Raw genomic sequence first — 60,948 nt, forward strand, 5'->3', positions numbered from 1 at the left:
AACAACAAAGAATCTATTAACGTCACTGATCATCACCCTTTTCTGACCATCCAGCTTGCTTTTAGGTAGCAGTTTGAGGAGTGGAAAGTGCTTTATTTATTAAATTCAGCACTAAAAGCATCAAGAACGTAAAAGATAATTGTTTCTAAAACAATGAAAATGGAAACAAGTAGGACCACACCTAAAGTACTGTGTCCAATTTCGGTCACCACACTATAAAAAAAGATGTTGAGACTCTAGAAAGGGTACAGAGAAGGGCAACCAGGATGATTAGGGGACTGGAGACCAAAACATATGAACGGTTGCAGGAACTGGGCATGGCTAGTCTAGTGAAAAGAAGAACCAGGGGAGACATGATAACTGTGTTCCAATATTTGAGAGGCCACCACAGAGAGGAAAGGGTCAAACTATTTTCCAAGGCACCTGAAGGAAATTGATCAAGGAAATGTTCAACCTAGAAATATGGTGAATTTTTCTGACAGTGAGAGCAATCAACCAATGGAACAGAAGTTGCCTTCAGAAGTTGTAGGAGCTTCATCACTGGAGGCTTTCAAGAAGAGACTGGGCTGCCATCTGTCAAAAATGGTTTAGGGTCTGCTTGGGGTGTGGTGTGTGTGTGTGTGTGTGTGTGTGTGTGTGTACTAGATGACCTACAAAGTCCCTTCCAACTCTGTTAATTTGTAAAAATGAAATGGAAATGGAAATTACAAGCAGAATTGTAAGTTAAAAGGGAAGGTTAGAGGGAGTTTTGTAACTGTTTACAACTGTTAGGTTCAATTACCTGAACCAATTACTTGTAGCTGAAGCTGGAATTAATATTACACTTACTAATAAAGCTCCTTGTGGAATTTACCAGCGGTCTCCGAGTTCAAGTGATGAGAGGCATGAGCAGATGAAGCCTATCCCAAAACTTCTTGGAACTCCAGAGTAACAAATCACAAATCCACTAGAAGGTATTGTAATTGGCTTAGCGACGCTGTGGAAAGCCAGTGGGCCGTGCCCTATCAGCACATTTGCTGCCTGGGAATGGGCTCTTGAGGAACATCTTGAAGGACCTGCTAGTTTAGCATTGCTGGAAGATGACCTGACTCCCGCACAAAATTGCTACTATGGGAACACCACCTCTTTGCAAAGCACCAATTTGCTGGAATGTCACTTACTCACTGTCAAGTTAGGCAATAAATTATAGCTTTCCAGGTGCTTAGCATCTTAATCAGCACTTGGCCTTCTCCTGGGGTGGCAGAAAACTCGCACACAATTCAGATGGGTTAGAATCTTTATTGCAAACAAGAATGAGGTTTTCAAGGTAACGGCTAACTACTCGCAGCAGCATACCTAAGCCATAAGGTTAATACATTTATTTCAATGCTCCAGAGTTCAGATTTCCCCCCCCACTTGCTTTCCTCGGTTAACCAATACTTGATGACTTCAAGAGGCTGCGGAGGTACATTTCTATAACAATTCCCTCTAGTCTGAAAACTGCTGGTTCCTTCTCCAGTAATCTCGACTTTAAAATTATTATGTGTGTTAGAAGAAAGATTCAACTGGTTCAGTTCCAAGCTGGGAGAAAGGCCCTGGAGGCAAAATGGAGGCTGGAGGCTGATTGGAAAGAGATTCCATTTGTTGATGAAGCAGAACCATCAAGCACGTGTGATTCTGGACAGCTGACCACATGGAGTTGAGGGGGGAGGGGTTATACCTTCTCTTGGGCTTTGCTCTTGAGCTTCCTGTTCCTGTGCAAGAACATGTATCCTATTGGCTGTTGTCAGAGTCCCATGGTGCCATGTAGGGGTCATGTAGGGGTCATAGCTGGCTCTATAGGCAAAGTACAAATCCTAGGTGTTTGTCTGAGTACGTTTGGTTGAAGATTCTGAGGATGATGCAATAATTCCTATTATGGCTTTTGGCTCTTGGGTGAGGGCTAAACTGACTTTGTTGAATCCATTACTTGGGAGTAATGGATTACCAACTCTGCATTACTAAATCCACCCCAGGTCATTATCTGCTTGGGGGCAGGGAGCTGGGACTCTAAGTATCTGTCTCCCTTAAGATTTTTTATTTCTCTTTTAAGGGAAATATTTTATCCTACCTCTCCCAAGGATGGTCCTGATATTCCACCTCTTAGCCTGGGGGGTGAAATTATCCACCCCTCGGAGAGGGCTCGCAATCTGGGTGTCCTCCTGGACCCACAGCTGACGTTAGAACACCATTTGTCGGCTGTGACCAGGGGGGCCTTTGCCCAGGTTCACCTGGTGCACCAGTTGCGGCCCTATCTGGACCGGGAGGCACTTCGAATGGTCACTCATGCCCTCATCACCTCAAGACTGGATTACTGTAACACGCTCTACATGGGACTGCCCCTGAAGAGTGTCCGAAGACTACAGTTGGTCCAGAATGCAGCCGCGCGAGCAATAATGGGTGTACCGAGGTACACCCATGTTACACCTATCCTCCGCGAGCTGCACTGGCTTCCTATTGGTCTCCGGACCCGCTTCAAGGTGCTAGTCGTTACTTTTAAAGCCCTACATGGTATTGGACCTGGCTACCTGAGAGACCACCTCCTGCCATTTACCTCCCAACGACCAATGAGATCACACAGGTTGGACCTCCTCCGGGTGCCGTCGACTGGACAATGCCGGTTGGCGGCTCCCTGAGGCCTTCTCTGTAGCTGCACCAGCCTTGTGGAACAAGCTACCTGCAGAGATCCGGACCCTCACCACTCTCCCGGCCTTCCGTAAAGCGACCAAGATCTGGCTGTTCTGGCAGGCCTGGGGCTGTTGATTATTCCAGCCCCATTTGATGAAATGGATATTGCGTTGATTTTAATTCTGTAATTTTAAATGTTTTAAATGTTTTTATCTGTTTTGAGCCGCCCAGAGTCCCTAGGGAGTGGGCGGCATACAAATATCATTAAAGTTTAAAAGTTGAAAGTTTTCAATATATTCCTTAAAATATTTCATTCTTCTAGGAGAAGGGTGGGTGCTAACTTTCTACATGTCTTTTAACCACTCTTCCACAGGACCTTCCCTATTATTCTTAATTAGATTTATCCTTAGATTACAAAAGCATTTCCTTCTTTCCATAGTCTACCTTTCTAATCACCAAACCCACAAATCCCAATTTCATTGTTTTCTTTTTTTCAGCAAAAAAACCCATCAGCGGTTTCCAATCACTAATAATACAATTATTGTTCTTTCTGTAATCCAACAAATCAATTTTGGCATCGCTGCCAATTCTGTCCTTTTCACCAGCCATCCCTCCATTGTGGGTATTTCTGTTGTCTTTCCATTTTTGTATTACAGGAAGTTAGCACCCACCCCTCTCCTAGAAGAATGAAATATCCTGGGAAATATTGAAAAGGCAGAATATTATATTTCCCTGGATCAGAAATGGAGAAACATGTTTTTAGGCAGGAAACAGACTCACTCTTAATATCCCCCAACTTTGTCAATGGGCCATTAAAAGGCCTGAGCCAGTCTATTCTATATAACAAAGATCTCCCCCTTCAGGGTGATGGGATTAAGGCACAATAGTATTAGCCCTTTACCCATCTCACCACAGGGCACCTGGGAAAAAGCAACGCTCAGCCAAACTTGGACTCAAAGGACAATCTAAAGAGTTGCCCCTGGCCTGCATGGCCCCATGGGAGTTGGACAACCAATCAGAATACATTTCTTACACAGGAACAGGAAACAGAGAGGTGGGGCCGAACAGAGAGTATGGAGCTCAAACCATGTTATCCTGTCCACCATTAAACCAACTTTCAAAGCAGCCTCTATGTTTCCAGTGTCTTTTTCCCCACTTGGAGCTGAACCCAGAAGGACATTTCCCCCAACAGTGTATATAATAATCTTATAGCAATTGTATAAATAAAAGCAATCTTCCATAACTTTTTAAAATTGTCGATCCATTCGTCCCGAGAAAAGCGCCATTTCAACTGAATATTATCTTTAAAATTCCTGTATATCACTATGTGTATTTTCTGCTGTTTTGCAAGTACATCAAACATGATAAAATGACCTCTTCTTTTTCCCCACCAATTTTCTAAAAAAATCTCATGGGGCCCATCTGGGGCTGGCAGATATTCTCTTTAGTTAAAAATAATGCTGCAGGCTGGCCATTTGCTTTGAAACATGGCAGCTTCATGTGTTGTAAATTAACTTTAAGGCAAAGGTAAAAAAATGAGATGGAAAAAGGTGAGGAAACAAGAGCCCACTTGGGTATTGTGTTGGCATTTGTATTTCTTTTACTTATTAATGCAGGCATGTTGATATTTGTGATATATTATTACAGATCTTTTATTCTAGTGCAGTGTTGCTCAACTTTAGCCAGTTTAAAATATGTGGACTTCAACTCCCAGAATTCCCCAGCTAGGTCTGGGAGTTGGTCCATATATCTTAAAATGGCTAAGGTTGAGAAACACTGCTCTAGAGGCTTCTTTCTTTATATTTTACAATATATTTCTTTATATTTTATAATATATTTTATATTGTATTGCAAGTCTGCTTCAATATTATTTTTATCCGATACTTATGCTGTACTTAATTACAAGCACATGATCTGTGATGAAACGAGACCAGAATAGTATATTTGGCAACTATTTAAATTCAGAGTCACATTCTAGTTATATTACAGCCTTCTATCCCTTTCCTGGATTTCAGGTTTTATTAACTGTAAGCAGTGGTGGGATTCAAATAATTTAACAACCGGTTGTCTGCCCTAATGCCTGGCTGGGTAGGCGTGTCTGGGTGATCATGTGACTGGGTGGGTGTGGCCAACTCAACATCACTCATCAACTCCCGGCCACTCCCCACAAGTGCCACAACAAAGTACAATTTCCCTCTCTGTTTATTTACTACTACTGAACTTCAAAATGCCCCCAAATGACTGAAAATGGCCCCCAAAATGGATGGGGGCGGGGCCAGCCAGTGGTGGGATTAGCCAGTTCGCCGAACTGGGCAGAATTTTAACAACTGGTTTGCACAAACCAGTCCGAACCAGCTGAATCCCACGTCTGACTGTAAGCAAATTGGAGTTGTCACTTTATGAACTAGTTTTCAAAGTGGATGCTACAAACTTCAACTTCCATAATTCTCAGCAATGACCATGCTGGCTGGGGAATTCTGAGAACTGAAGTCTAGACATCTGGAGGACTCTCAGGTGTGTAAAAATGGCTGTAAAGTATATGGCATATGAGGATGTTGACATAGATAATAGATAAGAAAAGCTTATTTTATATGGAAAGAAGGAGAAGTGGAAAAAAAACACATCCACTTTGGAATAACAACGTACCAGCAGTCTGATGCAATTAATTGAATTGCTAATTAGGGGCTTTCAAAAGAGGGAGAGAAATATTAAGAACTGCCAAAAATATTTATGGATTCAATTGTTCAGTTTACTCTCTAGGTCTAGGATAAAAGCGGTAAATTATATATATTTATGCAGACATACAGACTTATAATGTAGAAATGTTTAAGGATTTAAAGTCAGTCATGACCAATTCATCCTAGCCACTTCCATTTAGACCACTCTTGCTAATGGAATGGGATGATGTGCCACAGCCAACGTGTGGCCAACACAACTCGCCATGGCCAACTCGCCACGGCCAACGTGCCGCAAAACAACTCGCCACAGGACGATTTAACAATTCATTTTAATGATGGGAAAGAAATTAAAAAACTGTTCTGTTCTGTCCTTCCTTTTGCATCCTTCCTTTAATGGTTCTATTCTCCCATTTCTTTGATATTAGTGTAATTCTTGTCCCACAGCGAATTGTCCCGTGGCAAGTTGCCTGCAGCAAGTTGGCTGTGGCGAGTTGGCTGTGGTGAATTGTCATAGACCCCTTGCTAATGTGTTGATTTGTATTTCAGCATGACTGAGGGCTGGAAGTTGAAGGGACTCAGGGAGACTAGGACAGTGGTGGTTTGCTAACTGGTTTACTACCGGTTTGCTCGTGCACGCCAGAGGTGGGTTCCTACCAGTTCGCACCAGTTCGGTAGAACCAGTTCGTCAAATCTACCTAACCGGTTAGAAGAGGTTCCACCAGTGGACCCGGAAAGCAGGCCACACCTACAGAAGAGGTTCCAAATTTTTTTGAAACCCACCACTGGTCCTTGGATATGATTATTCTACACTATCATGCTCATATTTATAAAACTCAGTGCCTCTGTGAAAGGTAAAGATGACTACTGCGTTTGTGGTGCAATCAGAACATTGCGTGTGTTAAAGTTGTTTCAATGCAAACCAAAGATGCCTTTTAAAAAACAAGTTTACATCATATTCTTATGCATGCCAGTGCTGTGTGTGAGGTAATTTAAGGTGGTTCTGACAAGTGTCATCAGCATCTTCATATCTGGTCACATGGGCGGCAAGCCACTCCCATCCAGTCACATGGGCGGGGCAAGCCACTCCCACAAAGGAGGCCACACCCACAGAGTAGGTTCGAACAATTTTTGAAACCCACCACTGGTGCACGCATGCATGCATGCATACAACACTTCTGCGCATGGGCAGAAGCTTCTGCGCATGCACAGAAGTGTCAGGGTGGGTGGGCGGAGCCTCCTGCCACCGGCACTACCAGTTTGGCCAAACCTGGCCAAACCAGCAGCAACCCACCTCTGGACTAGAACTAAAATATCTTATTGAGAGAGGGTACAGCAACAGAAACTGGCAAGTCTGATTATGCCCTCCCCCCCCCCACCAATCTTATAGTCCAGGAAGTCAGGGAAGAGCCAGTCTGAATCCCTTCCTAATATTTTTCCCTTCTCCCTCATCTAAAAGCGTATTTCTGCACATTTTATTTTTGTAATGGTTTCTAAAAAGCTAATCCTAATTCATTTCCACGGTTCTCTGCCTTGCTCCTGGGCACTCTATAGATAGTCCTTTTGTAGTCCTTTAAAAGACCATTTGTTTAGTGACCATTTGAAGTTACAATGGCACTGAAAAAAAATCTTATCACTGTTTTTCACGCTTACCGCCGCTGAAGCATCCCCATGGTCATGTGATCAAAATTCAGACGCTTGGCAATTAGCATGTATTTATGACGGTCACAGTGTTCTGGGATCACGGGATCACCTTTTGCGACCTTCTGACAATGGGGGAGCCAGGTTCACTTAAACAACCAGAGGTGGGTTGCTCCCGGTTCGGGAAAATTGGTAGTGGTAATTGGGGGTGAGTCACTGAACCGGTAGTGATAGCTGGCTGGCCATGCCCCCTAATCAGTACGCTCAGATGCTCGCCCTGCCTTGTCTTTGCCACGTGCATCCACACAACTGCCTCCTAGTGCCTGCACACAGGTAAGCAGCATGGGCTGCTCAGGAAGCCCCGAGGCTTCACAACCACCGCCTCCTAAGTGGGATCAAGCCTCCCTGCCTCTTTGATGCACGGAGGAAGGAGGCGGCAGTTTCATTTGCTGACTGTGAGCTGGGGGGGGGGGGCAAGCGAGCATGCCAGGATCTGCCGGCTGCCTCTAATCTGCAGTTTACTCATGAGCCAGTTTACTCATGAGCGTGGTGGTCGACAGACTGCAGATTGCTGGATTGCTCGCTGGGCTGCTACTCACCGGCAGCAAACAAAACGGACCCTCCAACTCTCCTGTGTTCAGCTCGGGGCGGCTCAGGTTGTTCCTTTCTTTGGCCTTTTTTTATTTATAAAGTTTTACAGCATATTTTATTTCCCATCTCCAATCTGAAACATAAATTTTCCAAGCCACGTCCCCAAAATTAGCCACACCCACAGAATCGGTAGCAAAACAATTTGAAACCCACGCCTGTTAAGAACTTAGTGTTACCCTGTGCTAAATTTTATGAATAAATAAATTTAGTGTCACTTAATAACTGCCATGATTCACATAACAACCGTAACAAGAAAGGTTTAAAATGGGGCAAAACTCAATAACTGTCTTGCTTAGCCACAAAAATGTTGGTCATAAATTAAGGACAATTGTGCTCAATTGTGGTCATAAGTCAAGGACTGTCTATGTTGTGGAGCTCCTGAATAGATTCTAAAATATAAGTAGCCCTCAAGCTATGAATGGTGGCTTAGCAAGCATTCAGAGTTATGACAGACCTTGATAAAGGGTGTTACAACCCAGATACAAAGTTCTGACAACTGTTCCTGTGGCTGCAGTCCAGTGGTGGATTCCCAACTGGTTTATTACCGGTTTGCTGAGAGGGTGTTTAGCGCGCTACCTTCTACATGCGCAGAAGTGTCTGGGTGGGTGGGCGGAGCCTTCCGCCGCTGCTGCTACTGGTTCGCCCGATCTGGGCCAAACTGGGAGCAACCCACCTCTGATTTAGGGGCTAATTACCAGGCAGAGGTATTGGACCTGGGTACTTGAGAGACCGCCTGCTGCCAATTACCTCCAACAGACCTATTAGATCCCACAGATTAGGCCTCCTCCGAATTCCATCTACTGGCCAATGCCGGTTGGCTACCACCTGGAGGAGGGCCTTCTCTGTGGCTGCTCCGGCCCTCTGGAACGAGCTCCCTGTGGAGATTCAGACCCTCACCACCCTTCAGGCTTTCCGCAAAGCCCTTAAAACCTGGCTGTTCCGACAGGCCTGGGGCTGACGAGTTCCCTGCCCCCGCTCGAATTGTATGGTCGTTGAGTGTTTTTTAAATTGTTGTAGTTGTTTGTCCGTTGTTCTTCCTCCTGTTTGTATCCCCTCCCATTACTTTGGTTTGTGAGCCGCCCTGAGTCCCTCTGGGAATAGGGCGGCATAGAAATGCAATAAATCAAATCAAATAAAATCACCTCAAACTGCAATTTTGTGGCTCACTGGCTCATGATGTGTAGCAACTTTGAAGAAAATTGAGGGACTCATTGTTTGAACCCCAACAGCTTTTTTACTGTCAAAATGTGTGCCACATTTCTTTATTGCAGATCAACAACTTCTGTCCCATAGAGGTGGTATTCAGCAGGTTCAGACCAGTTCTGGAGAACCCGTAGCAGAAATTTTGAGTAGTTCAGAGAATAGCTAAATACCACCTCTGACTGGCCCTGCCCCCATCTATTCTCTGCCTCCCGAGTCCCAACTGACTGGGAGGAAATGGGCATTTTGCAGTATCCTTCCCCTGGTGTGGGAGGGAATGGAGATTTTACAGCATCCTTCCCCTGCCATGCCCACCAAGCCATGCCCACCAAGCCACACCCACCAAGCCCTGCCATGCCCATCAAGCTACGCCCACAGAACCGGTAGTAAAAAAAATTGAATGCCACCACTGCCATAGACCTAACCTGGCCTGCAGAGCTTCAATGGAGACCTGTTAGATAACCAGTCAGTTCAAGACATTGAGTTCAAGAGCTTCCATTTATTTCACTGAAAGCCGCCACCACCACAACATTCTAGTTAAAAGACAGGAAACACATCTAGATGAGCTACATCCATTTTATTATACAGTTACATTAACAGAACATTATAAAGTCTGAGAGTAAAAAACCTCTAACTACCACTTTGCTTGGTCCATTAGTGTGAGTCTTTTCTAGGTTTCTTTCTCTGACCATTAAGCCAGTGGGGGCTCCTACCCCTCTTACAATAACAACTCCATACAATACAATAGCAGAGTTGGAAGGGACCTTGGAGGTCTTCTAGTCCAACCCCCTGCCTAGGCAGGAAACCCTATACCGTTTCAGACAAATGGCTATCCAACATCTTCTTAAAGACTTCCAGTGTTGGGACATTCACAACTTCTGGAGGCAAGTTGTTCCACTGATTAATTGTTCTAACTGTCAGGAAATTTCTCCTCAGTTCTAAGTTGCTTCCTCCTTGATTAGTTTCCATCCATGCTTCTCGTTCTACCCTCAGGTGCCTTGGAAAATCTTATCGGATTGTTTCCTAGGAGAAACCTTTCCCCCCATTCCCCAAGGTCAGTCAGGTGTTTCATTACAGGTATGTATTAAGGGGAAGGGATTCAGAAGAGGCTTCCTTCTCTGGAAAAAAAACCCTGCTGTTCCCTCCCTTTATCTCTGGCATCACCTGGTTTACCAAGGGCTTGGATAAATTACGTTTTTTTCAATGGATTAGTTCCCAGGCTGTTTTAGTCTATATGAGTTTAAGATGCTGCACAGTAGATTCTGTGGCCCTGTTAATTATACAACATAACAAGAAGAAAAGAAGAGAAGAAGATGTAGGTCACAATAATAGAGAAGTCGCTTTTTAAACCAAGAACCTGAGGCACGTCAGGAATTAATTAAGTGCCAGAGGCACTGGGCTATATTGTTATGGGTAGCCTCCACAAGGAGAGACCAAAATGATATGTATCAGAGGACTTACTCATCCTCTTTGATAGATGCATTCAGCCACGCTCACATATTGCTTACTGGGAGAATATAGCTGTGCTTTTTGATGAATGGGGAATGGAATCATGATTGTTACCTTGAGACCAATTCATCAACATGTACTCATTATAGGTCAGCCTACAAAATGACCTGTACTGTCCTTGATTTATGACCACAATTGCAGCTGGAAATTCCATTGCTAAGCAAGACAGTGGTTAAATGAGTTGCGCCTGGTTTTGCATGTTTTGACATGGCTGTTAAGTAAATCTCTGTAGTTGTTAAGTGAATTGCATGGTTGTTAAGTGAATCAGGCTTCCCACATTGACCTTGTGTGCGGGAAGGTCGCAAGTCGTGATCACATGATCTCGGGACACTGCAACCATCCTAAAAAATGTCTGTTGCCCAGCTCCAGGATTTTGATCATGTGACCATGGGGATGCTGCAAAGCTTGTAAGTGTAAACATCAGTTGTAAATCACTTTTGTCAACTTGTCAAAGTTTAGGATTGCATCCAACAACTTTGAAGAATTGGTGAGCTGTTGTAGATGGAAGAAGAAAGCAGTGCTGAAGTGGTAGTGAAAAGAAAAGAAATATTTTCAGAATACACTACGGTAATCAAGGAGAGAAGCAACCTAGAACGAAGGAGGAATTTCCTGACAGTTAGAACAATTTATCAGTGGAACAACTTGCCTCCAGAAATTGTAAATGCTCCAACACCGGACGTTTTTAAGAAGAGATTGGACAACCATTTGTCTGAAGCTGTGTAGGGTTTCCTGCTTGAGCAGAGGGTTGGACCAGAATATCTCCAAGGTCCTTTCCAACTCTGTTATTCTGTTACTTAACAAAATCAGTTCTAAACTTAGTGGATGTATTCACATGTAACATGCTAAACTTTTAACTTTGTTAGTTTTAAAGAGACTTACAAGCTGTGTAAACCTATGTGGTTTAAATATATTCATTAGCCCAAATCATGGCTTGTTTAATCATATAGAAAAAGATACTATTTAAGTTCATCCATGCTGTTCAAAAGTATGACTTTCAAACTGCAATAACGGAGTTTACAAAATAAACCAGATAGGAATGTGTGATGCTGGATTCCTATTACCCTTAGCCATGTTTGTTTTAACCATGGTTTGATGAAAAAAGACACATTGGTTGAGTTGACGCATACCACAAATCATGGTTTTTAGATTCACAAGACACATGAAGCTGCAAAACAACCTTAGTTATTAGATACCATGATTCAACACCGCTTATAAACTCTGCCATTGCAATCCTACTGAAAATTGGAGCATGGCTTTCCTTAGGATAGGCCTTGTTGTCTAAGGGCTGTGCATGAATACCATCCAGTTTATCATTTGTAGAAAGCACCCACCCCTCTCCTGGAACAATGAAATATTCTAGGAAATATTAAAAAGGCAGAATATTATGTTTCCCTGCAGGAAAAAAGGAGAAACATGTCTTAAAGACAAAGCAGCTTCCTGCAGATCCCCCACACACAAACACTTCACCTCCAGGGTGATGGGATTAAGGCATGGCCCTCAGGACATGATAGGATTAGCCCTCTACCCATCTCACCACATGGCACCTGGGAAGATTACATCATCCAGCAAACCTACAAAGTTACCCCTGCATGGTCCCATGGGAGTCTGACAACCAATCAGAATACATTTCTTACACAGGAACAGGAAGCTCTAAGACGAGGCCCAAGAGAGGGTATAAATCTATCTCCTTCTCTCACCCATGTGCATTTTCTTTGCCCAGGACCCAAAAACCCATGAGGTCCTGTCCACCATTAAACCATCTTTCCAAGCAGTCTCCATGTTTCCAGTGTCTTTCTCCCCACTTGGAACTGAACCCAGAAGGACGTTTCTCCCAACACATTTTTCTTCATTTTTCTTTTTCATATCATTTCTCATTATATATTTTTCTCCCCCCCCCAGCCCCTCCCCTACAGCCTTTTGAATGAGCCAAGGCTCTCTGATTTCACTGAAGTGACCCGTTTGGGTTATTTGGGGAAAAGGAACACTTGTGTAATTGAAATCTTCACTGTTCCGGCACAACTATTAACCAATTCCGCAGGGAGCTCCCTTAATTAACCCTTCTGCAGTATTTAATTCATTGGAGACTTCTCAAAGGCTTCTTAATTAGGTCTTTAAAAATAAGGCAGGGATGTGCAGAGTGTTCTTGGAGAGTAAGTGCCAGGCTTGTTCTGCAGAAGAGGGTGGGCCTTCTTCCCCCATCACCCCCAGATTCTTTGTGGCCTATTGCCCCTGTGGTCCTTTCCTATTTCACTTTGCAAAAGAACATTTCATAAAAACAACAACGCTGGGGAATTTTACAATGCAGAGCAGTTTGACTAGGAAAGGGCAGCTGGATGGAGCAGGATTTTAATAAAACTAGCAACAACAAAGTAGAGGCTGGCATATCCAAATTGCCGGATGCACCCATGGGTAGTAATAGAAAGGTTAATTTAATGCAATGGATCTGAAATTAAAATCTGAATGGAAAAGATATCAGAATTTATGAAAGAGTCATGCACAGTTATGGAGGTGCTGCAGCCTTCAGCTGCTTGTCTCCTCTACCCAAAATGACCAGAAATGAAACTGGCTTAAGAAATGTTTTTCCAGCTTTTTTTTTTTTAACCTTTCCTATGTTTTGGTCGTGGTGATGGCAATGTGGCTCTGCCTATATTGCACTTAATGCAGCTCCCAATTGGTGGGTTCCCCTGATTACTGGAAGTTCTCAAGCTTCAAGGCAACTCAGTGCCCGTTCGAAGTTACAATGGTATTGGGAAAAGTGGTTCACCGACAAAAGAGCAAACGACAAAAGCGCGCCCGACTAAAACGGCCGACGCCGTGGGCCGAAAGGTTAGGCTCGTTGCTGTTACTGCTGCCGACCAAACGCACCCCCTCTTCCATCTCACCCTTTGAACTTTTGACTATCATGGCCTGTTTTTCGGCTCATGTTGCTGTTGCCGCTGCTATCCGTGGCTGCTTTAGGAGCCCCCATTTTAGACGCTTGACTGTCCTTGCCTTTCGATCGGCTTTACCCCCACCTTTACCCTTAAGACCAACATTTTGGAACAAGCTGAGATATTTGAATCCACCTCCAGCCTTGCTGAGACTCCCAGCAATTTTCCTGTATACCATCCTGCACTTGAACTTTGCAGAAAGAAGAAGGCAGGGGACGAATAGGACATGGGCAGGGGGCCTGCTTGGCACCTTCTCCCAACTGACATTAATCCTCTAACTATCTCAAACTTTTTAAACTCTGGGGCTCTGCCCCCTGTTGCTGGACTCTACAGAGGAGAAGTTCAAAATATTAAGTTTCCCCTCTCTTGCGCAATTTTTAAATCGGTATGATGAGTGCATGAGATTGTATGTGATTGAGTGAATGTCCCACTTTTACTATTTGTTACCATTGTACTTTATATGTTTTAACTTTTATGTGGGGACTGCTTGGGTGAGTGAATGAGTATGTCTGATTCGGAGGACCTGCCGGGGAAAGTGGGGGCCATTGGGGTGGTTGGGGGGACTACGCCCACGGGAGAGGGTCGGAGCATTGCGGTCATGACAGGGAGAGGCAGATATGGCGGGGACTTTAGGGCAGGCCATCATCGGGGAAGGAGGGCTCGCTGTGTCATAGAGATCCCTCCTTCCGGCCCTAGGAGTCCCACTCCAAGGTCAGATGGCGCGGGTGTTCAGGACCCTGGTCTCAGGCTGCTGTCGCTAAATGCCAGGTCTGTTGTTCATAAGGCCCCCCTCATCCGGGACTTGATAACTGATGAGGGCGCAGACCTGGCATGTATTACTGAAACATGGCTGGGCCCTGAGGGAGGAGTCCCCCTTGTCGAGATGTGCCCAGCCGGATTTCAGGTGCTACACCAGCCGAGAGCCCAGGGAAGGGGTGGCGGTGTGGCTATTGTAGTCCGGGAGTCTTTAGTACCTCGTAGGATCCCTGCTCCGGAGCTTGTCGGGTGTGAGTCCCTGCTAGTGAAGCTGGACCTCAAGGGTCAAGTGGGTTTGCTGCTTACGTACCTGCCTCCCAACTACGTTGCAGCAGCCCTCCCCTCGCTCCTCGAGTCAGTAGCCGAGCTAGCAGTTGAGTTCCCTAGACTTATAGTTCTGGGGGACTTTAACTTGCCTTCGCTCGGTGAACACTCTGATGGAGCGCAGGAGTTCATGGCTTCCATGACAGCCATGGGCTTGACTCAAGTAATTCGAGGCCCAACTCACTCAGCGGGTCACACGCTTGACCTCGTATTCCTCTCGGAGCAGTGGAGTTACGATCTTGGTCTGAGGGGTAATGAGATCATACCCCTGTCGTGGTCAGACCACTACCTACTGAGGCTAGACTTCCGGAGGCCAAACCCCCACCGTAGGGAGGAGGAACCAACCAGCTGGTTCCGCCCCAAGCGACTGATGGATCCTGTTAGGTTCCAGACGGAGCTTGGGGTTATTCCTGATACCCTCGCCCACAGTTCGGCGGAGACCCTCGTCGCTGCCTGGCACTCGGCAGCTTCGGAGTCTCTAGACCGGATTGCGCCGCTACGGCCCCTCCGGGTCAGCGGCCCCCGGAGGCCTCCTTGGTTTACTGAGGAGCTCCGGGAGGTAAAGCGCCGGAGGAGACGCCTAGAGCACTCGTGGAGGTCCGATAGGTCCGAGTCGAAACGGGCACTTTTGACAGCATGCACCAAGGAGTATATTCGGACCTTAAGAACAACAAAAAGAACATACATTGCCTCCTTGGTAGCGTCCGCCGAGTCCCGCCCAGCCGCCCTGTTTAGGATAACCCGCTCCCTCCTAAATAGGAGGGAGACGGGGGACTCCTTACAGGGTAAGGCTGAGGAGTATGTCCAGTTCTTGGCGGACAAAGTTGCCCGGTTTCGAGCGGACCTAGACTCCACCCCAGTAGATCCAGCCGAGACACAAGGAGAAAACTTGGCAAACCATCTCTGGGTTGAGTTTCAGGAAGTTGCCTCTGGGGATGTGGACAAGGCTATGCGAGCTGTGAGTGCCTCCACCTGCATACTGGACCCGTGTCCCTCCTGGCTGGTTGCCAACAGCAGTGAGGTGACACGAGGCTGGATCCAGGCGGTTGTTACCGCATCTCTTCGGGAGGGGTACTTTCCCACCGCGCTCAAGACAGCGGTGGTAAGACCCCTCCTGAAGAAGCCGTCTCTGGATCCAGCTGTTCTTAATAACTATCGTCCAGTCTCCAACCTCCCCTTTGTAGGGAAGGTTGTTGAGAAGGTGGTGGCTCTCCAGCTTCAGCGTACCTTGGAGGAAGCTAACTATCTTGACCCCTTCCAGTCTGGCTTCAGACCCGGTTACAGCACAGAAACCGCTTTGGTCGCATTGACTGATGATCTCTGGAGAGCTAGGGATGGAGGCCATGCTTCCATCCTAGTTCTCCTGGACCTCTCAGCGGCTTTCGATACCATCGACCATGGTATCCTTCTGCGACGACTGCGGGAGATAGGGGTGGGCGGCACTGTCTTGCAGTGGTTCTCCTCCTATCTCTCGGACAGGTCGCAGTCGGTGTTAGTGGGGGGGCAGAGATCGTCCCTGAGGCCCCTAACTTATGGGGTGCCGCAGGGGTCGGTCCTATCCCCCCTACTATTTAACATTTACATGAAACCGCTGGGCGAGATCATCCGAAGGCACGGGATAAAATATCACCAATATGCGGACGATACACAGTTGTATCTGTCCGCCCCGTGCCAACTCAATGAAGCGGTGGACGTGATGAACCGGGGACTGGAAGCCGTTAAAGACTGGATGAGAGCAAACAAGCTGATACTCAACCCAGACAAGACCGAGTGGCTGTTGTGTTTCCCTCCCAAAAATTTGACCACCATACCATCACTCAGGCTGGGGGGACAAAATTTAAACCCCTCAGAAAGGGCCCGCAACTTGGGAGTCCTCCTGGATTCACAGCTAACTTTTGACCACCATCTCTCAGCTGTGACCAGGGGGGCATTTGCCCAGGTTCGCCTGGTGCGCCAGTTGCGGCCCTACCTGAATCGGGAGGCCCTCACAACAGTCACTCGAGCCCTTGTGATCTCTAGGCTGGAATACTGTAATGTGCTCTACATGGTGCTGCCCTTGAAGAGCATCCAAAGACTACAGCTAGTCCAGAATGCGGCCGCGCGAGTGATCGTGGGCGCACCACGGTTCGCCCACATAACACCGATCCTCCGTGAGCTGCACTGGCTACCTGTTGGTCTCCGGGTGCACTTCAAGGTCCTACTCACCACCTATAAAGCGCTCCATGGTAGTGGATCTGGCTATTTGAGAGACCGCCTTCTGCCAATTACCTCCCTGCGTCCCATCAGATCGCATAGAGTTGGCCTCCTCCGTATTCCATCCGCCAGTCAGTGCCGACTGGCGACTACTCGGAGGAGAGCCTTCTCTGTTGCGGCTCCGACACTATGGAACAATCTCCCCGTGGAGATTCGTACCCTCACCACCGTCCAGGCCTTCCGCACAGCCCTCAAGAACTGGCTAACCCGTCAGGCCTGGGGATAATCTTATCTCGCCCCTCCCGAATGCTGAGTGAATGTTGAGTTTTATTGTCTAATTTACTTTGTGCACATTTCTTTTTTCGTATTGTCCCACACTCCCCTTCCTTTTTTGATTGTAAGCCGCCCTGAGTCCCCTCAGGGAAAAGGGCGGCCTATAAATAAACAAATCTAAATCTAATCTAAATCTAAAACGCGGTGACAAAACCGCGAGTTCTAAAGCGCACCGACAAATGAGCACAGAAGCGCGGCGACAGAAGCGCGCTGTAAACCTAACCCTAACCCTAACCCTAACCCTAACCGTAAACCTAACCCTAAAGCAAACCCTAAACCTAACCCTAACCCTAACCCTAACCCTAACCCTAACCCTAACCCTAACCCTAAACCTAACCCTTACCTTAACTTAAATCGCGCTTCTGTCGGCACGCTGTTGTTGCCGCGTTGATGACGCCGTGTTGATGTCGCGGTTTTAGCGCCACAGTTTTGTCGGCGCGCTTTTGTCTTGCGCGCATTTGTCAGGTCACGGGGGAAGGTGACTTATGACAGTTTTTCACAACCATTGCACACTACCATTGCAGCATCCCAATGGTCACATCATCAAAATTCAGATCAGAGCTGGTATTCAGTCAGTTCTCTCCGGTTTGGGTGAACCAGTAGTGGCAGCTGCCGGAGGCTCCGCCCACCCATCCTGACATAATGCGTGAGAACTGTGCGTGTGCAGAAGGCAGTGTGCATGCGCAGATGAGCACGCTCACCTTTGCGAACCGGTAGAGAAGGTAAGTGAATCCCACCTCTGATTCAGATGCTTGGCAACTTGGTTTGGTTTGGTTTTATTGGACTTATATGCCGCCCTTCTCCCAAAGGACTCAGGGCGGCGTACAACATAAAAAACACATACTTCCAGTATTTGTCCTCAACATATGTGTTTTTATATGACAAAAGTTAAAAAAGATTAAATAGGAAATCCAATAACCTTCAATTGACAATTTAAATCGAATTTAGGATTAAATTAAAATTAACAATTTACAATTAATAATTTAATTTATTCTAATCAGGCCAGGCCAGGTTGCTGAAAAAGCCAACTTTTTAGGGCGTGCCGGAAGGGGATTATGCGGGAGGCCATTTTCGCCCTCCCGGAGGCTCAAGGAAGACCTCTGGAGCTCAGGGAGGGGGAAAATGCCCCCCCCCCCGTGCTGTGGTGCAAGAGGCCGACTAGGCCACGCCCACCATGGCCACACCCACCCAGCAACCCGGCAGAGAACCCATTGCTAAACTTTTTGAAGCCCACCCCTGGTTTAGATGTTTCAGAAAGATGCCAGGATAGCTTAGCACTAGATTTAAAAAAAAATATGTTGAGGACAAATACTGGAACTTAGTGAGAATCCCCATAAGAAGACCAACTCCCTTCACCGCTTCATGTCAGAAGCATCTTCTATCCATCTTCATGGACTGTAACAATAATGCATCTGGATGGCTCTTGTTTTTCTGTATTGCCTTATGGACCACAAGATATAAAACAGATTTATGGAGCCCTACGTCTGAACATAAAACCTTGCTTGTGAGTCATCATCAGTCTGCAAACGCTGGAAAGATAAAACCGTGGCCTTTTCTAGGGCTAGATTTCTAGCGCACCATTTGTCCACTGATTTATTTATCGTAAATGTTTTCATCCCGCCATTCTTCTACTGTAAGTCTGGATGATATAAATATGTCTCTGCAGCGCCCTTGTTCCTAGTTTCCAAGATGCAAAAGTGGTGTTCAAAAATAAAATTTAAAAACTGAATACAGTATAATTAAAAGGATAAGACATTAGACGTTAAAAGATTATCATTCAGGGTAACAAACATGAGCCAATTTGCTTCTACTAACCTAAAATGCCTGAAGAAACATTAGAGAAACATGGGTGCCAAATTTGCGGGGTCACGTTGCCATGGCGAGACGTTTCACGACTTTTTCCCCCTTTGTGGAGCTGGGGTGGGCGTGGCTTGTGTGTGACGCATCCGGCCCATGAGCTGCCAGTTTGAAACCCTTCCTGTCAGGTCTGGAAGCTATATTTTGCATTGGGCCATCAGGCCTGCCATATTAATGCTGTGGGAAACTGGGAGGGGGGATTATATGGTGTATGGGTGATATATAGTCAAAATAACGTTCTTTCTCAGAGAGTCAAGGACATCTTGCCCTGCACCTGGAGGGGTGTGACTGGGAGGCCTCTGCAGTTGTCGTGGTGCTTGATTGGACCATGTGATGGACATATGGGTGATGAGCAGGGACTTGGGTAGGGAAAAGCCGAGGTGGCGCAGTGGTTAAATGCAGCACTGCAGGCTACTTCAGCTGACTGCAGTTCTGCAGTTCAGCTGTTCAAATCTCACCGGCTCAAGGTTGATTCAGCCTTCCATCCTTCCGAGGTGGGTAAAATGAGGACCTGGATTGATCATGCTGACTCTGTAAACCGCTTAGAGAGGGCTGAAAATCCTATGAAGCGGTATATAAGTCTAACTGCTATTGCTATTGCTAAAACCTGGAAGCTTTCAGATTCGGGTTTTCCCAGATGAGCCTATATGACATCTCTAATAAAATGGAACTGTGAGGAAATTCAAGCCTCGCAGTCTTCTTTCGTTAGGGGTGTTACTTGGAACCCTGACACCTGCATTAGATAATGATGTGACTTTGAAGAGAGGCTGAGATGACAAAATAACCCTTGCCCTGCTTGTAATAACAATGACCAAAGTCTACAGGTAGTCCTTAACTTACAGCCATTTGTTTAGCAACCGTTCGAAGTCACAATGGCACTGACAAAGGTGACTTACGACTGTCCCTCACACTTATGGCTGTTGCAGCTTCCTGTGGTCAAAATTTGGGCATTTGGCAACCAGCATGTATTTATAACAATTGCACCATCCCAGGGTCATGTGATCACCATTTGTGACTGTTGTGTACTACAGTTTCCTCTCTGATCCGTTTGGCTAGGGGGCATGTCCTTGTTACTGATTGGTTACCTGTTTGACAGCTGGGGTATATAAAGAGCTGTCAAACAGGGCTCAGCTATTGCCAGTTAGCTAATACGCGCAAATTGTGAAGTGCCACGTTAGGCAACCTGTTAGAAATAAACTGTTAGCTGACTTGAAGTCCTGGCTCACCTCTGTTTGTCTGACCGTGTTCTCTCAGCTAGAACAGTAACCTTCCCAGCCGGCTTCCAACAAGTAAAGTCACTGGGGGAAACTGGATCTGCTTAATGACCACATGTTTCACTTAAAAGCTGTAATGATTTACTGAACAGCCGTTGCAAAAAAAAAGGTTATGAAATTGAACATGACACTTAATAATTAATAATTAACGAGGGACATGGTGGCTAAGATGTTGAGCTTGTTCATCAGAAAAGTCGGCAGTTCGGTGGTTTGAATCCTTAGTGCCGCGTAGCGGAATGAGCTCCAGTTACTTGTCCCAGCTTTTGCCCCCCCTAGCAATTTGAAAGGACGTAAAAAATGCAAGTAGAAAAATAGGAACCACCTTTAGTGGGAAGTTAACAGTGTTCCATGCGCCTTCGCTGTTTAGTCCAGTGGTGGGATTCAAAATTCGTTGTGTGGGCATGGCTTTGGGGGCGTGGCAGGGGAAGGATACTGCAAAATCCCCATTCCCTTCCCACTGTCAAAATTTCTGCTACTGGTTCTACAGAACCTGTCAGAACTGGCGGAATACCACCTCTGGTTTAGTCATGTTGGCCACATAACCACGGAGACATCTTTGGATCTTTGGACAGTGCTGGCTCTTAGCTTTGAAATGGAGATGAGCACCACCCCCTAGAGTCAGGAACAACTAGCACATACCGTATTTTTCAGAGTATAAGATGCACCTTCCCCCCCCCTCCCAAAATGTGAAAATCTGGGTGTGTCTTATAGACTGAATACAGCATTTTTGGCCTACCGAAATGCTGCCCCCTTCGCAAAAATGAATGTGCAGAGGGTTTGGGTGGCCTGCAAAGTGCGCCCTGGGGGCTGGGGATGGCAAAAACAAGCAAAAAACAGACTGTTTTTGCTCATTTTGTGCCCCCCAACAGCCCCCAGGAGCACTCTACAAGCCTCCCAAAGCCTCTGCATGCCCTATTTTTTTTTTGTTTTTTTGGTTTTTTGGTTTTGTTTTTGCAAAAAATAAGGCTTGCAGAGGGTTTGGTAAGCCTGCAGATGCAATTTTTTAAAAAAATTTACCTCTTCAAAATCAGGATGCGTCTTATAATCCGAGAAATACGGTATGTCTGAGGGGAACCTTTACCTTTTACACTTAATAAAACCCTTGCTTAGCAATGGAAATTCTGGTCCTAATTTTGGTCAAGGTCATAAATCAAGGACTACCTCAGTGCATTATGTTTTTTGACAAGTAATAAGAAGGAAACATTTTGTTTGCAAAGATTGGGGAGGGGCCTGAGATGAAAGCCCAAAGGATCCATCACAAAATACACACACGTTCTCCTCTTAACTAGAGGCCCACCCAGTAAGAGGAACCTCCATTTTACTGCATTCCAAATTTCAACAGAGGAGAAATCGCCCTATTGTTTCAACTGGTTCACAATGATGGTGTGGCATATGCAGAAAGAGCCCTTGCTTGATAGGTTTGCCTTCTGCCCCCGCTAGATTCCTTAGCAGGCTCTTCCGGCGATTCTGACATGAGGAAATTGGAGCACGTTTTCAATGTCAGGCTAAGGTGTTCAATCACGGAAGGGTTGCTGCTGTCACCATCGACTTAACATGGAGGATGTTGTGTCAATTTCAGGCCTTTTCCTTCTTTGCAATGATGGAAACGGGAATAGAGGTAGAAATGTCAGATTGCCATTTCTCATTGAAAGTCGAAGCTTTTGTTCTCAATGCCTGAAACAAGAGGTTCCAAGAAGAGTGAAAAACAAGTGAAAAACAAGGAAAAGACGTAAACTGTCATTTCTTTACGTGTCTAATAGTCCCAAAAGTAGTCCAAACTTCATGGGGTCCAAAACCTCATTATAAACACAGTGACTAGAAAAGGGCTGCCATTGGAGTATGCCCAGTTTACTTTATTGTTTATATTTGTAAAAGTTTTTTTTTATTTTTCCATTTTCATAACATACAACCACATGTATATTATTACATAGCCAACATCGCATTGTATTATTAAATGTTTACATCAATTCGTCTTGCCATCAACTCCCAAAATCAATTATTGGCTCTCCATACAACATATTTGTACCTTATCCATCACTTTCTTCTCCCTCTCTCCTCCTCCTCCCTACCTCCTTTCTTCTTTCTGTCGCCCTTCTCTTCTCTACTTCCCTTTCCTCTCTCCTCCTCTTTCCACTTTATACCCCTTCTTTCTCTCCTCCTCTTCCCCCCCCTCCTATCCCTCTCTTCTTCCTTTACCTCTCCCCTCTACTACACACTCTTCATCTCATTTACTTGGTGTATTTCAGCTTCTGAGCGAGCTCCATTTTATGTTGATGGTATTTATACAAGTGGAAAATAAAGAAAAGACTTAAACTGCCATTTCTTCACGTGTCTAATAGTCTCAAAAGTAGTCCCAACTTCATGGGACCCAAAATCTCATTATAAAGGTAGTCACTAGAAAAGGGCTGCCATTGGGGCATGCCCAGTTTACAAAATGGTTGCCACAGTAGAAGTGGTTGGTTACAGAAACCAACATACCGAAGAACAAATGAAGAAAGATGTTTATTGTGTTTGTATCCCCTTTTCCCCTTTTGAGTTGTTCACCGCCCTGAGTCCCTCCCGGAGAAGGGCGGCATACAAATAAACTAAATCTTAATCTTAATCTTAATCTTTATTATCGCTGCTCAGGAGCCAGCTTGGTATAGGTTTAGGTTTAGGTTTATTTGATTTATATGCTGCCCTTCTCCCAAGGACTCAGGGCGGTGTACAACATTAAAAGAAACACATAATACAAAAGTTTAAAAAAATTAAATAGAATATCCCAAACCCAATTAAAATTGACAATGACAGTTTTTTTTAAAAGAATTAAAATTAAAATTAACAGTAATCAATAATTTGTTTTGTTTTGTTCTGGCCAGGCTGGCTTGCTGGAAAAGCCAACTTTTTAGGGCGCGTCGTAAGGACCGGAGGTCGGGGATTATACGAAGCTCCGAGGGCAGCTCATTCCAGAGGGAAGGCACTCCCACAGAGAAGGCTCTCCCCCTGGGGGGGTCACTAGCCGACACTGTCTGCCCGACGGCACCCTGAGGAGGCCAACTCTGTGGGATCGCACTGGACGATGGGAGGCTACCGGTGGCAGTAGGTGGTCTCGCAGGTACCCTGGGCCTAAGCCATGGAGTGCTTTAAAGGTCATAATTAGTACCTTGAATTGCACCCGGAAGACAACCGGCAACCAGTGCAGGCCACCTAAAAGGGGTGTAATGTGGGAGTACCTGGGTGCCCTCATGACAACCCACGCAGCCGCATTCTGGACCAGTTGAAGCTTCCGGGTGCTCTTCAAGGGCAGCCCCATGTAGAGAGTGTTACAGTAGTCCAGGTGAGAAAGGACAAGGGCATGAGTAACTGTGCACAGCGCATCCCGATCCAGGAAGGGGCGCAACTGACGTACCAGGCGAACCTGGTAAAAAGCTCCCCTGGTCACGGCCGTCAGGTGTTCTTCTAAACTTAGCCGCGTATCCAGGAGGACGCCCAGATTGAGGGCCCTCTCTGAGGGGGCTAAAATTTCTCTCCCTATCATCAAAGATGGAACAAGATGCACAAATCAGGATGACGGAAACCACAGCCATTCCGTCTTGGAGGGATTGAGCTTGAGCCTGTTCCTCCCCATCCAGATCCGCACAGCCTCCAGGCATCGGGACATCACATCGAGGGCATTGTTTGGGTGGTTTGGGGTAGAGATGAAAAGTTGGGTATCATCAGCATATTGATGATACCATACCCCAAAACCACGGATGATCTCACCCAGTGGTTTCATATATATGTTGAACAGGAGGGGTGAGAGAACCGACCCCTGGGGCACCCCACACGTGACACGCCTCAGGGTTGATCCCTGCCCTCCAGTCAACACAAACTGCGACCGATCCGACAGGTAGGAGGAGAACCACCGTAAACGGTGCCCCCCACTCCCAACCCCTCGAGTCGTCGCAGTAGGATACCATGGTCGATGTTATCGAAAGCCGCTGAGAGGTCTAATAGGACCAGGACAGAGGAACATCCCCTGTCCCGGCCTGCCAGAGATCATCGACCAATGCGACCAATGCTGTCTCCGTGCTGTATCCGGTCCTGAAACCTGACTGAAATGGATCCAGGTAGACAGCTTCATCCAGGGACTGGGGGAGCTGACATGCTACCGCATTCTCAACAACCTTTGCTACAAAGCGAAGGTTGGAGACTGGATGATAGTTGGCTAAAGAAGCTGGGTCCAGGGAAGGCTTCTTAAGGAGGGGCCTAACCACCGCCTCCTTCAAGGCGGTGGGAAAGAACCCCTCTCTCAACGAAGCGTTGGTAATCGCCTGGAACCAGCCTCGTGACACCTCCCGGGAAGCCGAGACCAGCCAAGAGGGACACGGGTCCAGCACACAAGTGGCAACACTGAGTCTCCCCATAATCCTGTCCATGCCCTCGGGGGTCACAGGATCAAACTCATCCCAGATGGTCTCAATAAGATTCATCCCCGTCGACTCACCCAAATCTACCCAGTCAGAGTCCAAGCCTGTCTGGATCTGAGCGATTTTATCCTGCAGATACTGAACAAATTCTTCAGCCCTATCCTGCAAGGGGTCTTTCCCAGCTCTTTGGTTAAGTAAGGAGTGGGTCACCCTAAACAGGGCGGCTGTGCAGTTATCTGCAGACGCCCAGAGAGCGGAAAAATGTTGTCGTTTTGCCGCTTTTATCGCCACTAAGTAGGATTTAATATGAATTCTTACTAGTGTTCGATCAGATTCGGACCGGCTGGCCCTCCAACCATTCTCTAGGTGCCTTTTCCGGCGTTTCATCTCCCAGAGCTCCTCGGTAAACCAGGGAGCTACCCGGGATCGACACCGGGTCAGAGGCCGCAAAGGCACAACACGATCCAAAGTCCCAGTGGTCGCCCTATCCCAGGCTTCCACTAGGGCTTCAGTCGAGTTGTGAGCAAGGGATTCAGGAAAAGTCCCAAGCTCCATCAGGGTCCATCAGGCGCCTGGGGCGGAACCATCTAGTCGGTTCCGCGTCCCTGCAGTGAGTGGTAGCAGTATGGAAGTCAAGCCTGATGAGGAAATGATCCGACCATGACAAGGGTTGGATAGAAATATCCCCTAAATCTAGATCATTCATCCACTGCCCAGAGACAAAAATCAGGTCGAGTGTGTCCCCCATTATGAGTGGGGTCTTGAATTAACTGAATTCGGTCCATAGCCATCATGGAAGCCATGAACTCCCGAGCTGACTCAGATGTCTTGCCAATGGAAGGCAGATTGAAATCCCCCAGGATCCCCCAGGATCATAAGCCTGGGGAAATCAATCAATCAAGTCTAGTGGTTAAAGTACCACCAGGCCAGTGGTGGGTTTCACATTTTGTTACCACTGGTTCGCCTTGCGCCCACCCAACCTTCCACGCATGAGCTTTGATCACACACGGGCCTTCAACATATGCGCCCTGACTAAAAAATGTGCCTAAAGAGGATGGCATAGAGCTGGGGCAGGTGGGCGGCCCCACCTGCAATTTCCGCTACTGGTTTGGGTGAACCAGTCCAAACTGGCTGAATACCACCTCTGCACCAGGCTAGAAAGCAGGTGATCATGAGTTCAAGTCTCACCTTAGCCATGAAAGCCAGCTGGGTGACTTAGGGCCAGCCATTCTCTTTCAACCCAACTCACCTCATAGTGTTGCTGTTGTTGTTGTTGTTGTTGTTGTTGTTGTTGTTGTTGTGGGGAAAATAGGAGGAAGGAAGGTGTGTGGGATATGTTTACGCCTTGAGTTATTTGGGGGGGAAAAAGATGGAATACAATAATAAATAAATATCCCACAGCTTACTTTGGTTGTGTTTCTTTGGGGGAAGATGGCAAAAACTCACACATTTAATGACATCTCACAAAAGATATGGGTTATATTTTCTGCGTGATGTCATCATGGCTTGTAACAGATGCCTATAACTTCACTTTAGTGAAGTCAAGTACACACATTTCCTTTTCCTTAAGTCAAGTACACACATTTACAAAAAAACTGGACAGCATCCAGTCAACTCCTGGAATGCTCTACCTGACTCCATTGTTACATCCTCAAACCCTCACAGCTTCAACCTTAAACTGTCTACCGTGGACCCTACCCCATTCCTAAGAGGTCCGTAAAAGGGGCTTGCATAAGTACACCAGCATGCCTGCCATCCCTGTTCTACTATTCCCATTTATTTGTACTCATTTCCTTGTTCATGTCCATGTTCATACTTATACCTGCTATCTTGTACATGTTTGACAAACTAAATATTTAAAATAAATAAAGAGTAAGGTTTTACATTTAGGCAAGAAAAACGAAAATGCACAGGTACAGTATAGGTGGTACCTTGCTTAACAGTAGTAACTGTGAAAGGGATCTTGGAGTCCTAGTGGACAACCATTTAAATAGGAGCCAGCAGTGTGCAGCAGCTGCCGAAAAAGCCAACACAGTTCTAGGCTGCATAAATAGAAGGATAGAATCAAGATCATGTGAAGTGTTAATATCACTTTATAATGCCTTGGTAAGGCCACACTTGGAATACTGCATTCAGTTTTGGTCACCACGATGTCGAAAAGATGTGGAGACTCTAGAAAGAGTGCAGAGAAGAGCAACCAAGATGATTAGGGGACTGGAGACTAAAACATATAAAGAACGGTTACAGGAACTGGGTATGTCTAGTTTAATAGAAAGAAGGACGAGGGACGACATGATAGCAGTGTTCCAATATCTCAGGGGTTGCCACAAAGAAGAGGGAGTCAAACTATTCTCCAAGGCACCTGAGGGTAGAACAAGAAGCAATGGGTGGAAACTAATCAAGGAGAGAAGCAACTTAGAACTGAGGAGAAATTTCCTGACAGTTAGAGCAATTAATCAGTGAAACAGCTTGCCTCCAAGAAGTTGTGAATGCCCCAACACTGGAAGTCTTTAAGAAGATGTTGGATAGCCATTTGTCTGAAACGGTATAGGGTATCCTGCCTAGGCAGGGGGTTGGACTAGAAGACCTCCAAGTTCCCTTCCAACTCTGCTATTGTATTGTTAAATAAAGAAATGAATTTTCTAACAATTCTTATGGCAGTTATGTGAAATCCAAGGCCATTCTGAGAAATAAAGATGGTTTTTGGAAGGTGGTGGCTTGCAGCTTGCTGTGTAATTTGGTTTAAAGTTAAAATAAGCTTTAATTTGAAGAAGAAGAAGAAAAAAGCAAAATGGAAAGAGACAGGCAGGGGGCTAGTATGTACCAATATAGGCACGTGTGAGCAGATGGGTGCCTCGTGGGTGCCACAATAGGGATCCCAATGGTTATTTATTTTTAAATTGTTTCTCGTTTTAATATAGTGCTAAACTAACATTCTCCATCATTTCCATTTAATAAAAGATTTGTACTCCCTCAAAATGGGGAGGGTTTTTTTCGCAGCTAATTTCTCTGAAGTGGTTTTGGAGGGCAGCTTGACTTCTTCATCATTTTTAAATGTGGCAAGCAAAGATTTTGAAATTAATGCAATGCCCAAAATACTTTCCTACTGAAAATACCAACAATTATGACCCTTGGCAGGTCCTTCTGGCCTGTTTCCTGAGTGACAAGGCCCGTGGGAAACTATATAGCCTTAGACTCAGGGGTCTCGTTGTCTGGGAAACCTGCTGAATGTCGCACGAAGAAAGGCTTAAAACTCCTTGCCCATTTCATAAAAATAAAAGGAGCTCCAAGAAAACAGTCTCCATCCACAGCTTCCGGTACATTTGCTTCCACAGAAAAATCTGGACTGGAAAATCGGGCCTCTCTTTTGTCAGAAGACACAATGCTGTTTATTGCTTGGGCGAAAGACCATTTCAGACACACAAAAGTGTTTTTCTACAATAGATTGCAAACAGAAGGGATTCCCTAAGCTGGAGGGCATGGCTGTCCATGTTTGTGATCTTTTCCACCCAGAAACAAGAAGGGCTCCCCTGCCCATCTTCAGGTTTAACTTCTAGAGATTTTGAGGGAAGTTCAACCCAATACATTGTATTGTATTGTATTGTATTGTATTGTATTGTATTGTATTGTATTGTATTGTATTGTATTGTATTGTATTGTATTGTATTGTATTAGGTATAGTTTATATTATAATATAGTCTAGTCTGTATCGTATTGTATTATTATGTTATGTTATAATTATATATCATATCATATCATATTATATTATGTTTTTCCATCCCTCGTTCACCTACTCTGCCATGAAGACAGCAATTTTAGCCTCAGGACTTGCCTCTGATCATGTTCTGGGAGCTTCAGACTTTTTTGACAAATGGACTGGGAGTTTGAATGCATGTTGGGGACTACAGCAATCATTCTAAAAATGCATGAAATGGAAGATTTCTAAGGAACATGAGATATGCAAATCTATTCATCCTCAAAGCAAAGTTATTATTTTCTAAATAATCTCCTTCAAGACACCCAAACAAGTTAGATTTTGGGTCTTCAAATCCGCATAGTCTTTAATAGTTCCAGCATCATCTGGAAGGTATCAAGATGACAGGTAAGATAGAAAAAATCCATGGGATAGTAAAATGTTAAGTCTATGATTCTCAACATTTTTGTCTTTCTTCCAGTATCTGAGACTTGATGGTTGCCATTTAATGTCTTATGAGAACTGGTTCTAGGATTGATAAGAAGTATAATATCTGCTTCCAAAACAATTAAAAAAGATAAAGGTTCTCCTCGCACATATGTGCTAGTCATTCCCAACTTATAGGGGGTGGGTGCTCATCTCTGTTTCAAAGCCAAAGAGCCAGCGCTGTCCGAAGACGTCTCCATGGTCATGTGGCTGGCATGACTAAACACCAAAGGAGCAACGAACACTGTTACCTTCCCATCAAAATGGTTCCTATTTTTCTACTTGCATTTTTACATGTTTTCGAATTGCTATGTTGACAGAAGCTGGGACAAGTAACGGGAGCTCACTTCGTTATGTGGTGCTCGGGATTCGAACCGCCAAACTGCCAACCTTTCTGATCGACAAGTTCAGCATCTTAGTCACTGAGCCACCACGTCCCATTTCCAAATTAGCATGCAGGTTTTTCCCTGCTCCACAAAAGAGAGGCAACCCTCCTGTTTTTTACATGGAAAGTTGAAAGAAAACCAGAAATCTCCCTTAATTTACCTACATGCAGATTTCTCAATTGAAATCAGAGTGGCCATCTCTCCATCTTTCCCAGTTTTATCCAGAGATGCTAAAAAGTGAATTTTAATCAACCTCCGGTGCATCTGAGCTACTGTATGATATTTCTCGGCCCAGATTTATGGAAAGAAATCTTGGAGTGTAGGATAAAAGTCTTTGGAGTGCAAGAGGTTCTGATTGCAGACCTTCCTCTGAAAAGCTCTGCAGATAATGTCATCAGCCCAACGGGCTCCAATCCACATCAACAACATTTTAAATGCCACAAGATACTTTATTGCATTCACTGCAGCAGCTGAATGCAGTCAGCCCTCCAGGAAAAAAAAAATAGCTGTGTTCAGAAAAGACAGAATCAGGTTATTGAGCTGACCTGTTTTCTGGACTCCCACAATACATTAAACAATAACTCGACCATAATGGCAGTTTGCACAGGGCTCTAAACTCCCACACCAACCCAATATTAAATGCATATTGTAAAAATGTTACTTCTATATCTATCTTGTTTAATTGTTGGTGAAAACAATAATAAGTGGAAGTTCTGATGCTGCCTCTCCTCCTGAATGTCAACAGATTAACAGAGTTGGAAGGACCTTGTAGGTCATCTAGTCCAACACACACACCCCAAAAGCAGGAGACCCTACACTGTTTCTGACAAATGGCAGTCCAATCTTTTCTTGAAAGCCTCCAGTGATGAAGCTCCCACAACTTCTGAATGCAACTTCTGTTCCACTGGTTGATTGTTCTCACTGTCAGAAAATTTCTCCTTATTTCTAGGTTGAATCTCTCATTGATCAGTTTCCATCCATTATTCCTTGTCTGGCCTTCAAGTGCTTTGGAAAATAGCTTGACCCCCTCCTCTCTGTGGCAGCCCCTCAAATATTGGAACACTGCTATCATGTCTCCCCTGGTCCTTCTCTTCACTAGACTAGCCATGACCAGTTCCTATAACCATTGTTCATATGTTTAGCCTCCAGTCCTCTAATGATCTTGTTTGCTCTTCTCTGCACTTTTTCTAGAGTCTCAACATCTTTTTTATAGTGTGGTGACCAAAGCTGCATGCAGTACTCAAGGTGTGGTCTTACTAGGGCTTTATAAAATAGTATTAGTACATTATTTGATCTTTACTGAATCCCTCTCTTAAAGCAATTTTGGATTGCATTGGCTTTTTTGGCTGCCACTGCACACTGTTGGCTCATATTAAGCTGGTTGTCCACTAAGACTCCCAAGATCCCTCTCACAGGGACTGCTATTAAGCCTAGTTTCACACAGTTTATCTAAGACTAGTAAGAGAAAGCATCAAAGTCATTTGCAAGTGGATTTATATGTTGTTTTAACTTTCCTGACTTTACTCCCGGAAAGTGCAAGGCAGCTAAACCATCTCAAAAGGTTTTGGCTGGATTGGACAAATGCAGTACACTTTCTACTTTATCCAGTTTAAAGAATATTTTTAAGAGTGCAGGCTGACAGCTCCAAAGGTTTCTGGAGGAAGCAGATGATTTACAGTCAGGGTTCAGGCCAGGATATACCACTGAAATAGCAATGAACAATTGCAGGAACTGGGCATGGCTAGTCTAGTGAAGAGAAGGACCAGGGGAGACATGATAGCAGTGTTCCAATATTTGAGGGGCTGCCACAGAGAGGAAGGAGTCAAGCTATTTTCCAAAGCACCCAAAGGCCAGACAAGGGATAATGGATGGAAACAGATCAAGGAGAGATTCAACCTAGAAATAAGGAGAAATTTTCTGACAGTGAGAACAATCAACCAACAGAACAGAAATTGCCTTCAAGAAGTTATGGGAGCTTCATCACTGGAAGCTTTCAAGAAACTGGACTGCCATCTGTCAGAAATGGTGTAGGGTCTGCTTGGGTGGAGAGGTTGGCTAGAGGACCTACAAGGTCCCTTCCAACTCTGTTAATCAGTATCTTTGGTAGGATTTCTGGTAGACTCAGGATGGGAGTAGTGCATCCATTCTGGTCTTACCTCATCTATTAATGGGTTTTGATAGAATTGATCATAGTATCTTTCTGGACCAGTGGAGAAGGTTGGGAGTGGGAGACAGGTACTCCTCTTCCCTACATTCCAGTTGGTGTTCAGTGAGGGGTGGGGAGAAAATTGGAGAGAGAAGATCTCGCTCTAGAGTTCTGCTATGTGGGGTTATGCAGAATCCGTTGGTGAGCTCTCTGGTCTTATTTAACATCTACGTCAAACCTCTGAGTGAGATAATCTGTCAACACACAGGATTAAGTATCGTGAATATGCTGATGATATTCAGTTGGACATCTCAACTCCACACTGCCCAGATGCTTTCCTATGCCTAGGGCCATGGTTCTCAACTGTGGCAACGTTAAGATGTGTGGACTTCAAATTCCAGAATGGGAAAAATTGCCAAGGTTGAGAAACAATGACCTGGATAGAGAAAAACTGACCAGCTCAACTCTGAAAAAGACTGAATGAATGTGAGTTATAGGGATCCTCAGATCTAGTAGCTTTCTACTGTTCAATCTGAATGAGTGAGCAATCTGGAGGTTCTCTTGGACTCAAGACCAGGGGGGAAATTCAGCAGGTTCTGAAAGGTTCTAGAGAACCAGTAGCAGAAATTTTGAAATTTTGGAGAAACGGCAAATACCTCCTCTGGCTGGCCCCAGAATAGGGTGGGAATGGAGATTTTGCAATATCCTTCCCCCTGGAGGGGGAGGGAATGGGGATTTTGCAGTACCCTTCCCTGCCATGCCCACCAAGCCACACCCACAGAACCGGTAGTAAAAAAATTGAATTTCACCACTGCTCAAGGCTCCTGCTCAAGGCAGCCATGGCCAGGAGAATTACTGCACAAATAGGTTTTGTCCTCTAGATTTGCCCATTCTTGGATCAGGAAGCTCTACTCGTGATCACTCGTGCCTTAGCAATCCCCCATTTGGATTGTTGCAATGCACTCTACATGGGGCAGCCCTTGAAGAATAGTCAGCTGGTCCAGAATGCAGTGGCCACACCATATAACTCGGGATGCTATCTGAGTTGCCCTGGTTTCCCAGCACAATTCAGGGTTCTAGTTGTCATCTTTAAAACTCTGCATGGCGTAGTACAAATTTACTTGCACGATGGTCTCTCCCCAGTGATTTTCGCCTGCCCCATCAGTTCTGACAGACTGGGGATGCTCCAGATGCCATCAATAAAATAAAGTTATCTGGCAGCTCCCAAAAGAACTGTATACTCTTTCTATTATGGCACTTGTCCTATGGAACAGCCCTCCCCATAAGTACAGCCTTTATTCTATTGGCCTTTCCCAAGGACATGAAGATGTGGTTCTTTCTCCAGACATTGGGTCTGGATCAGTGGTGGGATTCAAATTATTTTACTACAGGTTCTATGGGCGTGGCTTGGTGGGTGTCGCATGGCTTGGTGGGCATGGCAGGGGAAGGTTACTGCAAAATCCCCATTTCCTCCCGATCAGCTGGGACTCGGGAGGCAGAGAATAGATGGGGTGGGGCCAGTCAGAGGTTGCATTTACCGGTTTTCTGAACTACTCAAAATTTCTGCTACCGTTTCTCCAGAAATGGTGAAAACCTGCTCAATACCATCTCTGGTTTGGATGCCAAGGTGGCGCAGTGGTTAAATGCAGCACTGCAGGCTACTGCTAGATCAGCAGGTCAGCGGTTCAAATCTCACCGGCTCAGGGTTGACTCAGCCTTCCATCCTTCCGAGGTGGGTAAAATGAGGACCCAGATTGTTGGGGGCAATATGCTGACTCTCTGTAAACCGCTTAGAGAGGGCTGAAAGCCCTATGAAGCGGTATATAAGTCTACTGCTATTGCTATTGCTATTGCTAGCTTGAAAGCTCTAGTATGGATGTATATGCCCAGTAGTTTTGTGTTTTTATTGAGCTTCAGTTATAGTTGGTTTTTTGTTTTAATGAAAGTGTCTGTTTTTATTTTATTTATGGCCCCGAGTTTCTTGGATAGATGGGAGGCCATATAAACTGGATCAATGGAAGGAAGGAAGGAAGGAAGGAAGGAAGGAAGGAAGGAAGGAAGGAAGGAAGGAAGGAAGGAAGGAAGGAAGGAAGGAAGGATGGATGGATGATAGGTAGGTAGGTAGGTAGGTAGGTAGGTAGGTAGGTAGGTAAATAGGTAGATATAGACAGACAGATAGATGATAGAAACAGTCAGATAGGCAGACAGACAGATAGATATATACAGATAGATGATAACAGACAGATAGATAACAGACAGACAGACAGTTAGATGGTAGATAGAAAATAGATAGATAGATAGATAGATAGATAGATAGATAGATAGAGATAGATAGATAGAGACAGACAGACAGACAGACAGACAGACAGACAATCAGTCTTAGTGCAAAGTAGTGTTTAAGTTATTTTTTTCATGGTATCCCTGGGGAGCCCCATTAGGTAAATTAAGGCAACAGCAACATCACATTCAAAACACCCTGTTCTGATTCTAAGAATTAAAAGACAAAGACTGACCTTGCACTGGTGTCACTGGTGCTGGTGTGGCTGGTGCTGCTGCTTTCTTTGAATCTTCTTCAATATGAACAGCAGTCAGGAGGAAACATCCTCCTCCAATGACACCAATAAAAATGCAAATCACAAAACTGTATTTAAGACTCTGGAAATTCCAGAGACTGGAATCATCTCCTTGGTGCCTCTTGATTGTATTTGCAATCTATAGGTTGAAAGGGTTTATGTCACCATCAGGTACAAGCTGCAAGTGGTCTCATTCCAAGTCAGATCTCTGGAATATCTAAACAGGCAACCCATCCATGGCAGGAGTCACACTGACAATATTTTGGAAAATAAGGACTATATGCGACAGAGGATAATGCAGACTGGGCAGAGTTCGGTTATGAAAATAGACAGAAGCGGAAACGGGGGTAGAAATAGTCCTACGTTAAGGGTATCAGAGTTTGTTGCAGAAAAATCAAATCCAGAAAGCACACACAGATAACTGATTCAGCTGGATTCATTGCCTCCTTTATATACATAATAACCGATGAAAAATGTACAGTGCCAATAGCAGATAATTTCAACGTGGTAGAAGTTGCAAGCAGAACACAAACAGGAGTACAGCAGAGAGGAGTTTTCCGTTCTGAGCAGACAGAGATCAGTTTCAGTTTTGATTCTCAGCACAGACTCTGATCTGTTTAAGCTCCCATTGGCTGACTTAGTTGCTATGCCTATTCATTGGCTGACCTTGTTACCATGTGTCTCCCAGTCATGAATATTCTAGCCAGGGGAAGCTTTCTTTCAATTATATGCCTCTATTTACATTCTCCAATTCTTCACGTTTTGAAATATTATATAGAATTATAGGAAACTGTACAGGCAAAATCCCGAAAACTCTATAGATTATTGCAAAGCTAATCCATCAATAGGAAGGGCCTCTAAAACCCAAACAAAATGAGTTTATGATGCACTATTTCCAATTCATCCCATCAAAAAAAATGCTTTCTTGTCACCCTTCCATCCAGCCCTGCCCCATCTAGGCCACCAATCCTGCCATAACTTACAATTCCAATGAAGTAGGGGCTGCCAGCATCACCCAGCAAATGGCTCATAAAAATTTGAAGAGAAAGTGCAGTTGACTGACATGCAGGTTTCACTACATACTGGAAAAAAATATCAAAGAAATTGTGTCAACATTTGGCAGAAATGCATTACAGGTAGTTCTCGACTTAACAACCACAATTCAACCTCTGTTGCTAAGCACAACAGCTTCAACCCATTTTACAACCTTCCTTGCTACGGTTGTTCAGCGAATTACTCCAGGTATTAAGTTACCAGTTAAGTGAGCTTTCCCCATCGACTTTGCTTATCACAAGCTTGAAAAAAGTGATCACATGACCGTGGGACACTGCAAGCATCCAAATTTTCATCACACGGCCACGGGGATGCTGCAACGGTCATAAGTGTGAGGAACGGTCATAAGTCACTTTTTCAGTGCCGTTGTAACTTTGAACAGTCGCTAAAGGAAAGGTTGTAAGTTGAGGATTACCTGCCTAAGGGAAGAACAGATATCACAGGTAGACTTGTTTGGCATTGTTACAAGTTGAGTGGCTAGGGGTATGCATATTGATGCTTTAACTTTGTAAATGGCAAAGTTTGTAAATAGCAAAGTTTCAAAAAAGATATGTACATAAAAGCTGGTCAGGGTAAAGATTTAAGAGCTGGCCAGCTGCTACAATGATGCAATGCTGGCAATGAAACAGCAAGGTTTTTGGGCTGCTATCACTTTAAGAGCCTGTAATAAGAAGAGGCCCTGTTCGGGCATAACTTTCTCATTGTGTGTGTTTCCGTGCTGTAAATTTGCTGATTGCTGTTTGTTTGAGGTCTAACTAAAGAACATGTATATATTCTTTGTAGATAAAACCACTATTTAAATACAAACTATTTTCATTATACCTGTAACCATTGGCATGATTAAGAGATTATATTTATGCACACATGTCATTAGATCAGCAGATTTTGTGAACTCTTCTGCTTCAGAGAAGAGAATGATACTTTCTGAGGGGTACTCCATGATTGTGTGGTTATACTGCAATTTTGGACTTTGGGCTCCCTCCCCAGTGGCAGGGGTGGGTTCCTGCCAGTTCTAACATCTTCTATAGAAGAGGTTCCACAAATCTACCATGTCATTTAGAACCGGTTCCAGCTCCCTCCCCCTGCCCATCTGCACCACGCTTGCCCCGCCCGCTGCTCACTGATTGGCTGGCTCACCAATAGCCCCGCCCACCTCTAAGAGTCCTATTTAAACCTTAAAGTCTTAAAGCTGTCAAGTTTGAACACCCTGGGGTTTTTTTTCTAAAGGGTTAGGGTAACTTGACAGCTTTAAGACTTGCACACTTCAATGCCAGAGTTCTTGAGCCAACATGACTGGAGGAGGAATTCTGGGAGTTGAAGTCCACAAGTCTTAAAGCTGTCAAGTTTGAACACCCCTGGGGTTTTTTTTCTAAGGGGTTAGGGGTGCAAAGGTCTTGTAACGTGACAGCTTTAAGACTTGCGTGCTTCAAATATTCAGAGTTCCTGAGCCAACATTTTGGTTGCTAAACGAGCGTCGTTAAGTGAGTTTCACCACATTTTACAAGTTGGCCACCCCCACCCAGTCACATGATTGCCAAGCCACTCCCACTTGGTCACATGGCCAGCAAGCCACTCCCACCCAGTCACATGGCCAGCAAGCCACTCCCACAAAGTAGGCCACACTTACAGAAGAGGTTCTAAAAAATTTTTGAAGCCCACCACTGCCCAGTGGGTACCCTGAACTTAAAGCCAGCTTAGCCAAACGTGTTATGCTGCTACAGATGTATTAATATGGTTTTTATAGTTCTCCTGTGTTTTCAATTTAACATCAAGGGACATTGAATGGGTTGTTCATATGTAAACCTACGTAAATGCAAAGAGCTTTTGTATGCCTGGTACACACCAGGTCAGTAGGGTGCTTTCTGTAACAACATGTAACAGAATTTCAGCAAATGGCTTAATTTAATGATGCAAATCAGTCCATGCTTCCCTCGGACTGATGCCCTGAGAGATCCATCAAGACTGCCTTTGAGTGAACACATATCAAAGTGCATGTTAGGCCATTCCATGCTCTTTCACCATGCCTCCCCCATGCCCCAGAGTGCTTGCTGACGTGAAGCCTGATGGGAGGTGAAAACAGAGAGCATGGAGAACTAAGAATAGAAGTATTGGATTATCAACAAAATCAATATGACAGTAATGACAGTTGAACTGAACTCACCAAGAGGATGTCAGTCACAATGGCCCAGTTTAAAGATAAAAAAAATCCCGCAAGGGCAATAAAAATCTGAAATATTAAAGAAGACAGAGAAAGAGAGACTCAGAACATCATGAGTTGATTGGAAGGGCAATCCAATGCCCCACTAGAAGTATACACTGATACTACAGACAGATAATTGATGCCATATTTATCCGTTCCAAGCTGTCATATCCCCTGGCCATACTTTTACTGAATGTATACCAAATGAATGTGTACTTTTAGCTGAATGCATAAGGGCTAAGGGTGGCTCAGTGGCTAAGACGCCAAGCTTGATGATCAGAAAGGGCGGCAGTTCGGTGGTTCGAATCCCTAGCGTCGTGTAACGGAGTGAGCTCTCGTTACTTGCCCAGCTTCTGCCAACCTAGCAGTTTGAAAGCACGGAAAAAATGCAAGTAGAAAAATAGGGACCACCTTTGGTGGGAAGGTAACAGCATTCCGTGCGCCTTCGGAGTTTAGTCATGCCGGCCACATGACCACGGAGACATCTTTGGACAGTGCTGGCTCTTCAGCTTTGAAATGGAGATGAGCACCACGCCCTATGTGTGGAACCTTTACCTTATACCAATGCTGAAATCATAACATTTCATTTGTGTCTAGCAATCTTCCTGTCCTTTCCCTCACAACCTTGAGGGCTCAAATCATTAAATCCTAAATATTTCAAGGTGCCCATCACAGCACTAGATTCTCCATGGTCAATGACTGAAGTTTAACATGGTTTGTCAACTAGCTGACATACTCTAGAAGTGTGAGACTCTTGAGTGCATAATTCCCAGCCTTTCCTGGGGAGTAACATGAGGAGTAAATACAGTATATCAATTGGGGCTTCTTTAAAATGAAAACAAAAGTTGTCCATTAAATATATGAATTATTTGGTCACTTACATATGCCGCTACAATACTTTTCTCAGCCAGCATAATCGCCAAATACATACACGGAGATGCAGTGAGCAAGCCCACCGCACAGATAACAGGGTCAGCCCTGGTGTTAACCTTCTTGTATCTTCGGGCAGCTTCTGCTCCAATGACGACCCCAAAAATGCCAGTTACCATGGTGATCCCTCCAAATATCAAACTGATGACCAAGCAAAAATGCAACATTTTTTATCAAAAGCATTCATTGAATAGTGCCTTTTGGCATAGAAATCTAATAAATTACTAAATGAGACCGGGGGAGAGGGAGGGAGGGAAAGAGAGAGAGGGGGAGGGAGTAGGAGAGGGAGAGAGAGGGAGGAAGAAGAAAAGAGAGAGATGATAGATAAATTTTAGGGTGCAACTCTTTTCAGCCCAGATAAATTGGAGGGAGGGAGAGAGAGAGGGAGGGAGGGAAGGAGAGAGAGGGAGGGAGGGAGAGAAAGAGAGATAGATAGATAAATTTTAGGGTGCAACTCTTTTCAGCCCAGATAAATTGGAGGGAGGGAGAGAGAGAGGGAGGGAGGCAGAGAGAGGGAGGGAGGGAGAGAAAGAGAGATAGATAAATTTTAGGGTGCAACTCCCTTCAGCCCAGATAAATTGGAGGGAGGGAGAGAGTGAAGGAGGGAGGGAGGGAGAGAGGGAGGGAGGGAGGGAGAGAGGGGGGAGGGAGGAAGAGAAAGAGAGGGAGAGATGATAGATAAATTTTAGGGTGCAATTTCCTTCAGCCCCGCCAGCTAGGGTGGTCGAGAACTGACATCCAAACTACATAAAGGCATGTCATATTTGGGAAGGCTGCCATAAAACAAGGAAGACTATATCATTTTTTCAGGGCCTTATCGTAGCCATTCCTTTTTTTTCCTTTTCCTTCTTTTATTTGAAAGAAATCGTAGTGATTCATTCAGGGTTACGGTTTCTTTGCACCCCCTCCAGCCCCCATGCTAGACGAGTGTTGCAGAGGTAACATCTTGTCAATGGCAATATGCATATTAAAATGTACCCAGTTCCATTTTGCTCCTGCTGCAGAAGTTTCCTTGAGCGGGTTTCTGGTTTATTCTGTCATTTGAACTTGAAGCAGCAGCTTATTAGTTAATCTGAAGTCCACTATCCTAATCAACAATAAACTTATCAGTATTTAGCAGAGTAACAGAGTTGGGAAGGGACTTTAGAGATCTTCTAGTCCAGCCCCCTGCTCAAGCAGGAAACCCTATACCATTCCAGACAAACTATCCAGTCTCTTCTTAAAAGCCTTCCATGATGGAGCATCCACAACTTCTGAAGGCAAGTCATTCAACTGGTTAATAGTTCTCACTTAAATCAGCCCACTTAAAATACTCTAATCTGGCAACCATTTTCAGATTTGAACAATATGCTAAAGTTCTAATCTCATTTAAATACTGAAATTGATGAGGATAAAAAGGCTCAATGTATATTGCATTGACTGACCAAGATTTCTGGATAATTGTGCCCAGCAAACCCAGCCAATAATTTTAACAGAGAAAAATCTCAGCAGAATGTATCTGGAGCTATCCAAGGTCCTGTTTCTTGCCTCATCTTGCATTCTCGTCACTTGGACTTTGCCAAAAAGTCTTGCTTTCCTTTGACTTCCTTGCTATGCTTAGGACTTTTTCTATCAGTCCAAAGAGCCAGCAGAACTAGAGAAATCCCACAAATCTTTCCAGGCATCTCCTACAATCTCCATTAGCTTTTCAAGGTTTTTCGAGAGGTGGGGTGTGGTGGCTAAAGGCTGGGATGGAAACTGAGAGACTGTGTATTCTACTGTCCGTCTGCCCCTTAAGCATAACAACCCTCTGCGTGACTTTGAGCCACTCCTCCTCTCCCAACCCAACTGACCTCACAAGGTGTTGTTATGGGGAAACAAGAAGAGGGAAACCTCATGTATGTGTGCCCTCTTGTTGGCCGAAAATAAAGGCAGGATAAAAATCAAACAAGTAAGCATTTAAGACAAGTGTTTGCCTTACCTGTTGTGGCTTTCACATGGTTCTTTGCTGCATGGTTGTCTAATACCCAAAACAACCTCAGCTCTGTAAAGGAACAGAGGCATCCAGAAACCGAGAGCGCCAGTGATGAAACCCATGCAAGTTACACCCAGCGAGGATCCTACAAAGCTCCAGCTGGGAGACAGAGAAAGGTTGGCATGGATGAAGAAGTGATGGAGATAGAAGAGGTACCATCTCAAGACTGGATTACTGTAATGCGCTCTACTTGGGGCTGCTCCTGAAAAGTGTTCGGAGACTACAGTTAGTCCAGAATGCAGCCGCGTGAGCGATATTGGGTATACCAAGGTACACCCATACTACACCTATCCTCCGTGAGCTGCACTGGCTTCCCATTGGTCTCCGAGCACGATTCAAGGTGCTGGTTATCACCTTTAAAGCCCTACACGGCCTAGGACCCGGATACCTGCGAGACCGTCTTCTGCCACATACCTCCCTTAGACCAATAAGATCGCACAGGATGGGCCTTCTCCGGGTGCCTTCAGCGGGACAATGCCGGCTGGCGATGCCTAGGAGTAGGGCCTTCTCTGTTGCCGCTCCGGCCCTATGGAATGAGCTGCCCCCAGAGATCTGGGCCCTACCCACTCTCATGGCCTTCCACAAAGCTATTAAAACCTGGCTTTTCCGGCAGGCCTGGGCTGTTGACCTCTTGACTGAGGTCCAGCCCCCCTCTGATTGGGTGTATGTTGTGCTTCTTCTTAACTTTGTTGTGTCTTATTGTTTTTAACTCTTTTTTAATATTTTCATTTCTGTAAGCCGCCCGGAGTCCTTCGGGATTGGGCGGCCTAGAAATTCAATAAATGAAATGAAATGAATGAAATGAAGTTGGTCAAGATGTAAGAGGGTTGAGACAAAAAGTTATTCTATGTCTCCTCCAAGTGGCCACCTGTTAAAATATCTGCACAGGTACCCAGTATGCTTCTAGTTCAGATTTAAGCTGTTGGTATGAAGGCCACCAAGAACTTGGGACAAGATTCCTGAGAGATGTTCATTTGTGACAATGAATCGCAGCATTTACTTTGGTTTTTTTTTTCTAAAGCTATAATTGGCTGGGTTCAATTTTAAATAAGAAAGAGGAAGCCCTTTCTTGGCCTCAGTGGAATAATTATTTTTCCAAAGTGTTTTGGCCTCCAGGACATGCAAGAAGATGTTTGTTGATGTAGTAGCATCACTAGGGGTTTAGGCTGAATATTTTCAGCCTTTGGATTGGTTTTCTTCGGAGGAGAATGGTTTACAATTTTGGCTTGCAGAGTCTTAATATTCTATTTCCCTCTTTTTTAGCAAAGTTTTTAGGAAAATCATATTGCCAAAACTTTGTCAAGTGTTGATCAGTCTTGCTGATACAAATTGTATGAATTACAAATTGCCAATTGGGGGTACAGGGACTATATATTGCAAATGGGGGGGGGGCAGGGATTCCATACAGCGCAGTGACTGCACCATAAAAATGGTTTGCAAATCATAAATGCACATCATGCTAAGGAAATCATGTTAAGGCCTATCAAATCAGTAGCAGTCTTCTTTTACATAAATATAACTACTGTTGTGGCCCACCAGTGGCCAGTGCGGGCTGGTATAAGACTCAGATAGTGAGGAGGTTGGGGAGGAACATGGGCCAGTCCTGGAGCCTGGGGAAGGCTCTGATGAGGGCTCTGCGTCGGAGGCAGAGATGGGGCCAGGTCCGTCTGACACTTATCAGCTGCCTTCAGAGTTGGAGTTCAGTGGGGCAGAAGAGCAGCTGGAGCCTGTTCCCGATGTGTGCATGCACAGAGGTGCCAGGAGAAGGGAACAGTTAAGGATCAAGGGCCGACTTGGGAATTAAAGGCACAGGTTGATGGTGAATGGCCCCTCCCATAGGGAATAAAGAGGAGTGAAAGGGGAGTGGAGTTTGTAGGAGACCATTTGTTTGTTTAATTAGTGTGAAGATTTGTTCGTGACTGTCACAGACTCCTGGCCAAGTATTTTCTTGTACAGTGTTATATTTGGAAGATATTGGCCTGGCAGCTCTCCAAGCCTGATAAGGTCTGTGGTTGTAAATTCGCCCTTGAAAGATTGTTTGCCGGGACTTTGCTGGATGTGAATGAGAGGAAATCACATTAGCTTAATAAAAAGAAGTTCTGTCGGGACAAGGAGTCTGCTTCATGATTTTGCTCGACTTCTACAGGGTAATGTGTGCTGTGCAGACTCAGCCTATTAGGAGGCTGTGAAAAGCATAGGATTTTTAGGATTTTTAGGATTTTATTAATATTTGTAGGCCGCCCTTTTCCCTGAGGGGACTCAGGGCGGCTCACATAAAATCGGGGAGGGGGAATACAGACATTAAAATAAAACATATAATAAAATAGTAAACAACATACATTCATCATTCGGGAGGGGAACTATCCTTGTCCCCAGGCCTGACGGGCGAGCCAGTTCTTAAGGGCTGTGCGGAAGGCCTGGACGGTGGAGAGGGTGCGAATCTCTACGGGGAGCTCGTTCCAAAGGGTCGGGGCTACTACTGAGAAGGCCCTCCTCCTTGTAGTTGCCAGCCGGCACTGGCTGGCCGATGGAATACGGAGGAGGCCTAATCTATGTGATCTTATTGGTCGCAGGGATGTAATTGGCAGAAGGCGGTCTCTCAAGTATCCAGATCCACTGCCATGTAGGGCTTTATGGGTAACTAATAGCACCTTGAAGCGCATCCGGAGATCGACAGGTAGCCAGCGCAGCTCGCGGAGGATAGGTGTTATGCGGGTGAACCGAGGTGCACCCACAATCACTCGCGCGGCCGCATTCTGTACTAGCTGAAGTCGCCGGATGCTCTTCAAGGGCAGCCCCATGTAGAGCACGTTGCAGTATTCCAGCCTAGAGGTCACAAGGGCCCGGGTGACTGTTGTGAGTGACTGGGTGACCCGGGTGACAGCATAGGGGGACAACTGATGTTGCCATGATGTGACTTACATATTTGTGCAACACATTGTGACACAAGTACTAAATTGTGGCCTTTGCATAAAGATATCGTGATGGACATGACATTTTGAAGTCCCCGAAGCTGCTGCATTAAATTATCATCTGATAAATAGTGCAAGGTCAAAAAAATTAGTTAAATTAGTCATCATCTGAAGCGTGTTCCATGGATAAATTCAGTAAGGATTTTAGAGCATTTTGAGTTCAGACTTTCTGATGAAAAAATTTCAAACGTTAAATATCTGTGAAGCTGCAGAACAAATACTATAGACTTAAAGCCCTATAACTGAAGTGACAATAGGTTTACCTTTTCCAGAGCATTACCGTATTTTTCGGAGTATAAAACGCACCTTTTTCTCTCAAAAAAGAGGCTGAAAATCTGGGTGCGTCTTATGCACTGAATACAGCATTTTCTTTGCCTCCTGAACCCCCCCCCTTTTTTTTTCACCAAAATGGCTGTGCGGAGCTTTTAGGAGCCTTGCAGAGTGCTCCTGGGGGCTGGGGAGGGCAGAAATGAGTGAAAACAGGGCCATTTTTTGCTCAATTATGCCCCAGCCCCCAGGAGCACTCTATAAGCCTCCTAAAAGCTATGCATGAATTTTTTTGTCAAAAAATGGGCCCATTTTCATGAAAAACAGGCCATTTTTTGCTCATTTTTGCCCCCCCCAGGAGCTCTACAAGCCTCCTAAAGGCTATTCATGCCTCTTTTGGGGTGGGGGAAACGAGGCCATTTTCATGAAAAATGGACCGTTTTGGGGTCTGTCTTTTTCCAGAGTGCAAAAACTTTTTTTTATTTGCCTCTTCAAAACCTTGGTGTGTCTTATACTCCGAAAAATATGGCATTTTTTTCAGATTTAGCTATTGCCTTGCTGGTTAAGAATCCTCAGAGTTGCAGTCCTAACAATTGGAAAGACCCCAATTGAGAAAAAGGTGTCTAAATATTTACTTGCAGGATAAAAGCATGCTTACAAGGAAAATAAAAAAAAGATTTCTACAAGCCAACATCCCCCTCTAGTGTCTGCAAATATTTACTGGCCCTACTGTTGAAAAGACAGATTTGTGGTGCCTTAGTAATTAGCAGATATGTGCTACTGTACATGCATGCATGTTCTGCTACATAGGAGGAAATAAAAGTGTAAGCAATAGAGCCACAGGTACTGCAACGAACAATAACATAATGGCTAGAAACTTGAAGGGCTGTTATGCAAGAACAGGAGAAGAAATACCTTACTTTTTGCAAAGAGAAGAAATGTCTTTGAACCAGGCTGAGTTTCTGGTACGCCTGCCAGCTCTGAGCGTCTTGTTCGTTGGTTTAGGGACTAAAATAATGAGGAGAATCAAGCCTGTAATTCCCATAATAGGAGTAACCTGTGGAGACAGAAGCAACAGTGATGTCAGCAAGGACCATTACAAGAAGCTGAAGGATCATTACTTGTTTATTTAGCATATGATGGGCACCGTGGCACGACAAAACCGCGCTCGACTAAAGCGCGCCCGATTAAACCGCGTCGCTGACGTCATCAACAGGGCGACAACAGCAAGCGCGGAGAAAGAAGGGCGCTTTAAATAGCGCTTTGAAAGCAAGCCGATTCAACTTAAGGTAAGGGTTAGGTTTAGGTTTAGGTTTAGGTTTAGGGTTAGGGTTAGGGTTAGGGTTAGGGTTAGGTTAAGGGTTAGGGTTAGGTTTAGGGTTAGGTTAAGGGTTAGGGTTAGGTTTAGGGTTAGGTTAAGGGTTAGGATTAGGTTTAGCGTTAGGTTAAGGGTTAGGTTTAGGGTTAGGTTTAGGGTTAGGGTTAGGTTAAGGGTTAGGGTTAGGTTTAGGATTAGGTTTAGGGGGGTTAGGTTTAGGTTTAGGGGTTAATTTTAGGTTTAGCGTTTACGGCGTGCTTTTTTCTCCGCGCTGTTGTCGCGCTGTGATGACGTCAGCTACGCGGTTTCGTCAAGCGCCCTTTAGTCGAACGCGGTTTTGTGGTGGAACCGATGGGCACATGACAAAGAGAAGCAAACATTTGCACAGAATCCACGTAATTCTATACAAAACTAGTATGGAGCTTTGGCAGTCGCTTCATAGCTGGATGCCCCATTTAGCTATCCGGGCAAGCACTTCTGGTGTTGCTTCATGCAAATCTTCTAGGAAACCAGAGAACGCATGCCGTGGACAATTTTGCACAGTATGTTTAATAGTTTGCACATCAGCATCACAGTCGCAACAAGGGGAATCTTTCTATTCCCACTGATACAGAATAAAGGCACTTCTTCCAGTATTGAATCTAATTCTGTTCCTAATTACAAGAAGCTTACGCAGTGAAGCAACTGCTTTATGTGGCATGCTGAACAGCATGGCAGACTGGGGCTGAACCTCACTTATATGTTCCCCTGACCTGTTCTCCAGAGAAATTCTCCATTCCGGTCATCATTCAAAGAAAGCCTTCAGATGCCATGCAGAATGAAATGCTGGTGATAAAGCCTCCCCACAATTCTCTGTCATGGCCACTTCATTATTTTGAGGAGGGGGGGAGGGGGGACAGAGACAGAGAGACAGAGACAGAAAGACAGACAGACACAGACAGACAGACAGACAGACTTGATAAATAGGAGATGATAGAGATAAATGATAGATAGATAGATAGATAGATAGATAGATAGATAGATAGATAGATAGATAGATAGATAGATGATATAAATAGATGATAGATAGATGGGAGAGAGAAATAAATAGGAGATAATAGGTAGGTTGATAGGCAGGCAGGCAGGAAGGCAGACAACAGACCTAGATGATAGATGATGGATGGATGGATGGATGGATGGATGGATGGATGGATGGATGGATAGATAGATAGATAGATAGATAGATAGATAGAAGAGAGAGATGAATAGGAGAAGATAGGTAGGTAGGTAGGTAGGTAGGTAGGAAGGAAGGAAGGAAGGAAGGAAGGAAGGAAGGAAGGAAGGAAGGAAGGAAGGAAGGAAGGAACAAAGGAAGGCAGACAACAGACATAGATGATGGATGAATGGATGGATGGATGGATGGATGGATGGATGGATGGATGGATGGATGGATAGATAGATAGATAGAAGAGAGAGAGATGAATAGGAGAAAATAGGTAGGCAGGCAGGCAGGAAGGAACAAAGGAAGGCAGACAACAGACATAGATGATGGATGGATGGATGGATGGATGGATGGATGGATGGATGGATGGATGGATGGATGGATGGATGGATGGATGGATGGATGGATAGATGGATGGATAGATGGATGGATAGATGGATGGATAGATAGATAAATAGGTAGATAAGTAGATAGAAGAGAGAGAGATGAATAGGAGAAAATAGGTAGGCAGGCAGGCAGGAAGGAACAAAGGAAGGCAGACAACAGACATAGATGATGGATGAATGGATGGATGGATGGATGGATGGATGGATAGATAAATAGTAGATAGAAGAGAGAGAGATGAATAGGAGAAAATAGGTAGGCAGGCAGGCAGGAAGGAACAAAGGAAGGCAGACAACAGACATAGATGATGGATGAATGGATGGATGGATGGATGGATGGATGGATGGATGGATGGATGGATGGATGGATGGATGGATAGATAGATAGAAGAGAGAGAGATGAATAGGAGAAAATAGGTAGGCAGGCAGGAAGGAACAAAGGAAGGCAGACAACAGACATAGATGATGGATGGATGGATGGATGGATGGATGGATGGATGGATGGATGGATGGATAGATGGATGGATAGATAGATAAATAGGCAGATAAGTAGATAGAAGAGAGAGAGATGAATAGGAGAAAATAGGTAGGCAGGCAGGCAGGAAGGAACAAAGGAAGGCAGACAACAGACATAGATGATGGATGGATGGATGGATGGATGGATGGATGGATGGATGGATGGATGGATAGATAGATAGATGATAGATAGATAGATAGATAGATAGATAGATAGATAGATAGATAGATAGATAGATATAGAAGAGAGATGAGAGAAAGAGGGAGAGATCACACACATAGACAAAAATTCTAACTTTGAAGAACTATGTCAGTGCCTTTCCATACATGATTTCTTTTTCAACGTTGTCTTAAAACCAGCTGACAGAGAAAGCAGAAGTTACACAACTAACAGATTGACAGAACCTCACCGTTTTAAACCAGGGGGATTCTCTTAAAGATAGACCTGACCAACCAAGACTCACCCTGAAGCCCCAGCCCCAAAAACCGCTTGCACGCGTCACTCCAGATGACAGGATATAACCGAGTCCACTGCAAGAGAGGGGAAAAATCCAAGTTGAAAGAGGCCCTTAAAGCCACAGAGTTCGGCCTCCTGCGTTGTGCAGGTATCCTCCTTCCCATCCTTTCAACCCCTTATTCTTCACGCTACATTCTGGAGGGAGCTAGAAATGATTTTGACTGAGATCTCTGAACTGATACATACTGGTAGTTCTTGACTTATGGCCACAACCGAGCCCCATATTTCTGTTGTTAAAGAAGGTGATTGTTAAGTGAATTCCCCCCCCCCCCATGTTATCACAGTTGAATCCCTGCAGTGGTGAAGTTAGTAACACAGTCATTAAGTGAAATGGGCTTCCCCACCAACCTCATTTGTCAGAAAGTCGCAAAATGAGATCACATGACCCCAGGACAGTACAACCATCAGAAATACAGTACGAACCGATTGCCAAGCATCTAAATTTTGATTACGTGACCATGGAGATGCTGCAACGGTTGTACATGTGTGTTGGGGAGGGGGGGGATTCAGTGCCATTGTAACTTTGAATGGTCACTAAACGAATGGTTGTAACTTGAGGACTACCTGTATTGAGAGAAAGACTGCATATCCCTTAAGTCACCCCCAGAAGATCCTTCCACCACAGGAATCAAGTTTCAATGATGGAGGACAGATTTCTAGCTCAATACCTAATGACAGCCTATCCATTTTCACCATCCCCTCCCCACCCCATCAATTTTGAACCCAAGAACCCATAATTCAACCCACTCCCCCAAGAAATCCTATTGTTCTGACTTAGACTTCCCAAGATCATGAAGCAGACTCCTCATCCTGATAAAAGTTATTTCATTTAGGTTAAAGGGAATTCCTCTCCAGCAAAGTCCCGGCAAATAGTTTTTCATGGGATTTCACAACTACAGACCTTTATCAGGCTTGGAGAGTTGCCAGGCCGATATCTTCCAAACACCACTCTGTAGCAGACAGTACTTGGCAAGAGGCCAGAAACAGATCTTCACCCTAATGAATTGAACTAATTGTCTCCTGCAAACTCCCCTCCCCTTTTGCTCCTCTTAATTCCCTATGGGAGGGATCATTCATTGTCCACCTGTGGTTTTACTCCCGAGTTGGCCCTTGCTCCTTAGCTGTTCCCTTGGTCTGGCAGCTCTGGGCATGCGCACATCAGGAACAGGCTCCAGCTGTTCCTCTGCCCCACTGATCTCCAACTCTGAAGGCAGCTGATAACTGTCGGAGGTCCCTGGCCCCATCTCTGCCTCCGACGCAGGAGCACTCAGCAGAGCCTTCCCCAGACTCCAGGAATGGCCCATGTTCCTCCCCAACCTCCTCACTGTCTGAGTCTGCCACCAGCTCCGCTGGCGGGCCACAAGACCTATATAAGAAGAGACCATGGATATGGGATTAAACTAACTGGGTGACCTTAAACTAGTTGCTATCCCTTAGTTTAGGTTGCAATGAGATAAAATAAAAGTTTGAGTAGCAATAGCATTTAGACTTATACTTCACAGTGCTTTACAGCCCTCTCTAAGCGGTTTACAGAGTCAGCCTGGTGCCCCCAACAATTTGGGTTCTCATTTTACCCACCTCGGAAAGGTGGAAGGCTGAGTCAACCTCGAGCCTGGTGAGGTTCGAACTGCCAAATTGCAGGCAGCCGGCGGTCAGCAGAAGTAGCCTGCAGTACTGCACTCTAACCACTGCACCACTGTGACTCAGTGTTAAGAATGATACCTTGAACTCATGCATGAGAAGCAGGATATGAATATGACTCATAGCAGTATATCTAGTAACTGTAGGTTCAGTCTTTGAGCATGGTTAGATCTACCTTCCAACAGGTATGAAGATGTAGAAGACTGACAACATCCACGTTCGATAGTCTTTCTCAAACAAGTCAGCAATGATGGTGGGTGCTATGGTGGAGAAGCTGGAGGTACCAGCACCCACCAGTCCCCGTGAAATAAAAAACAGCCAGGGCATCTAGATGAGAATTTGGAAAGGGCACATTCAGTCATGCCCACCAATATCTAGAATAATTTTTAAAGGTTTTAATTGCAATCATTTACGTATGGATACACATTGGTCTGTATCTATTCTCTCTGTCTTCTTTTCCTATTCTATACAATCCTGCTTCTATATTAAACTCTGGTGAATAGGTGTGGGGAAGATTGCACAAAAATCCATATAATTTTTGCATCCATTAGATTAACTTTTCCTGAAAGAAAAGGGAGAGGTTAAGTAGTAAAATGTGGTTTTCAATTCTTTCACCCTAGGAAAATTGAGCCAAAAATGTTGACTGGTCCCTTAAAAATGACTGTTCCCAGGCTGAAAAAAAGTTGCCTGTTTCTAAAAAGTTAGGAAAAAAATAGAAGAGATTGAAATTAGGCAATCTATAGAATAATGAGCGTGAATGTTCTGCAAAAAAAGTGGCAGTTTTTTGTTGTGAAATTACTCTCTTTCAATCATAAAGTATGGTCAGTACAAAAAGAAATATATTTATATATATTAGACACTTGGGAAAATATTTAATAAAAGTTTATAATCACTGTCATATGGCTAAAAAAGCTATTCAAAAGGTGGAACGCTAAACTCATATAGTTTGGGCTTGTCCTACTATTCTGATCTGAAACTGAGGTTGTCAACATGACTTGAAGCAGTTCCTCTTTGTCAGAAACATATATGTTCCTTCCTACTTCTGACATGAATACAGTAATTTAAACCAGAAATATGTTTTATTTCTAGAGACACATGCAATAATGCATTATTTAAAAAATCCAATAGAAAATAAAAATAGAAAATTATTAGCACACCAACACCAGAATACAAAAGAGATTTAGATCTTAAATACACAAACAATTCCTAGCACCACTAAATATTATGAAAACTTAAAGCAGTACTTAAGATCCAGCTATTATATCTGCTACAATCAATGGCCTAATGCAGACGTCTTCAAACTTGGCAACTTTAAGACTTGTAGACTTCAATTCCCAGAATTCTCTAGTCAGCTATTCCAGCTGGAGAATTCTGGGAGTTGAAGTACATAAGTACCAAGTTTGGGGACCCCTGGCGTAATGCAATGTGAGAATCCAATCTATATTTATAAATAAATAGACAGATGATACTTTTGGAAATTTAAAACAAGAAAATATCCTTAGAAATGCATATTTTAAGACCCAGCATTTTTAAAAGAATGTGCATTAGGCACTATTTACATGCCCATTTTCATGATCCAATTAATGGATTTGTGTGGAAATAAAAGAAAATAGGTTTATGGATAAATATGTGCAAAAGTGACAGAGCCAAGAAACAAGGACAAAGAAGGACTGGACAGCTTATTAACCTTACTTGAACCTTCCAAAAAAGCTGCTGTGTATTTCGAATCCCATCATAATTAATTATTAATTAAATTTTGGGGGAGCATGATATACGGCGCCTTGATTTCTGCAGGAAAGACAGAATAGAAATGTAATAAATGATTATCTTCATCATCAACACACTTCACAAGATTTTGAAAAATCTTAGGTGAAGACACTGAAATCTTTAATGAGATGTTGTATTCCTGTACAGGATTTGGTAATGTGGTAAGAGTTTTTTCAGCCCTCATATTGCTGACCTTGATACATGCACGCTGTAATATCTAAATATTTAAACAGACTGGCTGTAGGACAAAGATTTGATCTGGAATGGAGCAGAGAGGGATACACCAAAGCAAATCATCTCTCTTACCGAGGCAGGGATGAAGGAGCTACAAAAGGTAGCCGCTGACCACAAGGATATTCCAATGCTGAGGGTGATTTTCTGATTGTATCGGTCCCCAAGATATCCAAAAACAGGAGCCGAGAACAAGAAACAGAGAATGAAAACTGCCATGAAAAGAAAAGAGAGCAATGATGAACAACCTCACTTGACTTTCAACACAGCTCAACTATCTTTTAATTTATTTATTAAATAAATATATATTGCCACCTATTCTCATATGGGTGCTCGAGGCAGCTTACAGGAATATAAAATCTTCATATATAAAACAATAAAACTAATAAAAGAGAATAATCACATAATAAAATAATATAATAACCCCCACCCCCACCCCAGTGAAACACATCACACGAGCCGTTTAATGGGCTCCATCCCACTCTGGGTTCCCCAGGCCCGCTGGCAGAACCAGGTCTTCAGCGCCTTCCGGAAGAGTGTTAGAGTGGGGGCATTCCAAGGAAAAATGTCCTGACAGTGAGAACAATTACCAGTTGACTCCAGAAGTTGTGAATGCTCCAACACTGGAAGTTTTTAAGAAGAGATTGGATAACCATTTGTCTGAAATGGTAATCGGGTTTCCTGCCTGAGCAGGGGGTTGGACTAGAAGACCTCCAAGGTCTCTTACAACTCTGTTATTCTACATTCTATATATCCATATGATTGAAGATACTATTACAATAGCTGTTCTAACAAAAGTAGCTTTAAGTCTGCAGGGCATCTGCTCCTTCTACAGGGTGTGGCTGACTTGGAAAATCGAAAGAATGATGACAAGAAGTCCAAGGCTGTTGAGATTTGACCCTCACCAATAGGTTATTGATAGTCATAACTTTGGGGATGCGTCATACGCAGCTTTTGGGAAGTCCAACATAACTTCAAATGGTCATTAAGTGATCAGTCCTAAATTGAGGATTATCTGTATGCATGCATTCAGTTAAGCAAATAGCCTTTTTATTTTAAATCTGGTTTATTGCCATTTAAAGTATTCCATGGTCATGTGATTGTGGTTTTTTGACATTTTTTGCCTGTTTCTTCTGTTTCCAGCAAAAAAAAAAAGGTCCATTGAGGAACTTGTTTAATGACTGTCATGTTCACTTAACAACTACTGCAAAAAACGTAATAAAGTTGGGCATGGTCACACGATGATCCACTTAATGACTGCCATGACTTACAATTATAATTCTGGTGTCTATTATTGTTGTAAGTCGAGCAATCATAGCAATCCAATATGTCAAGGGAGTTATAATCCAAGCCGTTCGTTTTTAAACGTGGGAAATACGGAAAGCAATTGCAAAATGAAAAATAATGTAAAAAATAACATAGCATCATTCATAATCACAAAGGCCTTAAGTTCAGAAAAGCTAGCCACCACAACTTCTCTTAAAAAGCACAGGATATGAAATTATGTCCGAAATTCAGTTTCCTGTCAACATTTAGGGTTTTTTTTTTAATTTCCTTATTTTTTATTCATAAACATTTTGAATACAGTGCATTGTCAATAGAGGTGGGTTCCTACCGGTTCGGCCCGGTTTGGCTGAACCGGTATTAACTTGGCGGCCTGGGTCACTGGAACCAGCAGCGATCCAGGCTTGCAACGCCCCTGAACTGGTTCTCCTATGGTGGCGCCATCTTGATTTTCAGTTCTGCGCATGTGCAGATCAATTTTCACTGCAGAAATGTAATTACCCCCCTTTCCTAACATTTTGCGCATGCGCAGGCCTTTTTTATTTGAAAATGCACATGCACGCCGAAACGGCATAAATGCCGGCAGCAACCCACCCCTGATTGTCAGGGTATATCATTTACAAGAGAAAAGTAAAGAAAAAATAGAGAGAAATATTAACATAAGTAAGAATAGTAAAAATGTAACAGAGTCGTTTTAGCTAAATTTCTCTTTACATTGGCTTATTTATACTCCTGTTGATTATATTAGCATATTTATAATTATGAACTTGTTGTGGCCCAGCAGGTGCCATTGGAGCTGCCACCAGACTCCGACAGCGAGGGGCCCTGTGAGTCGGCTCTGGAGGAAGTGGACAGGGTTCCGACTCTGAGCAGGGCACAGAGAGGCTGGTTGGCCACCAGGAGGCACCTGAGCCTTGGACCAGTGTGGAGGAGATAAGGGAAGGTGACCCGGGGGCCATTAGTGAGTTGTTCCTGGATGCACGCCATCGAAGAGCTACTAGGCGTCAGGAACAATTACACAATTACAGGAGGTGATTGCACTCAGCTGGTGGTCATTAGGCTCCTCTCAAGACTATAAAAAGCTACTTGTGCACACGCCCCTCTTTGCAGAAGTCAACGCAGGATTGAATGTCGGAGGACATTACTGTGAGCTTGGCAGGCTGGATTGCTGCCAAGCCTTATCTGTGTTTATTGCTGCCTGAGTTTGTTTGAGTTGCTGTCAAGGTCCTTATCTGTTTGTTATGCTTGGCTTTCAGCCACCGAGGTTTTGGTTTCTTGCTATTAAAGGACATTCCAGTTAAGCTTGTCTTGGCATTCGTTACTGGACGGAGGAGGGGGTCAGAACAGAACCTTTATATTTAATTCATGCATAGCAGCAATCCTTCTTTGTCTAATTTCTACCTCTTGTCTCTAACCATTCATAAAATCTATTCCATATCAAGTAATATTCTGTGTCTTCTTTATCTTTTATTTTTAAAGTCAGTCTGTCCATCTTGGCACAATTTAACATTTTCCGAATTACATCCTTATCTGATGGGGTGTTCTCGTTTTTCCAAAAATTTTGCAAGTACAATCTTTGCTGCTGTCAATGCATGCAAAACTAGATATACTGAATAGTCCTTTTGTCATAACCCTCCAGCATTATACCCAACAGAAATAGTTCTGGTTTCAGGTCTATACGTTGCTTAATCATCTTTTCCAGCCAATTTTTCTTCTATTGTATTTTCTTCCAATATTTTCTCACTTTCCTACAAGTCCACCACATATGATAGTAAGTGCCTGGGGTCTGATTACAATTCCAGCATTTGGGAGACATATTACTAAACTGAATTTCCAAAAGCAGGGTGGATGGGAAATTGCATTATTTGTTTTAAATATTCACAGAGAGCAGGGGTGGGTTCCTGCCAGTTCTAACCTCTTCTATAGAAGAGGTTCCACAAATCTACAGTGCCATTTAGAACCGGTTCCAGCTCCCTCCCCCTGCCCGTCCTCAAGATGAAGAGCGAGAGGAGGAATTCTGGGAGTTGAAGTCCACAAGTCTTAAAGCTGTCAAGTTTCAACACCCCTGGTTGTTGTTTTTTTTCTAAAGGGTTAGGGGTGCAAAGGTCTTGTAACTTGACAGCTTTAAGACTTGCATACTTCAATGCCAGAGTTCCTGAGCCAACATTTTGGTTGCTAAGCAAGAGCATTGTTAAGTGAGTTTCACCACATTTTACAAGTTGGCCATGCCCACCCAGTCACATGACTTCTAAGCCACTCCCACCCAATCACATGCCAGCAAGACACTCCCACAAAGCAGGCCACACCCACAGAAGAGGTTCTAAAAAATTTTGAAACCCACCACTGATAGAGAGCTTCCCTATATGAATCATACCATAGAACCAGTATAGAACTTTTCTCTCTAGCTATTGACCTAGCTTTGAATTGGAAATTGCCCTGGGTTCCAAGCACAGGGATTATGTACCACAGCGCAGTCTTTCTAGAGTTTCAACTTCTTTTTTATATTGTGGTGATCAACACCTATTTTATAAATGGGTTGAGAATTCAACTCCCAGAATCCCCATGCAAAAAAATCATGAATTCTGGGCTTTGTCATCTTAATACATTTAGAAGACCTGCCAGCAAAATCTGTTTTAACTATTGTGTTACATTGGCTTCCATTGCCCCTACATTTAAATGCCCCTGTTGGTTTTCCTCATTATTTTGCAAATTAAAAGCACAGTTAGTAAGTAATTTACTTTCAGAATGTATGTACCGACATAACCAAAAGATTAAGAGAGGTTATCAATCCTGGAAGAGAGAATTGTTTTACCAGTGTGTAACAGGCCCGTAGTCTCGTCCGTAAGATTAAAGTATTTCTGTATGTCCAGAAGCACTCCTAAAATAAAATGATATGGAATAGATTAATTCATGATGTTGTTATCCTATCCTGACCACAGGATTTTCACAGCAAACAAGCAGTAAGAACCTGATTCTTTTCTCAGACTCTGGGTTATGATGGCTTTTTCTGTGTGTTATATGCTTCTCTGTTGTTCACTAGATTCACCAAGTTGTTTACTGCTTTTATATACATTATACATTTTTAACCTTGTTCTTATACTTTGAGCTAGCCAGAGTCAGTTTGAAGCAGGGTTTCTGGTGCACAGGGGCACACTACAATCGGCTGGCCTTTGTGCATGCAGCAGTGCCAGAAACTGGAGGAGCTGATCTTCCGTTTTCCGGCATGACTATGCACACCAGCCAGCTGATTGGCATGTGTGCATGCATGCCAGTAACCGTACGACTTGCTGGCTGGCACGCATGTGCACACCAGAAACCAGAAATGCATTTTCCTGCGCGGGCATGCGGCATGCCCCCTGGACAGCACCTCTTCCTTGTCATGGCCTAGACTAGCTTGCCTATGAGCGCAAAGTGCTCCTTTTTCAGTACTCGGTGCCGAAAAGGTTTGCCACCACTGCCATGGGGGCATTTCATAGTAGGAAGAATGAATAGAGAGGCCACAGAGAGATGGAAGTGTTTGTTACAGCAAGAACAGCCTCAATCCAAAAACATTCCGGAGAAATTCTCAGAGATTTGGAGAGTACAGTCAGAAAAACAGAATTTTGGACAGGAAAATTGTTGTTGTTGTTGATTGTTGATTGTCGCACAGTCAGACAGCCAGATGGTTTGGCATTTTTGTGTACCTATCGAGTCCTTACCAAGGACCTGGCATAGGCAGATTTGGATGCTTGATGGTGTTACAGATATCGTCGCAGGATAGAAGCTGTTCCAAATAAAGCCGCCTTCTGCAATTGACTGATGGCAAATTTGTCAATGCCGATGGTGTTCAAGTGGTGCTCCAGTTGTTTTGCAATTGCACCCAAGGCACCTATTACTAGTGGTACTACCCTTGCTTGCCTTTGCCACAGTCGTTCTATTTATGTATGTAGGTCTTTGTATTGTGTTACCTTCTCCAATTCTTTCTCTTCTCTTCTGCTGTCTCCAGGCACTGCCACATCCACTATCCAGACTTTTTTGTCTTTCTTATCAACAATTGTTAAGTCTGAGGCATTATGTTATATTATTAAATACTTTATTCATTAAACATGAAACTCAGCCAACTGAACATTCAAAAATGCATTACAAATACCAGTGACTGGTGCTAACGGTTGATACAGTTTGCTGCCAGAGTCCTAGGTATCAACCAAGTACCTTCTTAAAATGTAAGATGTTCCCAGTAGCGCAGTTTTGTTGCAATTCCGCTGGTGTTATTGCAAGAAGCTGCAATTTGTGGATGTATCTTGTAAAATTCTTGGCCATGGTGCCAAGTGCCCCGATGACAATGGGTATCACTGTTACATGCTTCATCCATAGCCGTGTAGTTTTGATGGCCAGGTCGCAATATTTCATTATTTTTTCTAGTTCTTTTTCTTCGACTCTCGCATCTCCAGGAACAGCAATATCAATAAACTATACACTTTGGCCCTCTGCAACTGTGATATCTGGCCTGTTGTGCTCCAAATGACAATTTGTTTGTATTCGAAAGTCCCACAAGATCTTCACCTTCTCATTTTCGATAACTTTTTCCACTTTACTTTCCCATGACTTTCTGGATACAGATAAATCATATTTTTTACATAATGACCAGTGGATTAATTTAGCAACTCAGTTGTGTCTAGCTTTGTAATCAGTTTGTGCGATTTTGCTGCATTCACATATTAAATGTGAAACAGTTTCGACTTTGTTATTACAAAGTCGGCAGTTTGGGTTGTCAGTGGATTTTTATATCTTCGCTTTCATGGCATTATTTTGTAGTGCTTGTTCTTCAGCAGCCAGTATTAAGCTTTCCATTTCTTTCTTGATAGTTCCCATCTTAAGCCATGTCCATGTCAAGTTGTCATCACATTTTCCTTCAATGTTTTTCAAGTGCTGTCCATGCAAAGCTTTGGGTTTCCATCTATTTAATCTGTTATCCAGCTGTTTTTCCTTATATTCTGCCTTTGTTTCTGTTTTTATGCTGTTCTCTGTTTTCACAGCCTGCAGCAATTTTTCTGTACTTTGGTTCACATAATCATTCAAACTTCGTTATTCTTCTTCTACAGTTGATGGATTTGCAACAGCCCCCTGCCCCCCTATTTTTCTTGGTAGGTGCAGCCTGTCGATGTCACTTCATGGATGTAAAACGTGGTACATATTCAAAAGTTTGTGTGTTTTTCGGTCCAAGTTTTTTTAGCAACTCAGTCATGGCGTTGTAGGTAGTCGGTTTGTGAAATTTTGCTGCACCCACTGATCAAATGGTCAACAGTCTCATATTATTAATTATGTGGTTAATCTTTGGTGAGATTCGCAGTCTTTGGGGCTGGTTGGTAGCTCAACAGCTCGAGTCCTAACCAAGGACCTAGGAACTGTTAAGGTAACGTCAGAGGATATAAGCTGTTCCAAGTAGGGTGGTTTTTTGTAGAGTCAGAATGTTCAAGTCAGGTAAATTTAGAATTTTCAAATAGTGAGGTAAGCCCTTTAGGTATTGCTTCAAGGGCTCCAATTACAATTGGGCAACACATGATTTCTTTTTCCACAGTCACTCAACTTCAATTTGCAAGTCCCAGTATTTTGTGATTTTTTCTTGCTGTTTATCTTCAATTCATGCATCACCAGGTATTGCAATGTCAATGAACCATACTTTCTTCTTTTCAATTATTGTTATGTCAGGTGTGTTGTAGGCCAAGTGCCTGTCAGTCTGGATTCTGAAGTCCCACAAGATGTTGCCTTTCTCATTCTCTAAAACCTTCTCAACCTGATGGTCCCAGTGGTTTTTGCTGTACTCAGATCCAAACTTTTGGCACAATTCCTAGTGAATAATCTTAGCAACGTGGTCATGGCGTTGTATATAGTCAGTTTGTGAAATTTTGCTGCACCCACTGATCAAGTGGTTGACTGTCTCATCTTTCTCAATATAGAGGCGACATTTGCTGTTGGTGGTACATGTTGAATTTTTGTCTTCATGCAGTTTGTGGCTAAGGCTTGTCCTTGGGCTGCCAAAATAAAGTCTTCTGTTTCTTTTTTCAGTACTCCTGATCTTAACCAGTTCCAAGATAGTTTTTGGTCAGCTTTGCCTTCAATACTTTTCAAGTATTGGCCATGCATAACTTTGCTTTTCCAATTTTCAGCTCGCTTCTCAATTACTTCTTTCTTATATTCAGCTTTTGACTTAGTTGTCTTCAAAAGGCCTCCTTTATTTACTTCTTTAATCATTGGTTCTTCACTTTTCTGGATGTAATCATTCAAGCTGTGTCTTTCTTCTTCCACAGTCTGCTTTACTTGTAGGAGTCCTTGACCACCCTCTGCTCTTGGTAGATATAATTGGTCAACATCACTTTTAGGGTGCAAAGCATGATTCATTGTCATAAGCTTCCTTGTTTTTCTGTCCAAATTGTCCAACTCCATCTAGGTCCAGTCAATTATTCCTGCAGAGTATCGAATTACAGGTATAGCCCAGGTATTTATGGCTTTTATGATGTTTCCTACACTCAATTTGGACTTTAATATCTTGCAAACTTATTCAATGTACTTGGCTGAGGTTAATTCCTTGACTTTATTATGCATTAAGTCAGAGGCCTCTAAAATCCCCAAGTACTTGTAGCCTTCTTCTGGTTTTACCGCCTTTATCATTTCTTCATTCTCAAGTTGTATTCCATCATCTTCTAGGACCTTGCCTGCCTTGGTTGCCATTGTTCCACATTTGTCAATTCCAAACTGCATACCAATGTCTTGGCTAAATTCTTTTGTGCTTTCAATTAATAAATTCAGTTCAGCTTTTGTTTTACCAAACAGCTTCAAATCATCCATGTACACCAAGTGTGAAATTTTCAGTCCTTTCTTTGCAAGTTCGCATCCACAGTTCACCTTCTTCAAAATGGTTGTCAGTGGTAGCATTGAGAATATAAAAAGTAGGGGTGAAAGGGAATCACCCTGGAAAATGCCTCATTTAATTTCAACTTCACCCAGTACTTCTTCATTAACTATAAGCTTCGTTTTCCAGAGGTTCATTGAAGTTTCCATGAATTTTTATATGTTGCTGCTAATGCCAAAGATTTTCAGGCATTTCTTGATCCAGCTGTGGTGAACCAAATCAAACGCTTTCTTATAGTCTATCCAAGCCATGAACAGCTTGGTTCGTCTTTTCTTTGAATTCTTTAGGATTAGCTAAAATTATTAAATTGTATTAATTTTTTATTAAATTATTAAAATTATTAAAATGCATTATTCTTATTAAGATATTAATAATAATAATAATAATAATAATAATAATAATAATAATATCTTTTATTCATTAAACTCAGTTAACTGAACATTTAAAAATCTATCACAAATATCATTGACTGGTGCTGATGGTTGACACCGGTTGCTGCCAGCATCCTAGATATCAACCAAGTTGTTGTTGTTGTTGTTATTGTTGTTGTTATTGCCAAACTGCAAGAAAGTTTTCAGCCTGTCATTAATCCCACATTCTGGGTGCTGTTGCCACAAAGTAGTTGTAAATAGGATCCAACCTACCTGCTACAAGAAACCAGTCCATGTAATTCACCAGGTTCAGGTGGCAAAGCGTAACAATAGCGATGTAAGCCCTTCTGGTGGGTCGCTGTGATGATCCTTGAGGTTGCTCAGCTGATTCCATGGTTCCATAAGCCTTGATAGAGGCAGGAGATTGAGGCGGCAGGTCTGGGATCCCTCCTTCAGCCATCTTCCTGGTCAATACTGCCGATTAGTTGCATAAACCCATACCTTGGTCTGGCACTTCTCTGTTGCTCTACAAGCAGCTTCAGCTTTGCTCTTGCCTCCAACAGGAGGAACTTAGCTTTGCTCAGTCATTTCCTGTAAAAAGCCGCCTGTCTACTGGCCACAGAATTTCCAAGGTTCCCCTCCATCCAACATGTTCACACCACCAGTGAGAAAAGCAGCCCACTTCTCTCAAATGGCTGAGAAGGCAAGGTGTTCATGGGCATCTCTATTGCAAGGCTAAGCTAAGTTAGGATTATAAACCTATGGAGACAAGCAGAAGAGCCTTTCTTTAGATGCTGAGCAGATTTGGGTGGGAAAAGAGACATATTAAGAGAGGAACTACTAATCGGAGCAAACTGAATCTTTACCTTGTGACTCCGGATGGAAGCTGTGTCTTCACAGCCCACTAAACCCACAAACCAGCTGCTCATAGATTAACATCTTCTTGTGCAAACCCAACCCAGCTGATTTGTTGGGTTGTGGGAACCTTGATAATTCAGTTGATCGAATGGGCTATTGGTCAATTAGCCACGACAAAGTGTACTATGTGAGCTCAGCCACAGTCATGCCATGCTGCTTACAAAAAAACGAAAAAAGGTATGTGAGCTACTGCAATCCTCCTCCAGTGGGACAGTAGGTAAGATCAATTCAAAGTATGAACATAGGAGAGCGCGCTTGATCTAGTGGTTAGGACACCAGGATGACCAGTTCCTGTCCTACCTTAGCTACTGAAGCCAGTTGGATGACTTTTGGCTAATCACTCTCTCTTAACCCTACCCACCTTGCAGTGTTGTTGTTGTGAGGGAAATTAGAGGAGGAAGGTGTGTGGATATGTTCGCTGCCTTGAGTCGTTTGTAAAAATAATAAAGGCAGAAAATACCTACATACATACATACACACGTACATCAGGGATGGGTTGCTGCCAGTGTTACTGTCGGTTCACTTCGCGTGTGCACCCACCGCACATTGCTTGCGCATGCGCAGTTCAAATTCAAATTTAATAAATTTATATGCCGCCCAATCACGAAGGACTCCGGGCGGCTTACAGAAATACATCATTAAAAGGATAAAAATTAAAAAATAGAGAAAGAAAAACAGATTAAAAAATCACTTCATGCACTCAATCTAGGCGGGGCTGGACCTCATTCATTTACAGCCTGTAAACTGTTCTGCGCATGCGCAGCACATTAAAAAAATGACTGAAATACATTCTGGCAAAGGCATGGGCGACCAG

The 60,948-nt window shown here is 44.0% G+C and overlaps 1 protein-coding gene across 1 annotated transcript; it reads right to left on the bottom strand.

The window, feature by feature from the left end:
* Nucleotides 1-21,268: 21,268 nt before the first annotated feature.
* On the bottom strand, nt 21,269-59,952 carry SPNS3 (SPNS lysolipid transporter 3, sphingosine-1-phosphate (putative)). The gene is made up of 12 exons (XM_087719073.1): nt 59,490-59,952; nt 54,769-54,834; nt 50,748-50,884; nt 48,850-49,001; nt 46,981-47,047; nt 44,019-44,155; nt 39,806-39,958; nt 37,797-37,986; nt 36,877-36,942; nt 34,646-34,744; nt 33,603-33,801; nt 21,269-21,663 (listed from the first exon to the last, which is right to left on the bottom strand). Exons 1-12 carry the CDS (start codon nt 59,674-59,676, stop codon nt 21,632-21,634), a joined length of 1,485 nt encoding a protein of 494 aa, XP_087575199.1. The 5' UTR covers nt 59,677-59,952; the 3' UTR covers nt 21,269-21,631.
* Nucleotides 59,953-60,948: the final 996 nt, after the last annotated feature.

The sequence above is a fragment of the Thamnophis sirtalis genome, unplaced genomic scaffold, assembly GCF_051295495.1.
Source record: "Thamnophis sirtalis isolate CommonGarterSnake01/CBP01778 unplaced genomic scaffold, rThaSir2_p1.2 scaffold_6, whole genome shotgun sequence".
Taxonomy (NCBI): domain Eukaryota; kingdom Metazoa; phylum Chordata; class Lepidosauria; order Squamata; family Natricidae; genus Thamnophis; species Thamnophis sirtalis.

Bases quoted from the DNA above. Each gene is read 5' to 3' on its own strand.
- SPNS3 (XM_087719073.1), bottom strand. From the start codon at position 59,676: ATGGCTGAAGGAGGGATCCCAGACCTGCCGCCTCAATCTCCTGCCTCT. The intron at 54,835-59,489 runs GTAGGTTGGATC...ATTTTATTTTAG, and splicing joins GGACTGGTTTCTTGTAGCAG to GAGTGCTTCTGGACATACAG. The intron at 47,048-48,849 runs GTAGATCTAACC...CCTCTCTTGCAG, and splicing joins ATCTTCATACCTGTTGGAAG to TGGACTCGGTTATATCCTGT.